The following is a 72,089-nucleotide window of genomic DNA, read 5'->3' as shown; positions in this document are numbered from 1 at the left end:
AATCTATGCTTAGTATTAACATATAGATAGTGCAAATAGTGGAAATTACCTATGGAAAAAGACGAATTGTTAGCCCAATCGTAATGAAAAATCGTCTTTACTGTAGAATAGGTTCAGCTTATGTAAGAAAGCAAATAGCTCAGTTAGATAAAGCAACGAGTCTGTATACCGAAGGTAGACGGTTCGAATCCCGTGGAAGTACTGTTGTCATTTTTATCACTAAGGTTATTTTATTTATTTTTTATTTGGGAAAGAATCAAATTGTAACATATGTGTAAAACTCATGACGATACCCAAAAAAAAAAAGAGAGAGAGAGAAAATATCGTCGCATTTGCATTAGTGTCTCTAATTTTTGTTTCCAAACAGATTCGTAATTATTTCCCCTGTGCTCACTGATGCATAACGAATGTTTTCCAGTAAATGTTAATTCTAATTTGGAGAATTTTATAGTTTCACAATGTTTCTCACTACATAGTCTTCTATCTACGTGTTTGGATATTTTGATAACAGATTTCCCTATTAAATGTTTAATTTTCTCTATAAATATTTGTCTTAAATTGAAATTGTTTTGAATTTACTACATAAGCAAAGTTGCCCGAAGGAGGAGAGCTCAAGTAATAGATATTCTACGTAAAAGCAACCTATTGTAGAATGATGATGCTTCTTACCTTCAGCACATAATCTTAACGTTAGAGAGTCAGAGAGAAAAATCCTATTTTTCCTCCCCTATGACCACTCATCTTAAAGCTCTACCTATAATGATTCGTGTCACATAATTTCGGCTCTCCAAAGATATTCATATTTATTATTATTATTATTATTATTATTATTATTATTATTATTATTATTATTATTATTATTATTCCTGAATATGCCACCCTTACATAATGTAGTAACTTTAGACATCTTAGTTTAAAATGCTTTCTTTAGTAATAATTTGAGCAACCACGTCACAAAATTTATAATGTATGAGGGGGCACGACGTTTTATTTCCCCTCCTCTCTTTTCATCACCCTCCAACAGAAGGTAAATAATTTCTGAGAAGCATGGCAGACAAAATGAATAAGAAATATATTTAGAGCATCGTTTCCTCCTTCGTGAATGGAATATCACGTAGCATTTTTTATTCTACTGAAGACGACCCTAGGCCGTTACGGTTAGGTAACAAAAGAAATACCTAATATATTTATAGCGCCCCTTAACTGTAATATTACCTGTTCTTTATTTGTTCGAGGCTTCCCTACACAACCAAGGGTGACAAAAAGAATAGGAAAAGTGTCTAAAGATTACAAAAGACTTTATATTTTGTCAGAAACAAGGCAGTATATACACAACATTGCTTTCGTTAACAAGTGTTTCACCCTTGAGTCGCTTATAAAATTAGGCAGAATAATTTTTGCCGATCATTGTTCTAGAGGGATTTGTCCAGGATGGTTTGGTGTCGAGCTAATAACGATGAGCATGTTTATTTACATCACTGTTAAAGAAATAGCAAACTTTCTGAAAGGAACTTACTTAGGAAACAGATCTTCCTTCTACTTAGCCAGAGTCCACTCTGAAAAATTGCATCTGGCGTTCTGAGTGAAAGTTCTATGGGACTATTAGAAAAATATATTCCCGTTTCCACGCTGATGGTAAAATTTCTTAAACAGTTATTGAATTACGTTCGAAGGGTAGGCGTAAATAGAGCCCCCGCAACAATGTGGCGTGGGGACCGCACAAGCTGCAAGGCAAAAAATATACAGAAAGTACGCAGGGGCGGAGCAGGTCAAATTTTCACACGGGCAAAGTGACTTTTTGGCGCCCTTCCCCTAGTAGTAGCCTATATTTTACATTTTATCATAGTGTTTTTAATAGTTTAAACCAGGAGCGTCATTTCAGATTTTGCTTTGGGGGGGGCAAGACCTCTCCATATAAGTAAAACTTCGCGTTTTTCACTGATTTACTAATATTCTAATGATAAAACTGGACTAATGATTTTACCATCCTGGACATCTCAAACTCAGGGGGGGCAAATGCCTTTCCCTGCCCTCCCTAAATGACGCCCCTGTTTTAAACCCATTTTCAAAAAGAAATCCATTACCTAGGAAAACTTCACAAAGAATATGGCCCGCTATAAACAATACCAACTCCACCCCCCTGGTCTAGTGGCTAGCACGCCTGCCTTCTGTGGTACCGGGTCCAATTCCCGGTGGATTACTGTTGAACGATAAAAGTGGTTCGAATTCCACTATAATTAGTATCCACATCTCCCTTGCCCATTAAGGCATAACCGTGGAATGCTAAACTCAAGCAAACAAACAAACAATACTTAATTCCCGGCACTCTTTATTCTACATGCCATCTCTCCATTTTTCGATACAGGCCCCTTAGTACTATGAAACTCTCTTCTTCCATAGTGAAATGGAAAAAGATCATATAATTGCCACTACTTTACAAGAATATAAACCAAAAACGTCAGTAGAAAGCACATTATAAAATTTACTTTTTGAGTCTCGTTTTGGTGCCCCTCTTTCTCTGGCGCCCGGGCAGTCGCCCGGCCCTTAGTCCGCCCTTGAAAGTACGGACGCATAACTAAGGACTGCGGAGAAGAGGTTAACCTTCATGTTATGCCACTGGTTTGACGTGTTTGAAATGTTCAGTAAGTGATCGGTTAGTGAAATAATTTCGACGGTTACTGATGTTTAAAGTTTAGCTAAGACAAAGCTACCTAATCAAATACATTTGATATCGCGATGTCACAATTTGATTTTTCCTCACATAAAAAAGATAAAAACAATAGTAATAAAAACCCTTACTCGTACTGGGCTCCTAACTAACTAACAACCTAATTCGTACAGACTAGTTGCTCTGACCAACTGAGTTTCGATTTCTTACGCGAAAGAAGTCTGTTATATTAAGAGGCATGCTTTTCATTATCAAAACTGTTCGAAGTAATACGAACATGGCTTAAGAACAGAGACGGAACTGAATTACCACTCGATTGACCTTGAGGGCAAATCACCAAAGCGTAGCTATAAACGTAAGTACAGCATGCAATTCTCTGGAGTTGTGTTCAGTATTCCTATCTGCCAGTCATGCTTGTTCGTAGGAGTAATATGTTACAAACCTAATCTTTCGATAGCGCACAATGGCAGAGAATCAGAGGAAAGGAATTCTTGCCATTGTGAGCGTGGGATACCACCATGTGCAATAAAACTGACGCGTCTCTTTGAAGTGATATTTCATCGAAAATAACTCTTCCTTTATATAGTCTATCCGAAGTTTTTGAGTGTTTCAAAATGAGGAAACGTTACTGACAAACAAGGACGCATTTAGGACCGAAATAAATTACTGCATACGTGTCTCTGACAATTTTCAATATATTCGTTAAATAATAAAGTAAAATAACTAAATTAGGAGCAAAAAGCTTCAACACGGGCTAACTTTTGTCCACTGCCAATATTGCTAGAAGGGATATTAATAGCAAAAACTGCTAGTCAATGCTAAACCTTGGAACGTCATCCCGAACAACAAGTCTATTATTGAGAACTACATATGAAACATGTTATTAAAACTTATCCACCTTTTTTCTGGCATGAAATTAAAATGCACTCTCCTAAAATGTGTATCTAAACATTGCTCTACGTATCTACGAAGCAATGAAAATTTTTTATCGAAATATGTGAGCAGAAAACTCTAACAGCCAGCCAATTTATTTAAATCGTAATAAACCCTGTAACCGTACGTTAACGTGAGGACAAAGCTTGGTCCATTGGTAAAGTGTTTGAAGAATAAAAACTCAATGTTCGTAGGTTCGAATCTATCCAGTCACCACAACATTTTATTCTTATGTGTAACGATGAAATAAGAAAAAAATGTATAACCGTTAAGACAAAACTTCAACCAAGTCTGAAGAGAACAATACCAAAATAGTAACACAATGACGTCAACCAAAAATTATTTCATGTAGCGTTTGGACGAAATTACAGCTGTTAACAATTGCAGAAGTAAAAACAGGCTGATAGCTGTAATGCAGTCTAGACTTCTGAATGCATTTACTTCCTGAAAACTTCCGTCTCGTCATTGTATGCCGTTAATCATTATAAAACCTTTCAATTGGAAGTAAAATGTCACAAACTAAAACAGTTTTAAATCAATAAATGTCTATGTGTAAAAGTAGGTGTCTCTTATCTGTAGTTCTGAGTTCCTTTTACTTTGAAGTGACAAATGAGAGAAGAAAGTATGGTGTTCGAAAAAAATCAAATCTGAGATTTCAACGAATTTACACGTATTATAGCCCCTAACACCGAAAAAGTTATTTTTCGATACATGTCTATCTGTTCGTCCGTCCGTTCGCTACACTTTTCTGTGCACTCGCGAGTAGAGGCCATACCGTTCAACTTATCTGCACCAAATTTTAGTTTAAGATTTTCATAGTACTTCCTATAGTTTTTTTCATTTCCCTCCTACTCCCAAAACAAGGGTGGTTTCCTGTACGATGAAAATAGAAAAAAGATATTTTCTCATAACTGACTCTAACGATCTTGTTTTCTTTCTTTCTTTTTTTATAAATCAATATGTAATTAGCAACCCTATTTTGTGGTATAAGGCATTTATCTGAGAAAAATCTACAAGGGGTAGTTTATACTAGAGGGGTGAGTTTTTTCTCAGTGATTTTCTCAAAATGGACTCAAGTGTTTTCGTTCATATTTCATAAATAAAGATTTCATTAATAACTTATCAATATGGCATAACTCGTTTGTCCTAAAAAAATGCGAAGGGTAGTTTATTCTTGGTGGAGTGTTGTCTGGGCGATTTTCTCAAAAACGACTCAAAAGAGTTTATTCATATTTCAAAAATAAATATTTCGTTAATAACCGAACAATATGGCAAAACTCGTTTGTCCTGAAAAATATGCGAGGGGTAGATTACTCTTGGGGGTGTTTTTCCTCCACGGTTTTCTCAAAAATGATTGAAGCAATTTTGTTCGTACTCAGAAATAAATATTTCATTAAAAACCTAGTAATATGGAATAACTCGCTTACCCTGAAAGAATCCTCAAGAGATAGTTTATTCGGGGAGTTATTTTTCCCTCACGATTTTCTCAAAAATTACTCGGACAATTTTATTGATAATTCATAAATAAGTATTTCATTAATAACCCTATATTTTAGTATGTCAATTCTATGAAAAACAATTACAATGGATAGTTTATTTTTGGGGTCAAGGTTATTTCCCCGACAATTTTCTCGAACGACAGGTATTTTGTTCAAATTTCGCAAATAAATATTTCATTAATAACCAAAAGTATATCTTAACTCATTGTTCGAAACAATTCACAAGAGGTAGGTTACTCCTGACGTGTTCTTTTTGAACGACTTTCCCAAAGTGACTCATTTGATTTTTTTCATATTTCATAAACAATGATTGCATTAATTGGTCTATTATATGTCTAATGAAAATGTGCTCAAAGTGTGAGTTAGTTTTGTAGTGTGGATTTTCTTCAATCGAAGTTTTTTATTCGATAATCTGACATTCGATGTATTTGAATAGTACGATAATTTTATTCGTATTATCCAAATACACACTTCAGTAACAACTGCGGTCTAAAACAGTTAAGAAATTGAATTGAAAAAGTTTAGTGCGGTGGCCCTGTAATTGAATATTTTTTGAGGAACTCCCTAGCTTTTTGTGGCAAACTCAGGCTTTTCTTTTTCGAGCGACAAAAGAGAGAAGAAAATATAGTGATTGTGAAAATAATATCAAATTCAGATTTCAACGGATTTACATGTTTCATGGCGTCTACATACCGAAAGAAGAGATACAATGACAGTTTTCGCACCCGTCCTTCCGGTCCGTCCGTTCGGCACACTTTTATATGCACTCGCCTAGAGGCCATACCGTTCAACTTATCTACACCAAATTTTAAACTTAGGGTTTACTTAGTATTCTTACAGGAGTTTTTCCATTTTTTTTCCTACCACCTAAAATAAGTGTGGTTTACAAACAGCCGAAAATCGAAAACGCTATTTTCTCAAAAATGGTTTTAACAATTTTGTTTATTTTTCATTAATCAATATTTAATTAACAACCCTATATTGCAGTATCAGATATTTCTCTTAGAAAAATTTACGAGGGGTAGTTTATTCTTGGAGGTGACTTTTTCTCGGCGATTTTCTCAGAAAAGACACTGGCTAATTTTGTACACACTTCATAAATAAATATTTGACCTTACAACATGGTATAAGTCAATTGACCTGAAAAATATATGAGTAGTAGTTTATTCTTGGACTTGAATTTATTCCCAGTGAGTTTCTCAAACACGACCAGTTGGCAACCCTGTATCTCGACAACGAAGCTGAATTCGAAAACTGCAAGAGGACCATTTGTCTCCTTTTGATGTCACGAATCGCTTCCCGAAGTTTGTGGACATCTTTCAGGTTCACCCTTAATGAAGCTTCTTTTCGAAAAGTTAACTATTAACTTTAGGCATTGTTTATCTTTTTTTAAATCACAAATGCCGTTATTAATTTTAAGGCAGAGAACTACTTCTGAGAGAATAGACCTTGAAAAATAATTTTAAAACTTAGACTTTTGTTTTCGAAACATTCCAGACAAGACGAGACATTTTACAAGCTATCTCGTGTCCAAAACATTTGCCTCGTATTATCTTGGATGTCACAAAGCGCGTCTTGTCTCTTTCTCGAGACATGTCTTATCTCGTGCGCATTCGTTAACACTTGGAAAGGGTTATCTTTCTACTCAAAGCATTGGTGTTATAATGGTTGCATATTTATGATAATTGCTGTCCACATAAATTACAGTCCTTTCAGTTGAATTAATTTTTATTATTATTATTATTATTATTATTGAAATTGCAATATCTAGTTTAACGTTGGACGATTATGCACCTACGCTAAGGGAGAATGATGATGAATGAAATGGTGAAATGAAGAAAGTGGGAGGAAAATGGAAAATCTCAGGAAAACACATACCCATGCACACGGTATTTGTCCACCTCAAATTTCACTTGGCACGAAGTGGAATCGAGCCACGGACCCCCTCCACCAAAGGTCCCTGCAATGCTTTATTATTATTATTATTAATAATAATAATAATAATAATAATAATAATAATAATAATAATTGAAGCGAGCTTAACGAGTTTCAACCGTATGACTCAACCAACGTTTGGGTGCCTGTTCGTTCGTCTGCTCCCCTCATAAAAGACATTTCATTTTAATGAAACTAGTAAGCGCCTTCTTTTAGCTCTGCGAAGTAACTATTGCTTGGAATATGAATCTGCAAAACGTAAGAGGTAAAATTAACCAAATGGTGCAAGTTTCCACTCATATATACAAAACAATTTTGCAATATCAACTACGTGAATCTTGTCCCATAAAGAAGCCGAAACCCCTACACCGAAGAGCCCTCCGAGATTTGATCATTGTCCACACGGACTGAAATTGTCATTTGAAGCCAAGACTTTAATATGAAGCCAATAATTTCTTTAAAATAGACGAAAAATTCGAAAGTTAATATTTATGCCTTTTCTCATAAGGGGGCCGTATTAGCCTACACTGAAGAGCCCCACGAGATTTGATCATTGACCACTTGGACTGAAATTCTCATTTGAAACCAAAACTTTAATATGAAGCCAAAAATTAAACTTTTACTCAATTTAAACTGACTGGGTTCCGGTTCACCCCACTATTGTTTAGTTTAGTTAAGTGGTAATTTGTGACAGCTTCACATCATCAAAAGAATGTTTCACTTCCCCGCCCCTCCCCTCCCCCAGGAGTTCGTGCTGGATCCACCACTGGAATCAATAGACACTCTTCCTATTCTTTTTGTCACCCTTGATTGTGTAGGGGCTCCCTCGTACAAATAAAGAAGCGGTAATATTACAATCAAGGGGCGCTATATATTTGGTATTTTTTTTAGTTACCTGCCCCTAACCGCACAGGGCCATCTTTCGTAGAATAAAAAATATTACGTGATATTCCAATTATGAAAGGGGAGAGGATGCTGTAAATATATTTCTTATTCATTTTGTCTGTCCTGCTTATCAAAAAATTACTTTCTGTTGGAAGGGTACTGAAATGAGAGGGGCAAAATAAAAAGTCGTACCCCCTCCTACATGGTTGCTCAAATAAGTACTAAAGAAAGCATTTTAAACTAAGATATTTAAGATTCAAACTAGGAAACTAAGATATCCTACATTATGTAAGGATGGCATATTCAGGATTATTATTATTATTATTATTTGAATGTTTTTGGAGCACCGAAATTTTGTGAGACGAACAATGATATGTAGAGGTTTCAGATGGGTGGTCATAGGGGAGGAAAAACCAGGATTTTTCTCTGTCTGACTCTCTAACGTAAAGATTATGTGCTGAAGGTAAGAAGCATCATCATTCTACAATAGGTTGCTTTTACGTAGAATATCAATTACTTGAGTTCTCCTCCTTCGGTCTACTTACCTTATGTAGTAAATTCAAACCAATTTCAATTCAATACAAATACATTGTAAAACTTTTCCGTAATAAACATCTAGGGAAAATTAAACATTTAATAGGGAAATCTGTTATCAAAATATCCAAACACGTAGATAGAAGACTATCTAGTGAGAAATATTGTGAAACTTTATAAAATTCTCCAAATTAGAATTAACATTTACTGGGAAACATTCGTTATGCGCCAGCGAGCATATGGTGAGCAGTGAGCACAGGGGAAATAATTACGAAACTGTTTGCAAACAAAATTAGGGACGCTAATGCAAGTGCGACAACGGCATTTTTTCTTTTTATGGTATCGTCATGAATTTTACACATACGTTACAATTTGATTCTTTCCCACATAAAAAAATAAATAAAATAACCGTAGTGTAGTGATAAAAATGACAACGGCACTTCCATGGGATCGAACCCGCTACCTTCAGCATACAGACTCGCTGCTTTAACTAACTGAGCTATTTGTTTTTTTACGTGAACTGAGCCTGTTCCGGTAAAGACGATATTTCATTACGATCGTGCTACCAATTCGTCCTTTTCCATAGATAATTTCCACTATTTGCTCTATCTTTATGTTAATACTTAGCATATATTCATATATTTGGAGTTTGCAGATAATGCATATAATAAGACATACTAGAAATATTCGTTAAAAGTTTAGTTTGTAGATTTAATCCACATTTCTCTCAATGACATAGATGTCGTTGCTTCGTGTTGAAATGCAGAATTCCCTCGTGTTCTTGAAAATTTCCCACTTTAGCAGAGTTGGTAATTCTAGAGATTTCTGTCGGTTTAATGTTTTTTGCTTCTAATTTATTTATTTTAAGCTAATATCTAACACAAATATTAAAAACGGGTTTGTTATTAACCTGTCCTGCTGGGGAAACCTTCCGAAATTTCGAACATATAAAGAAAACGGAGATATTTTCAAAAAACTTCAAAATAAAGAGACGCGTCATTTATTTTGCTCATGGTAGTACCTCTTCTAGATGTTTATATAAATCTTTCTTATTATAAGATACTGAATCGACGTGTATCAGGCAAGCAAATTCATCCATCGGTATGAAATAACACATCTTCCCGTTGTCATCCATATAGGCTATATCCCCCTGTTTATCCATTATGCCACTAAATCCTAATCCTACCTTTACCTTTACCAAAACTGCATACACAGAAAATATAACTATAAATAACAAATATGGATCTCTTTGTAAACCCAACATAACATCTCAGCTGTAACAAACCTTGAAACCGGAGCCACTTAATAAAAACATTTGATTTGACCTTAAGTTATTACAAAAGTTATTAATCATAAACACCCTCTTTTTTTAATTTTCTTTCCCCTTTTTTTTCTTTCAATTGAATTAACAATATTATTAATCAATCTCAATTCAATTTTTCTAATAAGCTGTTACAAAAATAATAAAGACTTAAACTTTTTGTCCGTATCACAAAGAACAAAGATCATAATCCTGAGAGAGAGAATTACACAATCAATCAATTTTCTTTCCTAATCCGTTTTTCCAAATACATTGTTCATGATACTTACACCAACGAAACTTAGTTTCAATTATATCGCTCTATTTATATTATGATTGAGAATTCCACACTAATGATTTAAAATTCCACACTAAACTGTCCTCCTCCTCCTTTTTTTTAACCTTTAACCTGATTATCCTTTTTTTAAACTTTTTTTAAGTCTTTAAACTTCTTAATAGAGCCGCTTTTTATTATATTCCATTCCCTGTCCTTGTTGTTGTTGTTTCCTCCCAGATCTCCAGATGGTTGGTACACTCCATAAAGCTGCGGACAGACCTGGACAACTCCTTCCGGTTCACAAAATACTCCTTTCACCACTGTCCTCCATATTATTATTTTATTAATTTTATATTTAATCCCCTTGACACCCAAATATAAAATATTAATTTAGTATTTATTTTAACTGCTTCTGTAGTTGTTTTTCGATATCTTTAATTAGTCTATTATCGTAACAACACTATCCACCATCGTTCGGCCTAACACGTGTGATTCCTACTTAAGAAGCAAAACAAGTGTTAATAAGTTACCTAACACATTTTATCCACTGTTCGTTTTTAACTGTACTAACTTCTAATTTGACACTTTATATTGTCTACCAAGATCCAGCACTAACATTACTGACAAAATACAATAATATGAACTATTCTTCTTACTTAACAATGCCTTTTGGCGCCTTCCGAATCCACTCCGCTAACTAAGTAGCACAGTTTAATTAAAAAGTTCAGTTCTTGGGTCACAATAATTATAATATGAAATATTCTTTTCAAATAACGACACCAATATCTGTAACCTGCCAGATGCTTCCCATAGAAGCAACCATGGCATAACACCGAATAGTTCAGTTTATTTTCAAGGAAAAAAAAATAATTTCAATTAACTCATTAATTATTGTTCAGTCCTCCTTCACATATATTTATATTTATATTAATAATTAATTAGATTGTTAATAATACAGCACTATCCACAATCGTTTCACTAAGCACGTGTGGTCTTAACAATGCCGTTTGGCGCCAACAAGATTCACTTCACTCACTATGTTCCCGCTGTTATTTTAATAGTTTTGCACAAATATTCATTGTATTCCACTATAATAACTAAATTATATCACTGATAATAATATATATTCATAATAGTGTTGTTAGATAACTATATTACTTCCTACAAATTCGACACAAACTTCCAAGGCAAGGCAATCACGGAGCAATCACTAGGCAGGTCCGTCTCCTACCGTAGCCAGCCGTCGAGTTCGATTGTGAACAGATGCAGAAGGATCCTTTGATAGTCTCTTCTAACTGTAAATAGTAAGAGGCATAAGAGTCTGAGCTGAAAACCAAGTCCAAATGGCATTCCCCCAAAGGGTAAATATTTATAGGTCAAGAATACAATAATGCCCCTTCCCTATAAACCAGATAATTAAGTTCAAAAAATATATAATAAAAAATTACAAAAGTTTCAGGTGCCAAAACTCTTAACAACATAATAAAATCCCTCATAACAATAACAAGCTATAACAATCAACTAAAAATATGCATAATAAAAAAATTAAAACAATATTATTACTAAAAATATCTAAAATCATAGCATATTGTCCTTCAATTCATACATGAAACACATCTCCATTATACAATACATCTATTATATTTATATCAATTTTAAAATATTTATATATGTACAATCATCTATCATTTCTCCTTTTCTTTTCTTGTTCATTATCATCATCATATCACATTTATTTTTTATTTTTTTCTCTTTTTTCTTTTCTTTAGACATCCTTTTTTTATTTTATTAGATTTATATTTTATATATTTTTTTAAATATATAAATATGTTTTAATATATTCTTTTTCCACCATAATTTCAAACACAATATTTTTACAGTTCTTTTTTTTCTTATTTTTTCATAGGACAAAATATATACATTGTAATACAATAAATTAGATAAAAATTAAATAAAACCACCATATCCTCCACAATATTTCAACTACTAAAATAATCCATATGGCAATTTAAAATCTCTACAGAAGATTTTATTACATAATTAACCATTCGTTTTTGCAATTATTTTGGCACCTGAAACCTTCTAAAAAAATGCCAATGATCTAGTGATTGCTCCCCTTGAGAACATTACCAATGGAATTATTTCGACTTTTTTACCGTCATTAAAATAATTCTTTAATGCATCATACTTATCAATTTTTTCATTAATAGCATTGCTCTCCATTTGGCCTTCCTCAAATCGAACGGTAACATCCAAAATAAATCTCATGTTCCCTTTCTCAGCAATTAATCTGGTTTAAGTTTTCCTCCAGATGTATTCAATTCCGGCTCCAAAGCAATCATAAAACCATTTATTTCCAAATGTTTCTTTATTATGTCCCGGATTCGGTCATGCCTCGTAATGCGACGACCAGCGTGCATAACACATTTACCAAGGACATGAGCAACTGTTTCTAACGGCTCCTGACAAGCCCGGCATTCCTTTGAAATACTAGGATTCGCCCTTGCCAAGGCCACCCGTACGCCTGTGGTATTAGTGCGCATTCTAAGGACATCAATATACCTGTTATCAGGTAAAGTTTCCTCATAAAGTAAATTGTTAGAAATGGGATTGTTTCTGAAATAACTAACTCCCTTACCTTGGGATTCCTTTGTCTCCCACACTTCATGAAATTTATCCTTTAATCTATTTTTAATGGATTCAAGTACACTAAGGTTGTAAGGTCTTACAATCTCTAATTTATCAATTATTTTGTCCTCGACCATATTTAAGGCACTACTAACAATAACTTCCTTTAAAAATTCATCGTTTTCTTGTGCCCTCAAAGTATAAATAAATTTCAACTGAGCAAGGAGAATGATGTTCATCAGACTGGGAAAGCCTAAGCCACCGTCTCTTTTTATAGAATAAAAAAAGACATCAACTGTAGATGGATGCAGATGAAGCCATTTTTTGAGATAGCCTCTTACCAGATCATCAATTTTTTTAAGAAACGTCGGTGAAGAAAAACTGGCTATCCAAATATAAAAAAAATTTGGTAATAAATAAGTCTGCATCAATTCTACTTTTTGTCGCGGTTTAAGCTCAAGCTCACCCAGTCTGACCAAGATCCTCTCTACATTATCTAGTTCCCATTTATTTTCTATACCATTTGAAATAGTATAGGTACAACCTAGATAGACAAAAGGTTCTTCTATAGTTACAACTTTTATTGGTTGTCCGTTCAACTCAATGGGAGTATCAGAAACAATCCAACTTCTACCCTTGGGTTCCAATCCAAAAGATATACATTTAAGGGAATCACAATTGCGGGCCTTTATGACTTGCTTCAAGAACAGCATAGTTCTGAGAACTCCTATTCTAAACAGATGCAGAAGGATCCTTTGATAGTCTCTTCTAACTGTAAATAGTAAGAGGCATAACAATCTGAGCTGAATCTCAAAGCAAATAGCATTCCCCTTAAGGGTAAGTGTTTATAGATCATTCTTCAAACCCTTAACCCCATTTAACTTTATTAAACAAATTTAAAACATTACATATAAATATACATTCTAGAAGTGTAACAAGTGGCTCCGGTGCTACCCTACGTCCTCGTCGTCGGAGCTGGGACTCGCCTCAAGGGGTGCTATAGGCAAAGTCCGAGTGCTCCCCTTGAGGCGAGATTAGCAAAATGGGTAGCAACCCCCGGTGGTGGTGTGCCTAACGTGCTCGCCACCATCGGGGGCCTTTTATATTCATAGCTAGGTGCACAATTTTATTTAGTTTTTTGTGTTATGGCCTATTTTAGGTTATAGCGCACAGCACCATAGTATTAACATCATTATACACTTGCACCCTTATTTTAATTTCTTTAAGCCACCTTTTAGTTCCTTTTACTAACCCTTTCCTTATACATCACACCTGCACCTCAGATAGGTTGTCTTTCTTTCTTTTCAGGTCCCAGCCCCAATCCGGGGAGATGTCCAGGGAGGCTTGTCATACAGGTGACAAACCAGGCCGAAATGGCGAAGAAGAAGCCACCGCCCGGTGAAGACACTGGGGGAAACCTACATGCACCCGTTTAGGCTACCGTCCCGCCGGATGAGGAGGGTACGGGGGAACTCTCGAGGATTGTCGGCCCCACCCGGGAATCCAAGGAAGCGCACCCGCACACCCCTACCCGACTAAAGGACGAAGAACTCCCCGCATGAGTCCAGGTGGGGCTGGGCTACATGCAGGGAGTTATAGACCCAAGGGGGCGTAACTAGATGTTACAAACCTAAGGGGATTTAGTTCGGGTATACACAATTACCCTCCCAGGCTCATTGCCAAGAATCTAAGGATTCTAATTTCTTTTTTTTTTAATTTTTTCCCCTAAAAAAAGGCACTCATAATTGCCGACTTTTGCTCATAAAAGCCGAACTGCGCTCATAGTTGCCGACCTTCGTCCCCTGGGCATCCTTCCGCATCATTTAAGTCTTTATTTACAGGATAATTATATTTACAATGATTCATACAAGATCAAGTATGGTAGCAATACATATGATAAAGAAACATATATAAAGGAATGCATACAAGTAGTAATAGAATACAATAACAACAATAAAAAGTATTATAACCGAATACCTCAATATTATCATTCTTTTGTATATATGTTTTTCCTTTCTTCATTTCTCACTTTTCCTTTATATTTATTTTTATATATTATTTTTTTCCTCTCTCTTCATTTTATCAATTATTTTATGCACGTATATTTCTAACCTCTATATCATATTATCATAGTTCATTTCAGCAACTAAAAATATGACAGTCAAATGCATAAAATAATTAAAATTAAATACATAGTAAGTTGAATAATTAAAGCTAAATACAATAGTTACAAATGAATAAAAAACATTAAAAAGAATAAAATATATAAAAAAAAGAATTATGTTGTTGAATATAGAGTGGGTAAAATAAATACCATATACATAATGCAACAACAAAGTAAGATACATTACAAATACATAGTAATTAAATAAAAGAAGTATATGTTGTTACTCAAACATATTAAATCACAAGTTACATAGGTGGTAAGTGGCATACAAATATATATATATATAATTAAATAGAGAGAGAGAAAAAAAGAAGGAAAGTAATAGGTTACAGTTTATTTTTAAACTATAAAATTATAAAAAATTATAAAATACAACAAAATCTAAAACTTTCATAGGAACTATATGTAAAATGAAAATATAGATTCATTTATCTTATAGAATTATTTGTTTCTTTTTCATTTATTTACCTCTTTTCTATATTTTTTTTTTCTTGAACCTAATTAACCGTGATAACTTTTTATTATCTGTAAAAAAAATTTTTAAAACCTCATATTTTTCAGTTTTTTCATTTATAGCATTTTTTTCCATTTCTCCTTCCTCAAAACGTATAGTAACGTCTACTATTAATCTTGTTTCACCCTTTTCCAAGATTAAATCAGGTTTATAAGTCATATTATTATATTTAATTATTGGTTCATGTGCTACTTTGACCTTATTTAAAATCATGTGATTTCTTATTATATCAACAATTCGGTTATGTCTACTTATTCTTCTGGGGGCGTGCATTATACATCGACCAATTACGTGTCCTAAAGTTTCCAGAGGTTCGTGACAAGCTCTACATTCTTTAATAATATTAGGGTTAGCTCTAGCCAGAGCTACACGTACCCCATGTGTATTTGTACGTAATTTAACTGCATCTATAAATCTGTTATCGGGCAGAGTTTCCTGGTACAAAAAGTTATTAGTAATTGGATTGTTCTTAAAATAAATAATGCCCTTACTTTGACTTTCTTTCGCAGCCCCTTCAGTAAACCAATCATCTTTAAGTTGTTTCTTTTTTTCAATTAAAACTGCTAAATTGTATGGTCTAGGGATTCCCAGTCTATCCAATAGCTTATCTTCCACTGAATTTAAGTTACTCTGTAATTTACAATTTTAAAAAATTCATAGTTTTCCAATTTCCTAAGAGAGTGAACAAGTTTTAATTGAGCTAAGATTATAATATTATGAATATTGGGGAACCCTAGACCTCCATCTTTTTTTTTTTTTTTTTTTGGAATAAAAAAAGCCATCGGCTGTAGACTGCTGTAGGTGTAACCATTTTTTTAAAAAAAATTCTAATAAGTGCTTCAATTTGTAAAAGAAAAGTATGAGAAGTAAAACTAGCTATCCAGATATAAAAAAAAACTTCGGTAAAATATATGTCTGGAAAAGTAAAATTTTTTGCCGAGGCTTCAAAGGCAGATGGGAAGTTCTATTTAATAGATTTTCTAAACAATTCAAATGATATTTATTCTCGATACCTGATTTAATAGTATATTTACAGCCTAGGTATCTAAACTCTTCATCTACTTCAACTCTTTTAATTATTTGATTGTCCAAAGTAAGGGTGAAAGGGGGGCATAACCAAGTACGTCCCTTAGGTTCAATACCAAAACAGATACATTTATTGATAGAGATTTCCATTCCAGTTTTTTGGAGCAAAACATTAAAGTTCTCTAGTAATGTTTGAAGATTCTTATGATCATTCGTTACTAACACCATATCATCAGCATATGCTAATACTGGAGCTTTACTACCAGATAATTCGTAACCCAAATCCATTGAGTATAATGATCTAATGATTGTATCCATTACTATATTAAATAGTAAAGGACTCAATGGATCTCCCTGTCTAACACCTCTTTGCACTTTTAAGACCACATCAGTGCCACTAAATTGGGTTGCATTGTCCGTATAATATTCTTCAATTAAATGAATATAATTTGATGGAAGGCCTCTATTCTTTAAAGCATTAATTATAGCTACATGTGGTAAAGTGTCAAATGCTTTATGGATGTCAATCAATATCCCATAGCAACTTTTATGTTTTTTTCCCAACTTAAGTAAGGTATCCAGTGAAAAACAGTTTACCAACGTATTATTTTCTTTTATAAACCCTTTCTGACTTTGATGGATTCTAATTGTTTTACTTAACCTTTGCTCAATAATACCTGAGAATACCCTGCATATTATGGATGACACGGTAATTGGACGCCAATTTGACACATCATTCAAGTTTTTCCCAGGTTTTGGTATAAGAGTGGTGCGGTTATTTTTCCAACATTTTGGAATTTTTCCGGTACTAAGTATTAAGTTATACAATTTACAGAGAATATATACCATATGCCTGTTATTAATATCACTTTTTGACACCTTATCAGGGCCAACGCCAGAACTGTTATTAATTTTTTTTTTACTCTACTAGACACTTCTTGTATAGTTATTGGACTTTTCAGTATTTTTAGTTTTTCCTCATCCATTTTTTCTTCATAAAAGTTAATATTACTATAACCTTTTACTCCCCATAATTTACTGTAACATTTACATATGTCTTCTGATTTTAATTCACCCGTATCATTTCCATTTAAATTTAGTCTATCCTCATAGATAAATTTTGCAAGCTTTTCCGGGTTATTATTAAACAGTTCCTGTACGTTCCTATACTTATTTTTGTTAGTTATAGTCTTTGCCCTGTTAATTACACCTCTGTTATTAATTGGTTCATTCCACATCTGCTTCCTACCTAAACAGTCTAATAAATTTTGATAACAGATATCTATTTTCTTACTGTCTACCATATTATTAACAATAAGATTTTGTAAAGAATTGTCCAAAAACCGAAATTTGTCCTGTAAATCAACACAAGCCAGGGAATGACAATATTCTCTAATATCATTCAACATTTGTGGATCTAATAGTGTGAAATTATTATTTATAGATTCACTGTCTGAAATTATGTCAGTGACCAAATTTTCTAAGTTTAACATTGTCATATCTACATCAGGTGGTGGTTCAATATTACCATGACCTACATTTTTGACATCATCATTATCATTAAATACACAAGAATTTACAGCATTATCACTAGGTACATTAAGATTTACTTCACTAGTGCTTATGTTATCTATCTTGTGAATTGGTCTAATAATTTCATTGTTTATTGGGAAAGTAATCTCATTACAAATACCAATATCAATTTTTTTAATAGGTTTACCAACTTTTGTATTTTGCATATCGTTTACATTATTTGTAGTATTAATATCTCTCGTATTTTGTTTTTCCAAAATACAATATTTATTTTCGAGATCATTTATTTTTTTAAGGAGAGTTTTCTCTTCTTCTTTACATATATTCACAATTTCTTTAACCTTTTTATCCCAATTATCGCGAATTTTTGTATATTCATTTTCAGTTTCAAATAGTCGTGCTTTTAATTTCTGTCCTTGGATCTTCAGTACTGAGATTTCCCTATCCCGCATTTCAAGATCTTTTAGAATCTTTTCATTTAGTGATTGAAGTTCAAGCACCCAATCTTTTTCTTTAGATAGTGACTTATTTTTATTGTCTAAATTTTCTTTAATTTGATTAATTTCTATTTCTTTCAGACTCACTAAATTCTGTAGTTCTTCAATTTTACTCTCCATCTCAACCTCTAAATTTAACCTACATCCATCTTTACACTTTAAAATGCATGCTTCAGTATTAGAAAGAATCTTAGCAATAAGTTCATTAAACAATTCGTAAGTTAACTTGCTATCATAATTTAATTCATAATCAATGACACCACTGAGTTCCTGAATGATAGATTGTCTTACTTTATTATAGTCACTAAGAACACTTACGTTATCATTCACCTCACTTGTGTTATCTTCCTGCTTCCACGTTGAATGAAGTCCTTGAGTACTAGATTGACTGAAGATCGACCTTTCTTCCGTTCCATCCTGTAGAATTTCTTCCTGACTACCCTCTTGCGATGTGAAGACCTCCTCTTCCCATTTATAGACAATAGTCTGATCATTGGGGTGGATGCTCTCTTCCTCGAAGGTGGTAGTGTCTTCATCATCTTGAGATGTAATGGAAATACTCCTACTTTGTAAGACACCTAGGGAGCCTTCCCTGCTGCACCAATCGATGTTTTTTATTCCTCACATCTTCAAGCGTCTTGTCAGGAAAGTGAGCTGAGATGAGTTCATTGATGTTGGGTTGTCCTTTGTTTTCGAGTGCTACCTCAATGAATTTTTCTATTTCTTGGTCTTTCCATTTCTTTAAATCTTGCTTCTTCTTCTCCTTATCTAGTTTCATCTTTTGTCATTGCCTGGGGTGCTTTTTGGATTGATGAGTGCCCAGTGCACCTTGATTTTTAAATGAAAAGTCACACCATTGACATTTGAAAGTTCCCTTAGTCCTTTGGCCACTACATTTTGGAATATGACAGTCCGCAGCATGAGATTTTTTAAATATACTGTCACAGATCTTGCATTTGAATGTAAATTTGCCTGTATGGGCAGTTTCTAGATGTGTATAAAAATTTCGTTTATTTAAAAATATTAATTCAGCATGTTTGTTACACTCGAATTTCTCGAGAGGGAAAAGATATACGTCCACTTCTTCTTCGTTGTTATTAATAGTACTGCTAATGTCACTCATAATTAAAGTAAGGAATATGATATTTAGTAATAAAAAAGAGGCATTTTATAAAGTAAGTCTATGTAAAAATCATTATTCAGGTATTTTCCAGCGTTAAGCATGTAGAAATTTTCCCGCCAATATTATAGTCACTAAGAATTTCACGTGATCTAACTATTTTATTTTAAACTAGAGATGAATATTTTGTTTTAATTAAAATTAGTTCTTTCAATTGTACTAAATGGAATAAAATTAATTTAGAATTATTAATGAGGTATAGTTCACTAAATATTGTTAACAACAAGCAGTACTTATATCATTCGAGTGGCTTTCCCGCCAAATTCACTGACAATAGTTTAAACATGTGCAATGGTCCACAAATTAAATTTTTAAACTAATAGAATAATATTAGTTTGATTGTTAATTATTGTACACTATTCACTAGTTCACACAGCACTAATTATCTTATTTTCACTGTATCGCCACAAGTTAAAGGTGTAAGGTGTTAGGTTCCTTGAAGTTTCCCCACACAAAGCAATCACCAGCTCACAAATATCACTTAATTTTCATTAATTCTTCTTAATCCAGTCCATAGCCAGGTCGTCTAATTAATATTTAACACAATTACCACAGTCCAAATCAAAACCACACTCAAAAGCCGAAATAATTAGCCAAAACAAGTCGTCTTATTGCACAACCGTTAGAACTGTCAGAGCGATCCAAAGAGTCGACGTCTCCGACGAGCGCCGTAAAGGATTCCGCCTTAAAGGAACCACAATTGCAGGCCTTTATGACTTGCTTCAAGAACAGCATAGTTCTGAGAACTTCGATTGTGAACCGAGGCAGAAGGATCCTTTGATATTCTCTTCTAACTCTAAATAGTAAGAGGCATTACAATGTGAGCTGAATCTCAAAGCAAATAGCATTCCCCTTAAGGGTAAATGTTTATAGATCATTCTTCGAACCCCTAACCCCATTTAACTTTATTAAACAAATTTAAAACATTATATATATATATATATTTTAGAAGTGTAACAAGTGGCTCCGGTGCTACCCTACGTCCTCGTCGTCGGAGCTGGGACTCGTCTCAAGGGGTGCTATAGGCAAAGTCCAAGTGCTCCCCTTGAGGCGAGATTAACAAAATGGGTAGCAACCCCCGATGGTGGCGTGCCTAACGTGCTCACCACCATCGGGGGCCTTTTATATTCATAGCTAGGTGCACAATTTTATTTAGTTCTTTGTGTTATGGCCTGTTTCAGGTTATAGCGCACAGCACCATAGTATTAACATCATTATTCACTTGCACCCTTATTTTAATTTCTTTATTTTTTTAGGCCACCCTTTAGTTTCTTTAACTAACCCTTTCCTTATACCTCACACCTGCACCTCAGATAGGTTGTCTTTCTTTCTTCTCTTTTCAGGTCCCAGCCCCAATCCGGGGAGATGTCCAGGGGAGGCTTGTCATACAGGTGGCAAACCAGGCCGAAATGGCGAAGAAGAAGCCACCACCGGGTGAAGACACTGGGGGAAACCTACATGCACCCGTTTAGGTTACCGTCCCGCCGGATGAGGAGGGTACGGGGAAACTCTCGATGATTGTCGGCCCAACCCGGGAATCCAAGGGAGCGCACCCGCACCCCCCTACCCGACTAAAGGACGAAGAACTCCCCGCATGAGTCCAGGTGGGGCTGGGCTACATGCAGGGAGTTATAGACCCAAGGGGGCGTAACTAGATGTTACAAACCTATGGGAATTTAGTTCGGGTATACACAATTACCCTCCCAGGCACCATTGCCAAGAATCTAAGGATTCTTATTTCCTTTTTTTAAAATTTTTTTCCCCTTAAAAAAAAAGCGCTCATAATTGCCGACTTTAGCGCTCATAATTGCCGACTTTTTAAAGCCGAACTATGCTCATAATTGCCGACCTGGGTCCCCTGGGCATCTCCCCGCATCATTTAAATCTTTATTTCCAGAATAAATATATTTACAATGTTTCGTACAAAATCATATATGGTAGCAATACATAAAGGAATGTATACAAATATTAATTAAAATACAATATAATATCAACAAAAAAATTTTACGTTTCTTAATTACTGACGATTCCTTCATTTTCTTTCCTCTTTTTCCATTTTATCAGTTATTTTCAACCTCTGTATCATATTAACATTTTTTTTTCAAAAACTAAAAATTTGATTATATCCAATAAAAAAATTAAAATGAGAATTAAATACATAAGAAGTAAAATAATTGAAATTAAATAAAATAGTTACAAATTAATAAAAAGCATTAAAAAATGTAAAAGTATAAAATACATAAATATATATATATATATATATATATATATATATATATATATATATATATATATATATTGTTAAATATAGAGTGAGTAAAATAAAATATATATGAAGCAATAACAAATAAGATACATCACAAATACATAGTAATTAAATAAATGAAGTATTTGTTGTCACTCAGTTACATTAAACCACATGTAACATAGGTGGTAAATGGCATACATACATATAACATGATTTAATAGAGGGAGAGAATAAAAAAAAGGAAAATTATTTTAATATAAACAATGTGAAAATACACAAAACTCTAAAACTTTCATATGAATTATGGATAAAATGAGAGAGAAAAAAAATATATATATATAAATTCATTAATCCTATAAAAATTTCGTTCCTTTTTTTTTAATATCATTCATTTACCTTTTTTAGTTCTTATTCTTTTTTTTCCTTTTTGAGCCTAATTAGCCCTGATAATCCAGGTGTGCGTTCAGAATTTCCAAGCTGGATTTCAATGTTAAATTTATTACTCTTTTTTGGATAAACTTAGGTATACTAAATCTTTTACTGAAACTCATAAAAGAAACCAAAATTGCAGGCCTTTATGACTTGCTTCAAGAACAGCATAGTTCTGAGAACTTCGATTGTGAACAGAGGCAGAAGGACCTGTTGATAGTCTCTTCTAACTGTAAATAGTAAGAGGCATAACAATCTGAGCTGAAACTTAAAGGAACCACAATTGCAGGCCTTTATGACTTGCTTCAAGAACAGCATAGTTCTAGAACTTCGATTGTGAACAGATGCTGAAGGATCCGTTGATAGTCTCTTCTAACTGTAAATAGTAAGAGGCATCACAATCTGAGCTGAATCTTAAAAGCAATTAGCATTTCCCTAGTGGGTAATGATTAATGGTTCAGCATGGAAGTCTTCGAACCCCTAACCCCGTTTGCCTTTATTGATCAATATTTTAATACTATCCACATCTACATTCTGTAAACGTTACAAGTGGCTCCGGTGCTACCCTACGTCCTCGTCGTCGGAGCTGGGACCCATCTCAACGGGTGCTATAGGTTATGTCCGTGTGCTCCCCTTGAGGTGGGATTAACAAAATGGGTTGCGACCCCCGATGGTAGGGTGCCTAACGTGCTCGCTACCAAAGGGGGCCTTTTATCTCCATAGCCAGGTGCACAGTTTTATTCAGTTCTTTAAGTTGCGGCCTATATTAAGTTATAGCGCACCGCACCATATTACTAACATTTTTATGCACTGCACCTCTATATTAATTTTCTTAATTTCTAGGCCACCTATTAGTTCTTTCCTTAACCCTTCCTTCCTTTTTACACCTGCACCCTAGGTAGGATGTCTTTTCTTTTCAGGTCCCAGCCCCAACCCGGGGAGATGTCCAGGGGAAGTTCGTCATACAGGTGACGAGCCAGGCCGCAATGGCGAAGAAGAAGCCACCACCCGGTGAAGACACTGGTGGGAACCTACAGGCACCCGTCTAGGCTACCATCCGACCGGCTGAAGAGGATGCGGGGAAACGTTCGAGGATTGTCGGCCCCACCCGAGAATCCGCGGTCGCGAACCCGCACCCTCCTACCCGGTCCAAGGATGAAGAATCTCGTGCATAGGCTTGGGTGGGGCTAAGCCGCATGTGAGGGGTTAAGCGCCATGGGGAGCGTGACCTAATTGGATCACAAACCTTGTGGTGATAGATCGCGAATCACACAATATTCCCCCCTACGCTAAAAAGCCACGATGGTACCAATACCATCTCAATTTTTTAAATTTTTTCCCCTCAAAAAAAGGCGCTCATAATTGCCGAAAAAAAATGGCTCATAGAAGCCCAAATACAATCCGCTCATAATTGCCGATGAGTCATCTCCCCTGGACATCTGATTATTCTTTATTTCAATTTACAATACATTTACAGTCATATAGTACATAGCACCGATAACATTATCTAGTTCTTTTACATTGCACGTTCTTCCAGTTCAGATGATTGCAAACGGGGTTAACAACCCGTGTTTTAGAATTATCTTAATACATTATAAATTACAATAATTGAAATTTACAAAAGTTTTACAATTACAATTTGAAACACAAAATAAAATACAATTAACCAGAACATGAGTATTTCAATTAACCAAGAAACAATTAATAAAAAGAGTATTCCTCAATTTTACAGTATATATGTATGTATTTGTTAATAATTTAATTTATTATGTGTGTATTTCCACTTAATTTCAATATAGAATTCCATAACAACTACCAGGAATATCTATTACAAAGTTATTGAATACATAAAATGACATAACTTTGGTATAAAAAGAACAAATATATCATTATGTACATTTAATATATAATAAAATTAATAATAAATTAATTTAAAAAGGGTATATAAAAAAGCAAATAAAAAAAGGATAAAAAATTAAAAATAACAAATAATAATATCCAGTGATATTTACAGGAGGTTACCGTACCACTAATAAATACGATAAATTCTCATATAAAGTTTTACTTATCATTCTATTTTCTTTCTTTATTTTTATTTATTCAACATCACTATTACCCATATTTCTGACTTACTTCAGTGTCACCAACTAATAAATCTCCGAATTATTAATACAACATAACTAAAAGTTATGATACATAAAACACAACCAATAATAAAAGATAGTTAATAAATTAATTAAAAATAAAAAAATGTAAAAAAACCTGCATAGCTAAAACGATTACAAGATAAAAGAAATACGGCTATATTGCTACAAAAATAAACAATTAGGCACGACATTAAAATTATTATAATGACTAAATGTGCCTAATATACAATTGACAATATAAAATCAATGATATGGAAGCAACTTATTTATTTATATCACAAAACAGAGAAGAAGAATATATATGAAACGGCAAGTAAGACAATAATTATATCACATAAGTTACTAAGAATAATCCAAATGACAACTCAATATTTCAATTGAAGACTTTATTATGTAATTTATTATTCTACTTTGAATAAATGTTGGTATCTTGAATTTCCTCATAAAATCTTTTGTACTTTTAAACATACCTCCTCTAGATCCTAATATAAGAGGGATTACTTCAAATGTCTTATTGTCTGAGAAATGGTTTTGTAAGATCTTATATTTATTTATTTTCTCAATAAGAGCCTTTTCTTCAACATCCCCATCCTCAAATCTAATAGTAACATCAACAACAGTTCTTTTATTATCTTCCTCGATAATAAGATCAGGTTTCAGTTTAGTGTTATTTAGTTCAAATTCAGGTTCTTTACTTATTTTATATTTTTGTACTCTAAAATGATTCGCCAAAATATCAACCACCGTATTAGGGCGATGAATCCTCCTATTAGCATGGCTAATACATTTACCCAGGACATGCCCCATTGTTTCTAATGGTTCCATACAACTTCTGCACTCCTTAGAAACATCAGGGTGGGCCCTAGCCAAAGCCACCTTAACCCCGTAAGTATTTGTTCTCATTTTAATAATGTCAATAAATCTATTGTCCGGGTTTCTTCCCTAAAAAGGAATTGATTTACTATTGGGTTGTTCTTGAAGGCTACAATACCTTTACCCTGACTCTCTTTCTCGCTCCAACCTTGGAAACACTGATCCTTAAGTTTATTTTTGTGCAGAATTAACCCTTTCAAATTATATGGCCTCTCTATTCCCAACTTATTCAAAATACTGTCTTCTTTACTATAGTAATTACTATTCTCTACCACTACCTGTAAAAATTCTTCATTGGATTGCATACGTAACGTGTACAGAAATTTATTTTGTGCCATTAATATAATATTAACCACATTTGGAAAACCTAATCCCCCATCTCTTTTCTTAGAGTAGAGCAATGCGTCAACTGTAGATGGGTGCAAATGCAACCACTGTTTCAAGAACCTTCTAATAGTATCATCTACCTGTTTTAAAAAGGAGTAAGAAGCAAAGCATGAAATCCAAACATAAAAAAATTTTGGTAGGATATAGGTTTGTAACAAATTAATTTTCTGCCGTGGTTTAAGATTTAAATGTGACATGTTAATTAACATCCTCTCAATATTCCCTACATGGTATTTGTTTTCAATCCCCTTTTGGAGCGTATAGGCACATCCTAGGTAATTAAACGTCTCATCTGCCTCGACTGTTCCGATAGGACATCCATTGATATTGATTGTAAATGGTTTTGCTAACCAAGTGCGTCTATATGGCTCTATGCCGAAAGCTTGACATTTCTCTGCGGCAATAGCTAGCCCTATTTTAGAGAGTAAACTGGTAAAAATAACCATATTTTGCAATTCTACAGGTGAATTGCTTATTAACATTAAGTCATCAGCATAAGCAAACACTGGATTTCTTATACCTTTATATTCATACCCTTTCTGTAAATCAATAATCTTTCTGATTACACTATCGATAACGACATTAAATAATAGCGGGCTTAACGGGTCACCCTGCCTTACACCTTTTTTTTTTACTTCTAAAATAACATTAGAACCACAAAAAACAGCCCCCTCCATGTAGCGGACCGTCATCGTCGGGGAGGGGGTGGAGCTGAGAGGGCGGCTTCATCATTCATTCATCTATCACCCCTCATCTTCATATCACTGCATGCCCTCTCAGCCGCTAATATCGCTACCGGACTCGCGGGTGGTTGGTGGGAGTCGGGAAGAGGCAGGTCTAGTGGACGTCTTCCTCCACTTGGGGAGGACGTGCACCCACCCGGCCTACTGTTGTTTGCGTCCAGTGTTTGTGTTGTCTGGCGTGTTTAGTCTTTGAAAATAAAAAAAAAAAAATAAAAAAATCACAAAAGAAATCAAAAACTTAAAAAAAACGAGTACAATTTTAAAAAATACAAAAAAATCCGCACGTTTTGTTTTGTTCATCCTGGGCTGGTGGGGGTCTATCCTTTTGTTAACCAGGTATCTTTTCTTTTGTTTTCCTCTTCATTTTCCGGGGCCACGCGTTTTTGTCGACGGGAATGGTTTTCTTGCACTTCCATTCCCCTTGACCGCGTCGGCCCCACGCTGATCCTAAGGTGTTGGGCGTGCTGAAGGGATTGCCAGGGGGTAGCGTTAGTTCCCCTATTAACGCCCCGGTGTGACCTCACACCCTTTTTTCCCTTATAAATGTTTAAAACAAATCTTTTCTTATGGGTAAAAAAACTTCCACAACTGAACCGGGCTCTCCCTCACGGAAGAAGCCCAAACAAAATGATAGTGAAATTGAGGAACAGACAAGTATCGCGACGCCCGTTGTCCGATATCTTGTAATTAAAGAAAAAGAAGTTGAAAGTGCCAGTACTGAGGAAAACCGTCCGAGTGCTATTAAGGGCTTATCCCCTTTTGTAATCAATAAAGTCATCAACTATCAAGCCGGGCAGGTTAAAGATATAAAGAAACTGCGGAATGGCACTTTATTGGTGGAAACGACAGACGAGAAGCAAACGGCGAAGTTACTTAAGTTAACTGCCATTGGACCCGTGAACGTGACAGTCGAACCGCACCGTATGCTGAACGTTTCAAGAGGGGTGATATCGTGTTGGGATCTCGTCAATGCCACCGAAGAGGAGATCAAGTCGGAATTAGCGGACCAACACGTTATAGAGGTAGCTCGAATCAAAAGTAAGAAGTCAGGTGAACTTGTCGCTACTCAGTCACTGATTCTTACTTTTAGTCTGCCCACGCTTCCGGAGTCTGTGAAAGCTGGTTACTATCGCTTAAAAGTTCGGCCCTACATACCTAGTCCTCTGCGCTGCTTTAAATGTCAACATTTTCGACACACCAGCACGTCGTGTAATACGAGTGCTGCTCTTTGTGCGAATTGTGGCCAGGGTAGTCATGGTGTAGAACCCTGTAACGCGACCAAGCCCTTCTGTGTGAACTGCAAGGGAGAGCATTCTGCTTGGTCTCGGGATTGTCCAGCTTATCAGCGCGAGAAGCGTATCCGAGAACTCATGGTAGTCGAGAAGATTTCTGCTACAGACGCGAAGCGTCGATTGAAAGAAAGCCTTCCATCTTCGCTTTCTGTTCCCTTCGCTACTGTCGCTGCTATTTCTCGGAAATCTGTAGCTACCCAGACCGTCGACGTTTCCACCCAAACGGAGTTGATCCCAAAGCGTAGTTGTGAATCGAAGACCCCAGTTGCAAAGATGAGCGAACTACTTAAGACCCCCGTTGGAACAACGAGCCAACTACTTAAGACCCCCGTTGCAACAACGAGCGAACATCCCAAGCCTCCAGCTGTAACGCCGAGTGACCGTCCGAAACCACCTCGTATTACTGTTAGTGGTGGTCTTCGGCGCACTCCAGCCCCTCGCCGATCACCTTATATGGCCGGCCTGAAACTTAGTCAGCATATCCGCAGGTTGAACGACACGGTTCTCTCTCCAAAGAGACCGAAATCTACTCCAGTTCGTAAGCCACCTGCAGCTTCTCTGAAGTCTGACATGGTGGAGGACGAACTGATGGATACTGAGTGGGCTGTGATTGGACCGCGTGGTAAAGTTCGCCTTAAACGTTGATATCTTCCAGTATGGCGCTTCTTCAGTGGAACCTGAATGGCTTCTGTAGTCACCGTGAGGAATTGCTACAACTGGTCTCCGACCACTCGCCAGTTGTCGTCTGCTTGCAAGAAACCCATTTTAAGCCAACCCAGTCCTTCCTTCTTTCTGGGTACACTATGTACAGATGTGATAAGTCAGATGCTGGTCACGCTGCTGGCGGCGTGGCCGTATGCGTCTCTGATTCGGTTTATTCTCGGCAGATTCACCTAGTCTCCCGCCTGCAAGCAGTTGCGGTGCGAGTATACTTTTCTCGCCCGCTTACAGTTTGTTCATTGTACATTCCTCATGCAGAAGCCTTTAGCACCGCCGATCTGCTTCAGCTCTTCCATCAGCTCGAGCCGCCAGTCTTGCTTGTAGGAGACCTCAATGCCTACCACCGTCTGTGGGGTTCTGTCCGTACTGACGGTCGTGGCCGACAGGTCACCGAATTTCTTGAGGAGAGTGGCTTGCTTATCCTTAACGATGGCAGTCCTACTCATTTTTCCACTGCCCATGGCACATATTCTTCTATCGACCTCTCCATGTGCAGTGCTGGTCTCTTGACCTCATTGACATGGAGGGTGCATCCCGATCTTTGTGGCAGTGATCACTTCCCGTTGTTTCTTGAAGGTCTCTCTGTTTCTCCTCCCTTTCCTCTGCGCCGCTTCAATTTGAAGCGTGCTGACTGGCGTAAATTCCGTGAGCTCAGTGAGTTTCATTGTCGTGATGATCTCCCTGTAGCTGTTGTGGCTGAGGCTTTTCAGCAGACTGTTGTTGATGCTGCTTATGGTTCCATTCCAGAATGCGGTGGCGACGTTTCCCGCCGGCGTGTTCCATGGTGGTCTGCGGAAATCCGTGAGGCTATCCTGGCTCGTCGGCACGCTCTTGCCACTTTTAATCGTCATCCAACTGACGACAATCTGCAGCGTTTCCGCATTCTACGTGCTCGAGCTAGACGTCTTATCAAGCTCTCGAAGCGCCAAAGCTGGATAAATTACGTTTCGTCGATGAATAATCGAACAACGATGTCCACGGTGTGGCGTCGGGTCCGCTCTCTTACTGGCACTACTGCTCCTGTTGATGTTCCTGCCTTGAATGTGAATGGTGTCTTAGTTACTCACCCTTCGGAGATAGCTAACATTTTGGGCCAGCATTTTGCTTCTATCTCTGAGTCTGGACATTATCCTCCTGCCTTCATTCCCCTTAGGGCCCGTTTAGAGCGGACACCGTTAAACTTCCGTACCGCCAACAGCGAAGATTACAATGCACCTTTCACCCTCGTTGAATTTGATTCTGCTCTTCGTGAATCATCCAATACTGCTCCAGGGCTTGATCGTATACCCTATGAGATGTTGCGCAACCTCCCCCGCGATACACAGCTTGCTCTCTTGCAACTGTATAATCGCCTCTGGGTCGAGGAGTTTTTTCCACCGGCTTGGCGTGAGGCTCTCGTTCTTCCTATCTTGAAGCCAGGCAAAGTCGCAACTAGCCCCACGAGCTAGAGACCCATAGCTCTCACGAGCTGCGTCTGTGAGCTGTTTGAACGCATGGTCAACAAGCGCCTGGTGTGGTATTTGGAATCCAATTCACTTCTGAGCAAGCATCAAAGTGGATTCCGTCGTTTCCGATCCACTACAGACAATCTCGCTTATCTTGAGGGTGAAATTCAAGACGCCTTTCTCAACGGCGAACATCTTGTAGCTATCTTTTTCGACTTAGAGAGGGCGTATGACACCACATGGCGTTACGGAATCTTAAAACAATTATATGACTGGGGTCTTCGTGGGCATATGGCCCACTTTATTTCGAATTTTCTTCACGAGCGACACTTTAGAGTGCGTGTGGGCTCTACTCTCTCAGAGCGCTTTGTACAAGAAAATGGTGTTCCACAAGGCAGTGTTCTTAGTGTCACGTTGTTTGCTGTCGCCGTCAACAGCGTTCTTACGCAGATCCAGGCTCCTGTGTCTGGTCTGCTTTATGTTGACGATCTTGTCATTTTCTGTCACTCCCGCCACCTTCGCGGCATTACTCGACAGCTAAAACTGAATCTCAATCGTCTCGTTCGCTGGTCGAATGAGACTGGATTTCGCTTTTCCACCGAGAAATCCCAATGTGTTCACTTCTGCCGGAAGCGTACGTGCGTTGTTGACCCGGACTTGTACCTCGATGGCACCCGTTTGTCATTCGTTGATACAGTCCGTTTCTTGGGTCTGGTGTTTGACCGTCGCTTGTCGTGGGCAACACATGTACGGAATCTTAAATATTCTTGTCTTCGAGCTCTGAATCTCCTTCGTGTCCTTTCCCACCGCACGTGGGGTGCTGATCGTACTGTTCTACTTCGTTTGTACCGTAGTCTAATTCGGTCCAAGTTAGACTATGGCTGTATTGTCTATGGTTCTGCTCGTGCTTCTCTGTTACGACAACTTGACACAGTGCATCACCTGGGTATTCGTATTGCTACTGGCGCCTACCGAACAAGTCCCGTCACCAGCCTGTATGCTGAAGCCAATGAACCTTCGTTAGTATATCGTCGCAGTAGACTACTCCTTAATTATTCTGCGCATGTGCGTTGTATTCCAGACCACCCGTGTAGACCATGTCTCCGTGGTGGTCGGATATACGAGCGCTATGCTGCACGTCCTCGCTCTACACGTCCATGGTACATCCGTGCGTGCGAGAGCCTTCTTGCCGACGATTTCGTGTGGCCCTCTCTTTCGTTGGTTCGCTTTTGTGCTATTCCACCATGGCTGCTTCGTCTACCTCGGCATGATTTACGTTTGTCTATGCATTCGAAACAGCAAACTAGTTCCCAGGTGTACCAGCAAGAGTTTGCCGCACTGTTAGATCAGTACCCCGATTTTAGTGTGTTCTATACGGACGGTTCTAAGGATGGGGATTCTGTAGGCTGTGCCTTTGTCACCGACGAGGGCAGCTCAGAATTCAATTTGCATCGCCTGTGTTCCGTGTTCACTGCCGAATTGACTGCACTTAAGCTTGCCTTGGACCATGCTCTCACGCTTTCATTACGTCGTGTGCTTGTTTGCACCGATTCTCAGAGCGTGGTTCTGAGTATACAGAATGCCTTTAGTATGCACTCTCTCGTGCAGGACATTCTTGTGAGATGCCATCAATTGCAGCAACAGGGTTGTGTCGTCGTTGTCTGCTGGGTGCCGGGTCATGTCGGCATCCGGGGAAACGAACTTGCTGATACAGCCGCCAAGAACGCCGCCTTGGCCGGGGTTGCACTGGAGCATAGCCTTCCTTGCTCCGATCTTCGTTCCTATTTTCACATCTTGATGCGCTCTCACTGGCAAGCCGATTGGGACCAGGCCATTGAGAATAAATTGCATGCAGTCAAACCACTCCTAGGTGAGTGGCGTACGTCCTCGTCCGCTCGTCGTCGAGATGAAGTGCTCCTGGCGCGTTTGCGTATCGGACACTCTCATCTGACGCATAGTTACTTGCTACGGAGGTTGAACCGTCCGTATTGTGAAGAGTGTATAGTTCCCCTGAGTATTCAGCACATTCTTGTGGAATGTCCTGAATACTCAGATCTCAGAGAACGGTATGGACTGCCTTCTGTTCTCACCCGTGCTTTGGGGGATGATAGTGATGTTGTTTGCCGGGTAGTTGAGTTTGTGCATGTTATTGGCGTTGCTCACGTTCTCTGAGCTGTTTTTAGTCTGTTGTCCTTGTTTTATTGCTGCTAAATTTTTATATTTTGTCACTTGTTTTAAGTTTATTTTTGTATATTGTTATTGTTATCTTTTTATCTTATTTATTCTTTTATCTTACACTTTTGCATTTTTCCATTTTTTATTCATTTAGCAGCACTCTCGTTCCTTTGCACTGTCTTCGTTTTAACGTGTAATTCGTTTTTAATCTTGCAGTCCTGAGCAACGTTGTTCATCGTGACGGGGACATATAGCCTCGTTGCTGACGTCCCCATTAACCCCCATTCATTCATTCATTCACAAAAAACAGTTTTATTATTAGAGTATAGTTCTTTAACAATATTAACATAGCAGGGTGGCACTGACCTGTTAATTGCAGGCCTTTATGACTTGCTTCAAGAACAGCATAGTTCTGAGAACTTCGATTGTGAACAGATGCAGAAGGATCCTTTGAGAGTCTCTTCTAACTGTAAATAGTAAGAGGCATCACAACCTGAGCTGAAACTTAAAGGAACCACAAAATTGCAGGCCTTTATGACTTGCTTCAAGAACAGCATAGTTTTGAGAACTTCGATTGTGAACAGATGTAGAAAGATCCTTTGAGAGTCTCTTCTAACTGTAAATAGTAAGAGGCATAACAATCTGAGCTGAAAACCAAGGCCAAATGGCATTCCCCCAAAGGGTAAATATTTATAAATCAAAAATACAATAATGCCCCTTCCCTATGAACTAGATAATTGGGTTCAGAAAATATATAATAAAAAAATGACAAAAAGTTTTACGTGCCAAAACTCTTAACAACATAATAAAAATCCCTCATAACAATAACAATCAACAACAATGAACTAAAATTATGCATAATAACAATATTATTACTAAAAAAATCTAAAACATAGCATATTGTCCATCAATACGTAAATTAAACACATCTCCATTATATAATACACCTATTCTATTTATATCAATTTTGATATATTCATATATGTACAATCATCTATCTTTTCTTGTTCATCATATTATTATCATCATATTACATTTATTTTTTACTTTTTCCGCTTTTTTTCTTTTCCTTGGATATCTTTTTTTTAAATTTTATTAGGTTTATATTTTATATTTTTTTAAATATATAAATCTGTATTAATATATTCTTTTTCCATCATAATTTCAAACACAATATTTTTACATTTCATTTTTTCCTTTTTTTTCATAGGACAAAATACCCACATTGTAATACAATAAACTAGATAAAAATTAAATAAAACCACCATATCCTCCACAATATTTCAACCACTAAAATAATCCATATGACAATTTAAAATCTCTACAGAACATTTTATTACATAATTAACCATTTGTTTTTGTAAGAATCTTGGCACCTGAAACCTTCTTAAAAAACTTGCCAATGATCTAGTAATTGCTCCCCTTGAACCCATTACCAATGGAATTATTTCGAGTTTTTTTTTACCGTCATTAAAATAATTCTTTAATGCATCATACTTATCCATTTTTTAAATAGCATTGCCCTCCATTTGCCCTTCCTCATATCGAACAGTTACATCCAAAATCAATCTCATGTTCCCTTTCTCAGCAATTAAGTCTGGCTTAAGTTTTCCTCCAGAAGTGTTCAATTCCGGCTCCAAGGCAATCATAAAACTATTTATCTCCAAATGTTTTTTTTTATCATGTCCCGGATTCGGTCATGCCTCGTAATACGACGACCAGCATGCATAACACACTTACCGAGAACATGAGCAACAGTTTCTAGCGGCTCCTGACAAGCCCGGCATTCCTTTGAAATACTAGGATTCGCCCTTGCCAAGGCCACCCTTACGCCTGTGGTATTAGTGCGCATTCTAAGGACGTCAATATACCTATTATCTGGTAAAGTCTCCTCATAGAGAAAATTGTTAGAAATGGGATTGTTTCTGAAATAACTAACTCCCTTACCTTGAGATTCCTTTGTCTCCCATACTTCATGAAATTTATCCTTTAATCTATTTTTCATGGATTGAAGTACACTAAGGTTGTAAGGTCTTACAATCTCAAGTTTATCGATTGTTTTGTCCTCAACCATATTTAAGGCACTACTAACAATAACTTCCTTTAAAAATTCATCATTTTCCTGTGCCCTCAAAGTATAAATAAATTTCAACTGAGCAAGGAGAATGATGTTCATCAGACTGGGAAAACCTAAGCCACCGTCTGTTTTTTTAGAATAAAAAAAGCATCAACTGTTGATGGATGCAGATGAAGCCATTTTTTGAGATAGCCTCTTACCAGATCATCAATTTTTTTAAAGAAACGTCGGTGAAGAAAAACTGGCTATCCAAATATAAAAAAATGTTGGTAATAAATAAGTCTGCATCAACTCTACTTTTTCTCGCGGTTTAAGCTCAAGCTCACCCAGTCTGACCAACATCCTCTCTACATTGTCTAGTTCCCATTTATTTTCTATACCATGAGAAATAGTATAGGTACAACCTAAATAGACAAAGGGTTCTTCTAGAGTTACAACCTTTATTGGTTGTCCATTCAACTCAATGGGAGTATCAGAAACAATCCAACTTCTACCCTTGGGTTCCAATGCAAAAGAAATGCATTTAGTGATTGATATGGTTAAACCCATCTTATTCAAAAGCTGATTAAAAGTCGTTAGCATTGCCTGGAGCTCGTGATGAGAATTGCTAATCAGCATTACATCATCTGCATAGGCGCAAATAGGAGTGCAATGACCATTTAAATTGTAACCTAAACCTAATGAAACCAATTCCCTTATAACAGAGTCCAACACTATATTAAATAGCAATGGGCTCAGGGGGTCACCTTGCCTAACACCTATTTTAACTTTACCTCTACATTGGTACCAGTAAATTCAGTAATATTATCCCTATACAGATTCTCAATAATTTCTATTATTCTTAGGGGCGAATTCCTTTTCTTGAGAGCCTTTATAATTGCTGCATGGGGTACAGAATCGAAAGCTTTTTGTACATCAATCAAAATACCATAAAACGTTTTTTTTTCCAATTTTAATAATGAGTCCAAAAGGAAACAATTCATCAACGTATTGTTTCCCCTTGTAAACCCCTTCTGCGACTCATGTAACCTGATTACCTTACTTAACCTTTCATCCAAAAGTCCTGAAAAAATCCTACATAATAACGATGATATAGTTATCGGTCTCCAATTTGAAACCTGTGAAGGATCCTTTCCCAACTTGGGAATAAGGGTTGTTTTATTCATTTTCCATGCAGATGGCACAATCCCTTTAATCAAAATCAAGTTATACAACTTAGTTAAAAAAATATACACTAATAGGATTTTCAATATTCTTTTTAGAAATCATATCCCTACCCGATGAAGCACCTCTAACTAATTTCTTAATACGATTAGTAACCATCTGAGTTGTTATAGGTTTCATTAATATTCCTCTTTCATTTTCATCAGTAAACTGCTCGAGAAAAGACCCCTCACAGGTTCCAATTTCTCCCCACAAACGGGAATAAAAATCCCTAATAACATCGGAGTTCAAATGACCCTCGTTACCTTGATTCAATAAACGATCCTCAAATAACAGAGTCGCTAATTTATCTGGACTATTATGAAAAAGATCTTGGCCCTTAGCGTATCTCTCTTTTTTTGATGTTATTCTATGTTTTTCTCTTATCTGCATTCCGATCTCTGTCCCCAATCACTTTTCCACCTAATAGTAGAACCAATTTTTCATAACATTCATCGAATTCACCAGCTCCCATAAGACCTTTTAACATCATTTCATCCATTAAAATATGAATTTCATTCATTCTTTCATCATTATTACTAATATAGAGGGATTTGCAGTATTGTTTAATTTCATTACACCAACTAATATCACTGTCATCCAACTATTCATTTGTCTTCTTCATTAAATTAACCGTTACATCAACAATTTCCCTTTCCTCCTGCATAACCTCATTCGCCATTAAACAATTATCCGTTATCACCCCCATTTCTTTCGTTTCTCTACTCAGTTCTTTTTTACATGTACTCCCATGCGCAAAAAATATTGCGCGTATACTGTAACTCACGATTTTTCGCAATTATTCCATTTTCCTTATGTTTATGGGTAAAATTCAGTTATTAGTATGTGGAGATAATAGAAAGCAATCCATCTAAGGAGATATTTCCAAAAAATATAATAAAATAATAAAAATATAAGCAAAAAACAAAATTATGTTCGGTTTTGTGTATACTGGCAATAATGTTTTCGAGGGATTTTTTTGCAGTAGCACAGCACGATTGCAGAGGGAATAACTTTAGTTGAATCAAGGAACTGGAAAGTGGACTAATATATTGCATTTATTGGCTTAAATCTAGGGTGTAAATTGTCTACCAAATATAAATTAGCTTCTGTAACCAAGATGTTATACGGAAGTATAGAAACAAAGAGAAAAACTGTTGTCTTAAGTTTGGAAGTGACATGCTCTATAGCCATGAGCATTTATTTGTTAAGAAAAAGACAGGTAACGATAGGTAGTCTGTGTGGTCAAGTGGGTAGAGTGGCGGACTAGTAATTCTTATATTGTTTTGACACCAGATCGAATCCCATGCGATCCCATCCAATTTTTTCTTTAAAAAACATTGTAGAAAGTGTATAATTTTTATGTTAATAAGAACCGAAACAATATAATAATGAAATAACTTTTTGTTTTTTCTGATGACGTATTTATTTAGAATTAGTGTATGCTGTTGTATAGCTTCTTTTATCATCCTCTTTTCTTGAAAAAAAAATTGTCTCCAATAAAGTATGAAAAATATATATAGACAGAAACAGACATCTTAGTATCAAACGTGATTAATCGTGATGAATTAAACAAGTTTCCCGTTGTTAAAAAAGAAAACTATAGAAAATTATTGAATTTGGTCTTTAGGTTTTTAGCATGCTATATATATTCTTTATAAGACTATACTTTATAAGGGAAGATGTGCGATCATACCCACAAATTTAGCTAGTGAGTGAAAGATGTTTTCGGCACAAATATTTTACAGCTTTAGGTGCATGAAACACCAATACGCCATGGTCTCGACCTTCGTTTATTCCACATTATTATCCGACATATCATAGCAGGTAAAAAGCAGCATCAATTGGCAAGAAGAACTGCAAGTTGTGATCTGTTTTCGATGCTCCGGACTCGATCACCTAGCACGCCCGTCTATACCATGACTCATACGTCTATCATTCAGTGCAGGCACGTATCCAGCTTTTCTTTTCGGAGGGGGCCCAACACGAATTCTCGTAAGCATATAATTCTAATGTTTCAAAAATATCAATAATAATAATAATAATAATAATAATAATAATAATAATAATAATAATAATGCAACAGTTCTGTATTTCTCTTAAACGTTTCTTACTTTTCATTTATGAACCGGTCAAACTGCATTGTAACACAAACGAAATCAAAAAATATTTTCTAGAGACATGTAAGGAAAACTGTCTGCTACGTATATCACATAAAAAAATAGCAAATGGCAATGAGTGTATCGTTCTAATACAGTAATGTTATAAACAAAACGGAAACGAAATTATAATCCCATTTAAAAGTGTGCTTTAATTCCACCTGGTTTCAATGGCATTACGGTATATTCTTACAAGTAACACTCCGATTTTGATAAAATTTGGCAGGTATATACTACACATAAAATAAACGAATACATGTTTCTTTTTTTCTGCGGAAAAACGATTTTAGCGGGCAAAAGCCCCCACCCAAAATTTTGAAAATTGACGCCCGAAAGGTAAAAACAAGTGGACCAAAGTGAACGAAATTGTGCACAGATATGGCAGACGTAAAATGAAGGAATACGTGTTTTGTATTTTCCTGGAAAAAACGGTTAGGTGGGGCACAGACTCCTCCAAACCTTTGATCACGAAATATCAAAAGTGCTAGTAACAATATGTCAGATGTGTGTAAAGGACGAAGAATTCCAACGACACTTTGTGTATATACGATACGCAAAAACTAAACGAATACCTGTTTTTTTTTTTATTTTCTGGCGAAAAAATGGCTTTTGGGGGCAAAAGCCCCCATCCAAAATTTTGAATGTTGATTCCCGAAAGGCAAGAAAAAGTGAATCTAAGTGAAAGAAATTGTGCCCAAATATTGTAGACGTAAAATGAGGGAATACGGGTTTTGTATTTTCCTGGAAAAAAGAAAAGAAAAACGTTTGGGTGGGACACAGACCCCTCCAAAACTTTGATCGTGAAATATCAAAAGTGCTAATAACAGTATGTCAGAAGTGCCCAAATTTACATGAAGAATTGGAACGACACATTGTGTAGGGACAATACACAAAAAACAAACGAATACGGTTTTTTTTTCTGCGAAAAAATGGTTTTAGAGGGAAGAATTCCCCACCCAAAATTTTGAAATTTAAGGCCAAAAAAGCAACAAGAAGTGCACCGAATTGGATGAAATCGTGCACACATATTCTAGACGTAAATTGAGGTAATTGTGTTTCGTATTTTCCTGAAAAAAAAAAAAAAAACGGTTGAGTGGGGCACGGATCTTCTTAGTTGGTTATTACGAAATATCAAAAGTGCAAATAAGTATACGTCAGAAGTTCCTAAAAGTATGGAGAATTGCAACGAAACTTCGTATAGGGACAATTTGCAAAACAATAAATGAAATGTGTTTTAATTTGTACGGAAAAACAGTGTTGGAGCCTAGAGCCACTCCGAAAAAAAAAAAATATTACCGTAAAAGTGCAGGAAGGAGTGGACCGAAGCAAATGAAATTGTGTGTAGATATTGTATAGACTGTATGTAAAATAAGGACTTTCGTGTTTTTAAGATGTCCCTATCAATTTTGGCACATCAACAGCAAACAGGAAATTAATCGGCACGTGTTTTTGTTTATGCGGAAAATCATTGTAAGGGTTAAAGTTGCCTCGTGAAATACTATAAAATACGCTATACTGTTTGTGATTGTTGTTGATCTGCCAAATTTGAATAAATCTGATGGAGACACTTGTGAAACAGGAGAGGCTTTATTTATCATATCCAATATCTATAGACAATTTCATTGGCTTCGGTCCACTCCTTCCGACACTCAACACCACGGTCCACTCAACAGTATTTTTCTTTTCAGGAAAATACGAAACACGTATTCCCTCATCTTACCTCTACAACATTTGTGAACACTTTCATTCAGTTCGGTCGATTTCTTGTTCCCTTTCGGGAGTCAAATTTCAAAATTCTGGGTAGGACCTTTTGCCCCCTAAGACCTTTTTTTTCACAGGAAATAAAAAAAGCCGTATTTGTTTATTTTTTGCTTATTGTCCTAACACAAAGTTTTGTTCCAATTCTTCATGTAAATTTGGGCACTTCTGACATACTGTTATTAGCACTTTTGTTATTTCATGATCAAAGGTTTGGAGGAGTCTGTGCCCCACCTAACCGTTTTTTCCAGGAAAATACGAAACCCGTATTCCCTCATTTTTCGTCTAAAATATCTATGCACAATTTCATTCACTTCGGTTCACTTTTTCTTACCTTTCAGGTGTCAACTTTCAAAATTTTGGGTGGGGGCTTTTTCCCCTAGAACCGTTTTTCCGCAGAAAATAAACAAAAACCGTATTCGTTTATTTTTTGCGTATTGTTCATACACAAAGTGTCGTTGCAATTCTTCATGTCCTTTACACACATCTTACATGTTACTAGCACTTTTGATATTTCATGATCAAAGGTTTGGAGGTGTCTGTGCCCCACCTAACCGTTTTTTCCAGGAAAATACAAAATACGTATTCCCTACGTTTACGTCTGCAATATCTGTGCACAATTTCGTTCGCTTTGGTCCACTTGTTTTTGCCTTTCGGGCGTCAACTTTCAAAATTTTGGGTGAGGGTTTTTGCCCCCTAAAACCGTTTTTCCGCAAAAAATAAAAAAGCACTTATTTGTTTACTTTATGTGTAGTATCTATCTGCCAAATTTTATCAAAATCGGAGTGTTACACTGGGGAAGTGTTACTTGTTAGAATTATAACAACAACGCATTGCCCACAGTTTGAACACTGACTCAAAGTAATCTGATATAAAAGAACCTCAAAAGGAAAAAAGTAGGTTTATTAAAAAGTGTTTGAGGTTTGGAAAGGGACAGCTTCCAGGACCTCATGCTGGATACGTCCCTGAGTCAATGCATTATATTTGTTTCTTGCAAAACATGATTATTAGATGAGTAATATGTAAAATTATATCATAGTTTGACTTTTAATAGGTCTTTCCTTAACACACCCATATTATCCGGCATTCTGCCTGTCTGTTTTATGTCGGATAAACGAAACTCTACTGTATTTCCAAAGATAGCATATACACAGGGGCTAGCGGTCTGCACGGGCCGGAATTTTTAGAACGGACCCTGCCCGTCCCCTTTAATTTATAATCTATAGGCATTAGCGGATTAAGGGCGGAGCCAATGGAGCCCAGGCTTCGGGACCCCAAGCTCAGAGGGCTCTTTAAAATCCCTCTGTTTAACAGTAAAATATAGTAATCAACTTATATTATAGGCTCCAGACCGATGCTAATTTTTTCCCGCTCGTTACGCTCGCGGTATCGCTAGATTTAAGTCTTTCCATCAGCAGCATTTAACTGTTAATAATGAATGCAATTATTTCATTGTTAATAATTAATTTAACTAAACTAATTATTGTAAACTTGGAACACATTCAAATATTACAGCATAGTTCTCGGTAGTTCCATAAACCTATGAGGCTGTGGAAGGCAGCAAAGAAAATTTATGCATTGGAACTATTCTTAACATAGGGCCCCCTTAAAATAGTCGGCTCTAGGTCCCCAAAAGCCTTAATCCGCCCATGTCTATAAGCAATATTTCACGAAAAGCATGTATTTTTTAACAAATGTGTTTGTCATCAAGTTTTCATAAAGTAGTCCCTTTCTCCTTTAAGCAATTTCAGAGGCCACGGTGTTTCAGTGGTAGAGCGTTCTCCTCTTGTGCATGGAGTCCTTGGATCGATCTATGCTCGCGCCAAGTGAACCTTGTGCTGGACACTGTGTGCGTGAGTTTTCTCGGGGTTCTCCCGTTTTATCCCACTTTCTTCATTCGACCATTTCATTCATTTCTTATCATCACTGTCTCCTTTAGCCTAGCCGGCATAACGTGGGACGTAAAACTTAAAGGTTTCATTTCAAATCATTTCAATCAAAAAACAGTTGTAGGAAGTATGTAATTTCGAATAAAACAAACTACTATATACAATTCTGAGTATATTATTCTTTTATGAAATTCTCGCGAACCTTATTTCTAAATCGAAGGGTAAGAAGACTAAATTCACTCTCTTATTGTTATAGATCCATTTCAATTGAAGCAGTTTGAATAGTTGGAAAAAATTAAAAAGCCATACCCTATATTCCAGTGTGGCACAATTGGTATAACGCGGCACACTGATGTGTCTAGCAAAGTGAACAGTGTGACGCAAACTGTTTCCTATTATTTGCAAGAATATTTGTCGAGTTTCTGTTATTTATTATTATTATTATTATTATTATTATTATTATCAACGATTCTTCCATGGACAGCTGTCTGTATACGGTTAAGCAACCACAAGTATCACATTGAGGGATAATGCAAAAGTCTATTTGCTTGTATATTCTATCGGGAATAACTGCATCCGTCTAGAAAGCTAGGACTAACAACAAAGGGATCCGATGTTCTGACCGCACACCGCCCCAAATCGTGAGTGCTACAAGTTCTCTTCTACGCCTTAGCACAATAAGGGATGTTGCGTTAAGGGAGAGAGAGAAACAACTTAATTCCATTGCAGTTATATGCTTATTAAATGTTAACTTATGTTTATAAATTATGTAAATGATCGTATCGTTTTCTGTTTATTATTATTATTATTATTATTATTATTATTATTATTATTATTATTATTATTATTATTATTATACATTTCTTAATAGGTTGATTGCCACGTGTATGGAATTCCATACATATGGCTCTCCTGTGCAGCAGAACGTGATGATTTTCCATACGCAAACAATGTAGATATTCCAAGTTTGTTGTGTTCGTTTTATAGGTGTGTATGTAATTAGATACATATGGCGTAGAAATCAAAATTTAATATCCATGCCACGTATATGCAAAACCATACACAAAGAAATTTATGAACAAAGACATTTAGTTTCAGTTTATCGTCTCGTTCAGCAACGAAGCTATATGAGACTTCGGCCTACTGATTAACGTGGACTCTAAACCACGTGAGCTCTCGCCGGGAATCGAAGCCGTGTCTTCCACGCCAAAGGCGCATGCGCTAACCGCATATCCACTAAGGAGCTCATGAACAGAGACATTTATGGGCTAAAACAAAGGCGAAAACAAAGATGTGTGATGTGATTTTGAGTTTATCGTCTCTTTCAGCAGCGAGGCTATATGAGACGTGGACCTACTGATTAAAGTGGAATCTGAACCACCTGAGCTCCCGCCGGCCGAAAACAAAGAATGTTCATTTCAATGCAAACCTATGTAGGCCTACGGACTTCAATATTCGCCCTCAAACGAAAGTGAAGACTATCCATGATTCGCAGTATTAAACTCTCTCTCACCTCTGTATTCTCCTAACATGTCTCCCAGCGATTACAACATTTTTTGGCGTCTCAATCACTTCTTATGTTAGTAGGATAGCTTTACCTAGAGGCCACTGATTAACCTGGCATTGAATTTTTCACTTTTTTACCTTTGGAATTGACAATCATCGTTTGGACATTTCAGTCGCACCTACCTAATATTAACAATGTTTCTACGATAATTTCGTAACATTGTATTATTTCTTTGTTGATTAGCTTGGTTAGGCTTATTTAAACACTTTTTTTCTTTGCACCGACGTGTAACATCTCTTGGACGAAAATACACTAGCTCTCACTGGAAATCAAATCCAGAACCAATGCACTTGAACCATTTGACCACAACAAGGCACATTTAAAAAGAGGTTTCGATTTTGTTCGGAAAATTGTGATTAGGTGTAACATTAAAAATACATTTAAGAAAGGGTACGGAGGAAACGCACTATACTTTCTCGCTTGAATTTCTTACACTGACTCGTGTTAGGCTGCAACTATTATTGAAACATTTATTTGGGAAATTGCGAATAAAATAATATTTTGGAAAACTTTGCTAGAAGAAACTTCAGGCCCAAAAGTAAAGTACCCATTGGTCATATTTTGGTTAGAAATAACTTGATCCATATATTGGAATTATTAAGGATATAATTGTATGCGAACTATAAGCAAAAGCGTCGAGTAATTTCTGAGAAAATCATGAAAAAAGTCACCCCAAGAATAAATTATTCTTTGTGGATCTTTTCAGGACAAACAAGCTATGCTATATTGTTAGTGTTTTCATAAAACATTTATTTATGAAATACGAACACAATCGCCTGAGTCGTTCTTGAGAAAGTCGCAGGGTAAAACTTACTGTCAAAAGTATTATACCACTTCTAGATTTTCCGGATGAGGGAATTATACCATATAGCTAGGTTATTTATGTAACATGTATTTATAAAATATGAACAACAAACATCTCCTGAGTTGTTTTTAGGAAGGTCATCGTTAAAAGCTTACCCCCAAAGGTAAACTCTTCTATCTGTAATTTTGACAGTATATCGAATAATTTTTAAGCAAATCGTCGGGAAAAATTTCACTGTCAAAGTAAACTCTCTCTTTTGGATTTTTCTTTTCGGAACAAGCGAGTTATGCATATTGTAAGAGTGTTACAGACAATATTTTTACTGAAATTAGAAGAAATTTGTCTCAGTTATTACTGAGAAAATTGTCAAAAAAAAATTCAACCCTTGAGAAAACCACTTCTTCTGTATGTTAACGGAATAAACGATTTGTGCTGTATCTTAGTTTATTAATGAAACATTTCTTTACGAAATATGAACAAAATTGCCTGAGGCATTAATGGGAAAACCATCGGGGGAAAGCTCACCCTAAGAGTAAACTACTCCTTCGAACGAGTTGTCATATTGTTAGGTTATTAATAATACATTTATTTATGAAATGTGGTTGAGAAAATTGTGGAAAAAGAACGCATACCATACAGTAAATTACACCATATATATTTTCTCAGAAAAAATATTCATATACGGTGGATATTTGTTAATAAAATATATATTTATAAAAAGTAAATAAAATCGTCACAGCTTTTTTTTCTTGAGAAAATTGAATTATTTTAAATTTTAATCCTTCAGTAAATTACCCTTACTTTTAGGTGTCGAAGGATATAAAATTCGAAAGATAGTATGTTATTAAAACGTTATGTCTAGAATTCGGTCCAGATACGTTGAACAGTATGGCCTCTATTTGAGTGCATTTAAAAGCGTGACGAACCAAGAGACGAATAGATGGACAGACATCGAAAAATATTTTTTTCGATATGTAGGAGCATTGTAGCTTGAATTCATTGAAATCTGGTATTCGGTTTTTATAACTATCACCACACTTTCTTCTTTCGTCGCTCGACTGTGAAAACGAATAGGCCTATACCGACACGTAAGGTGATAATTTGTAATCCCAAAAATTTAACACACACACTGAAACACTAGAACAGTAATTTAACATCAGCTTTTTTTTTCTTCATGACAACGAGCTATCGCTGTGACTGTGTTCGCCACGCTGTGTGTAAGGCAGCAGGTCGCGCTTTTTTTTTTTCTGTTCCTGACTCACAGACACTCGCAGTGAGTTGAAGTTACTTCTGCTGACGGAGAGGGAATGATTAACCATATCATACCATAAACTGAAAACAATCGCTATTAGTAATAATACACTAATTCGAAATAAATACGTCATCAGAAAAAACAAAAAGTTTTTTCATTATTATATTGTTTCGGTTCTTATTAACATAAAAATTATACACTTTCTACAATGTTTTTTAAAGAAAAAATTGGATGGGATCGCATGGGATTCGATCTGGTGTCAAAACAATATAAGAATTACTAGTCCGCCACTCTACCCACTTGACCACACAGACTACCTATCGTTACCTGTCTTTTTCTTAACAAATAAATGCTCATGGCTATAGAGCATGTCACTTCCAAACTTAAGACAACAGTTTTTCTCTTTGTTTCTATACTTCCGTATAACATCTTGGTTACAGAAGGTAATTTATATTTGGTAGACAATTTACACCCTAGATTTAAGCCAATAAATGCAATATATTAGTCCACTTTCCAGTTCCTTGATTCAACTAAAGTTATTCCCTCTGCAATCGTGCTGTGCTACTGCAAAAAATCCCTCGAAAACATTATTGCCAGTATACACAAAACCGAACATAATTTTGTTTTTTGCTTATATTTTTATTATTTTATTATATTTTTTGGAAATATCTCCTTAGATGGATTGCTTTCTATTATCTCCACATACTAATAACTGAATTTTACCCATAAACATAAGGAAAATGGAATAATTGCGAAAAATCGTGAGTTACAGTATACGCGCAATATTTTTTGCGCATGGGAGTACATACTTTACATTCCAGTTGGCGAACAAAATCTTGTAATTCGGTTATTTTAAGTACCAATTTTTGTTCCTCTCTTTCATTAACAGTAACAATCTTGTTAATTTTTTCTTGCATTTCATCTCTAATTTTAACTAGTTCAGTTTCAGATTGAAAAAGCTGAGTTCTCAACTTTTGCATCTGGATTTTAACAACTGATAGTTCCCTTTCTTTTAACGTAATTTCTTTTTGCATCTCCTCACTCGTTTTAATTAATTCTTCGGACCATTGTTTTTCTTTATATATTAAACCCTCTTTCTTTTCTATTTCCTTTCTCAATTTCTGCTCATGTTCCTTGACTTGCAAATCCCTCTTATATTTCTCTAGCTGCTCATCAACTTCTTCACAAAACAAGTCCCTTTCTTTTATTCTACTTTTTTGAATATTTTCCTCTACTATATTTTCTGTTCTTTTCATTATTTCGCGTAAAAGTTCATTATAGATTTCCACCAGAGAAACTCCAACATCAATATCTAATCCCATCCCTTTCATTTCATCTATCATCAATTCTCTTACTAAATCATAATCTTGTTTTATTACCTCATTAAATTCTCTTATCTCCCCCACACCTCCTACCTTCTCATTATCCTGTTCAAACACTCCTTCTTCACTTTCATGATTACTCCCACTCACATATATTTCCATTCCATCATCTATTTGATCTTCAAGAGCACTCACAAACCCACCCCCGAACACCTCCCTGGTTAACCTACCTTGTTTAACAAGTCGACACTTTTTATTTCTAACATCTTCCAGAGATTTGCCCGGGAAGTGGGAGTGCAAGAGCTCATTGATGTTTGATTTCCCCCGATATTCATTTGCTAATTCAATAAACCTTTCAATTTCAATTTCAGACCATTTCATTTTACTTTCTTTCCTTTCTTTCTTTTCTTGAGCCTCTTTTTGTTTTGCCCTCTGCCATTCCTCTCGGTGACCCTTTGCTTTATGAGTAGCAAGACCACCAAGTTTTACGAAGGACAAAGGGCACCAAGGACATTTAAATTCACCTTCATTTTTCCTTCCCCTACATTTAGGGACATGACAATCAGCAGCGTGGGTTTTATGAAAACTATTTCCACACTGCTGACATTCAAAAACAAAATTCAACAAATGAGCAGCCTCCAAATGCTTATAAAAGTCTCTCTTTTCATAAAACTTCAAATTAACATGTTCTGGGCATTCAAATTTTTCCAAAGGAATATAATACTTAAAGGAACCACAATTGCAGGCCTTTATGACTTGCTTCAAGAACAGCATAGTTCTGACATCTTCGGTTCTAAACTGATGCAGAAGGATCCTTTGATAGTCTCTTCTCACTGTTAATAGTAAGAGGCATAAGAATCTGAGCTGAAGGCCAAAACAATACGGTATTCCCCAATGGGTAAAAATATAAGGATCAATAAAAATTAATGCCCCTACCCATATCATCACCAGAGTGTTCCGATTTCCAAGAAAAAAAATAGGTTCCTTGGTCTGATCTTTCAATCATCTGTGGCTCTCTACGTTACCCCACCTCCTCGTGGTGAGAGCTGGACTCGTATGGAAGGGTCCCTAACGTGCTCGCTTCCATTCGTGACTGAGGGGGCAACATTAGTACTAACATCACTGTCTTAACCAAACCCAATAGGGTTGCACTCTAACACTTAGCATAGACCATAGGCTACGTATGAGTCGCGTTTTCTCTTACAGCAAGAAGAGGAATTCCAAAACGCGCATCCGCGAACCATCAGATAATGCGAATAGCAGGAGTGGGAACGCTCGGAGATAGCCGGAAGGTACTTTGCAATTTGATTGCTGTGGAGGGCAGCAATTTGGTTATCCGATGAAGAGCAACTGCTGAATTATATTGATTGGACGGTCGAAAGATTGAGCAGAAGCTAGCCTATTGAAGGAACAAAACTTCAATGGGCCGAACGTTCCCACTTTAATCCCCTTTTTTTATTTTTTTTAATTCCCCCTTAAAAAAAGTGTTCATAGAAGCCGAAGAAAACTTAGAAAATTTACAACCTCTCAGTATCACCTCATAATTGCCGAACCGAAGCGAGCAGGTCAGTCACCTCTCCATAGTATCATAAGTAAGGAAAGATCAAACCAAGAATTGGGATTTATGTGTCAAAGTTCAAACAGTAAATAAAAAATATAAATCCTAAAATAATAAATAAATTTAAAAATATAAGCAACTAAAACAAGATAAAACTATAACTTAAGATAATTACTATAAAATAAATAAAAACAAAATATACATAAAACATTCTTTCATATATATAAAATTACTTAGTACATACATTCTAAAATATTTATTATTCAAATTTTATTAAACATATTTTCCTTTTCCTTCTAATTTTGTCTATTTTTATATTTTTCTTTTTTTCTTTTTTTTAAATATTTTTTCCCGTGTAAAAAAGGAAATAAATAAATTCTGACATTTTTACTCAAAAATATATTTTAATATATTTTTTACTCTTTTCTTCTTTTTTCATTCTTTTCTTTAAAATGTTTTCCCTCTTTTTTTCTTTCTCTTTTTTCCATTTTCTTTCTTCATTTCTTTCTCTTTTCATATATATTTGGTTTCATATTTACCATGCAAATTAAAATTACAGATACATAAATTCAAACAACAAAATAGTAACTAAATAAATAAATAAAACCTCCAATAACCTCCATTAACTAAAATAATCTAAATGACAATTTAAAATTTCCACTGAAGATTTAATTACATAATTCGCAATTCTTTTTTGAATGAACTTTGGCACACAAAATTTTCTAAATTGAGTTGCCAGGGATTTAGTGACCGCGCCCCTTGAGCCAATAACAATTGGTATAACCTCGACTAATTTATCGTCTTTAAAATATTTTTTAAAACCTCATACTTCTGTTGTTTTTCTTTAATTGCATTAATTTCCATGTCCCCATCCTCAAACCGAATTGTTACATCAATAATATACCTTCTGTTGCCCTTTTCTGTAACTAAATCTGGCTTGAGTAAGCCATTGGGAGTGGTTAGCTCTGGCTCCTTACTGATCGAGAATCCATTAATATCGAAGTGTTTCATCAGTATATCCCTAATCCGATCATGTCTCATAATTCTACGACCAGCATGATGAATACATTTTCCAAGTACATGGGCCATTGTTTCCAACGGCTCATGACAAGCCCTACATTCTTTACTAATATTCGGATTACTGCGAGCCAGAGCTACCCTCACTCCAACGATATTAGTTCTCATTTTTAATACGTCAATATATCTATTTTCGGGCAGTGTTTCCTCAAACAAAAAATTATTTGCTACAGGATTATTTTTAAAATAAGTTACTCCCTTCCCTTGAGATTCCTTGAAAGCCCACTCTTCGTGGAACTTATCTTTTAACTTCTTTTTCAATTCTTTTAAAACTATCAGGGTTTAAGGCCTTATAATACCCAGTCTATTTATTAATTTGCTTTCCACATCATTTAGACTGCTATGTACAATCATTTCTTTTAAAAAACAATCCTTTTCTTGAGCATATAGGGAGTACACAAATTTTAATTGAGCCAACATAATGATGTTGGTCACACAGGGAAGACCCAAACCCCCATGTCTTTTCTTTGTATAAAAAAAAGCATCCACCGTTGATGGGTGCAAATGCAACAATTTTTTAACAAAAGATCTGATCGTATAATCGAAATCCAGATATAAAAGAACTTAGGTAATAGATATGTTTGTAATAGTATAATCTTTTGTCTTGGTTTGAGTTCAAGTCCTCCCAGTCTGTCCAACATTTTGTCTAAATTTCCCAGATGCCATTTATTTTCAATACCTTTTGCAATAGTATATTGGCAACCCAAATACAAAAAAGGCTCTTCAACCTTTACTGTTTTAACATTTTTTCCTTCCAAAACTAACTCCAGGTCAGTTCCTATCCATGCTCTCCCAGTTGGCTCTAGACCAAATGCTAAGCACTTTTCAACGGAGATATTAAGGCCTAACCTCTTAAAAATGTCATGGAATACATTTAATATGGCCTGCAATTCGGCTTGAGAATTAGATATCACCATAATATCGTCTGCATATGCAACAATAGGGTTACTATATTCACCCATCCTATATCCCATACCTAGGTTAAACAGTTTTCTAATAGCAGTGTCTAAAACGATATTAAACAGTAACGGGCTCAAAGGGTCACCCTGACGCACTCCGCGATTTACCTTAACTGTAATATTAATGCCAGTAAACGTAGTAATGTTGTCACCATATAGATCTAAAATTATTTTTGATAAGCTCTCAGGTAATCCTCTTGCTTGAAGGGCACCTATTATTGCAGAATGAAACACAGAATCAAAGGCTTTTTTAATATCAATCAACATTCCACATAGTTTTCTTTTTTTCTTTCCTAATTTTAATAACGAATCCAAAACAAAACAAACAGTGCTATTACCTTCCGTAAACCCTTTTTGTGATTCATGCAACTGGATTTTTTTATTTAACCTCTCTTCCATCAAACCAGAAAACAGTCTACAAATAATTGATGAAATAGTAATCGGTCTCCAATTGGCAATTTCAGACGAATCTTTACCAACCTTTGGTATAAGCGTCGTTTTGTTATGTTTCCACATTCTAGGTGTTTTCCCTATTAATAACACTAAATTGTAGAATTTAATTAATAAATAATAAACTACATTTTTATCTATTTGATTTTTTTTTAAATCCATCATTACCAGGAGACGTACTGTTGGTTAGAGGAACCACAATTACAGGCCTTTATGATTTGCTTCAAAAACAGCATACTTCTGAGAACTTCGATTCAAGACAGATATAGAAAGATCCTTTGAGAGTCTCTTCTAACTGTAAATAGTAAGAGGCATAAAAATCTGAGCTGAAAACCAAGGCCAAATGGCATTCCCCCAAAGGGTAAATATTTATAAATCAGAAATACAATAATGCCCCTTCCCTATAAGCATCATAATTAGGTTCAGAAAATATATTATAAAAAAATGACAAAAGTTTCAGGTGCCAAAACTCTTAACATCATAAAGATCCCTTATAACAATAACAATCTATAACAATAAACTAAAAATATTCATAATAACAATAATTAAAACAATATTATTACTAAAAATATCTAAAACATAGCATATTGTCCATCAATACGTACATTAAACACATCTCAATTATATAATATACATATTCTATTTATATCAATTTCAATATATTTATATATATACATATGTATAATTATCTATCATTTCGCCTTTTTTTCTTATTCACCCCCTCCATGTAGCGGACCGTCATCGTCGGGGAGGGGGTGGAACTGAGAGGGCGGCTTCATAAGTCATTCATTTATCACCCCTCATCTTCTTATCATTGCACGCCCTCTCAGCCGCGAATACCGCTACCGGACTCGCGGGTGGTTGGTGGGAGTCGGGAAGAGGAAGGTCTAGTGGACGTCATCCTCTCCTTGGGGAGGACGTGCACCCACCCGGCCTAATGTTGTGTACGTCCAGCGTTTGTGTTGTCCGGGGTGTTGAGTCTTTGAACATAAACAAAAAACCCAAAAAAATCGCAAAATATAAAATAATTAAAAAAACAACAAAAATTAAAAAATACAAAAAAATCCGCACCTTTTTGTTTTGTTTTGTTCTTCCTGCGCTGGTGAGGGACTATCGTTTTGTTGGACAGGTCTCTTTTGTTTTTGTTCTACTTCTTCCTTTTCCGGGGCCACGCGTTTTTGTCGACGGGAATAGTTTTGTTGCACTCCCATTCCCCTTGACCGCGTCGGCCCCACGCTGATCCTAAGGTGTCGGGCGTGCTGAAGGGATTGCCAGGGGGTAGCGTTAGTTCCCCTGTTAACGCCCTGGTGTGACCTCACACCCCTTTTTTTCTTTATAAATGTTTACAAAAAATCATATTTTTATGGGTAGAAAAACATTTCAAACTGAACCGGGCTCTCCCTCACGGAAGAAGCCCAAACAAACTGATAGTGAAATTGAGGCACAGACAAGTATCGCGACCCCTGTTGTCCGATATCTTGTAATTAAAGAGAAAGATGGTGATAGTGCCAGTTCTGAGGAAAACCGTCCGACTGCTATTAAGGGTTTATCCCCTTTTGTAATCAATAAAGTCATTACTTATCAAGCCGGACAGGTTAAGGACATAAAGAAACTACGGAATGGCACTTTATTGGTGGAAACGACAGACGAGAAGCAAACGGCGAAGTTACTTAAGTTAACTGCTATTGGACCGGTGAAGGTTACAGTCGAACCGCATCGTATGCTGAACGTTTCAAGAGGGGTGATGTCGTGTTGGGATCTTCTCAATGCCACCGAAGAGGAGATCAAGTCGGAATTAGCGGACCAACACGTTATAGAGGTAGCTCGAATCAAAAGTAAGAAGTCAGGTGAACTTGTCGCTACTCAGTCACTGATTCTTACTTTTAGTCTGCCCACGCTTCCGGAGTCTGTGAAAGCTGGTTACTATCGTTTAAAAGTTCGGCCCTACATACCTAGTCCTCTGCGCTGCTTTAAATGTCAACATTTTGGGCATACCAGCACGTCCTGTAATGTGAGTGCTGCTCTTTGTGCGAATTGTGGCCAGGGTAGTCATGGTGCGGAATCCTGTAAAGCGACCAAGCCCTTCTGTGTTAACTGCAAGGGAGAGCATTCTGCTTGGTCTCGTGATTGTCCAGCTTATCAGCGCGAGAAGCGTATCCGAGAACTCATGGTAGTCGAGAAGATTTCTGCTACAGATGCGAAGCGTCGATTGAAAGAAAGCCTTCCTTCCTCGCTTTCTGTTCTCTACGCTACTGTCGCTGCTATTTCTCGGAAATCTATAGCTACACAGACCGTCGACGTTTCCACCCAAACGGACTTGCTCCCAAAGCGTAGTTCTGACTCGAATACCCCAGTTGCACAGATGAGCGAACTTTTAAGACCCCCGTTGCAACAACGAGGGAACATCCCAAGCCTCCAGCTGTACCGCCGAGTGAACGTGCGAAAACTCCTCGTGTTACTGTAAGTAGTGGTCTTCGGCGCACTCCAGCCCATCGCCGATCACCTTACATGGCTGGACTGAAACTTAGCATATCCGCAGGTTAAACGATACGGTTCTCTCTCCGAAGAGACCGAAATCTACACCAGTTCGTAAGCACCTGCACCTTCTCTGAAGTCTGACATGGTGGAGGACGAACTGATGGATACTGAGTGGCCTGTGATTGGACCGCGTGGTAAAGTTCGCCTTAAACGTTGAATTCTTCCAGTATGGCGCTTCTTCAGTGGAACCTGAATGGCTTCTGTAGTCACCGTGAGGAATTGCTACAACTGGTCTCCGACCACTCGCCAGTTGTCGTCTGCTTGCAAGAAACCCATTTTAAGCCTACCCAGTCCTTCCTTCTTTCTGGGTATACTATGTACAGATGTGATAAGCCAGATGCTGACCACGCTGCTGGCGGCGTGGCAGTCTGTGCTTCCGATTCTTTTCATCCTCAGCAAATTCACATTGTATCCCGAATGCAAGCCGTTGCGGTGCGAGTATACATTTCTCGCCCGCTTACAGTTTGTTCATTGTACGTTCCTCAATCTGAAGCCTTTAGCACCGCCGATCTGCTTCAGCTCTTCCATCAGCTTGAGCCGCCACTCTTGCTTGTAGGAGACCTTAATGCCTATCACCGTCTGTGGGGTTCTGTCCGTACTGACGGTCGTGGCCAACAGGTCACCGAATTTCTTGCGGAGAGTGGCTTGCTTATCCTTAATGTTGGCAGTCCTACTCATTTTTCCACTGCCCATGGCACATATTCTTGTATTGACCTCTCCATGTGCAGTGCTGTTCTCTTGACCTCATTGACATGGAGGGTGCATCCCGATCTTTGTGGCAGTGATCACTTCCCGTTGTTTGTTGAAGGTCTCCCTTTTACTTCTCGTTTTCCTCTGCGCCGCTTCAATTTGAAGCGTGCTGACTGGCGTAAATTCCGTGAGCTCAGTGAGTTTCATTGTCGTGATGATCTCCCTGTAGCTGCTGTAGCAGAGGCTTTTGAGCAGACTGTTCTTGACGCTGCTCATGGTTCCATTCCAGAATGCGGTGGCGACGTTTCCCGCCGGCGTGTTCCATGGTGGTCTGCGGAAATCCGTGAGGCTATCCTGGCTCGTCGGCACGCTCTTGCCACTTTTAATCGTCATCCAACTGACGACAATCTGCAGCGTTTCCGCATTCTACGTGCTCGAGCTAGACGTCTTATCAAGCTTTCGAAGCGCCAAAGCTGGATGAATTATGTTTCGTCCATCAATAATCGAACAGCGATATCCACTGTGTGGCGTCGGGTCCGCTCTCTTACTGGCAATACTCTTCCTGTTGATGTTCCTGCCTTGACTGTGAATGGTGTTTTAGTTACTCACCCTTTGGAGATAGCTAACATTTTGGGCCAGTACTTTGCTTCTATCTTTGAGTCTGCACATTATCCTCCTGCGTTTATTCCTCTTAGGGCCCGTTTAGAGCGGACACCGTTAAACTTCCGTACTGCCAACAGCGAAGATTACAATGTTCCTTTCACCCTCGTTGAATTTGATTTTGCTCTTCGTGAATCATCCAATACTGCTCCAGGGCTTGATCGTATACCCTACGAAATGTTGCGCAACCTCCCCCGCGATACCCAGCTTGCTCTCTTGCAATTGTATAATCGCCTCTGGGTTGAGGAGTTTCTTCCACCGGCTTGGCGTGAGGCTCTCGTTCTTCCTATCTTGAAGCCAGGCAAAGTCGCAACTAGCCCCACGAGCTACAGACCCATTGCTCTCACGAGCTGCGTCTGTAAGCTGTTTGAACGCATGGTCAACAAGCGCTTGGTGTGGTATTTGGAATCCAATTCACTTCTGAGCAAGCTTCAAAGTGGATTTCGTCGTTTCCGATCCACTACAGACAACCTCGCTTATCTTGAGGGTCATATTCAAGATGCCTTTCTCAACGGCGAACATCTTGTCGCTATATTTTTTTGATTTAGAGAAGGCGTATGACACCACGTGGCGTTACGGAATCCTAAAACAATTATATGACTGGGGTCTCCGTGGGCATATGGCCCAATTTATCTCGAATTTTCTTCACGAGGGACACTTTCGTGTTCGTGTGGGATCTAATCTCTCAGAGCGCTTTGTACAAGAAAATGGTGTTCCACAAGGCAGTGTTCTTAGTGTCACGTTGTTTGCTGTTGCCGTCGACAGCGTTCTTTCGGAGATCCAGGCTCCTGTGTCTGGTTTGCTTTATGTTGACGACCTTGTAATTTTCTGTCGCTCCCGCCACCTTCGCGGCATTACTCGACAGCTCCAACTGACTCTCAATCGTCTTGTTCGCTGGTCGAATGAGACTGGATTTCGCTTTTCCACCGAGAAATCCCAATGTGTTCACTTCTGCCGGCAGCGTACCTGCATTGTTGACCCGAACTTGTACCTCGATGGCACCCGTGTCATTCGTTGATACAGTTCGTTTCTTGGGTCTGGTCTTTGACCGTCGATTGTCGTGGGCACCACATATTCGGAATCTTAAATACTCTTGTCTTCGTGCTCTGAATCTTCTTCGTGTTCTTTCCCACCACACATGGGGTGCTGATCGTACTGTTCTGCTTCGTTTGTACCGTAGTCTAATTCGGTCCAAGTTAGACTATGGCTGTATTGTCTATGGTTCTGCTCGTGCTTCTCTGTTACGACAACTTGACACAGTGCATCACCTGGGTACTCGTATTGCTACTGGCGCCTACCGTACTAGTCCCGTTGCCAGGCTGTATGTTGAAGCCGATGAACCTTCGTTAGCGTACCGTCGCAGCAGACTACTTCTTAATTATTCTGCGCATGTGCGTTGTATTCCAGACCACCCGTGTAGACCATGTCTCCGTGGTGATCGGATATAGGAGCGCTATGCTGCACGTCCTCGCTCTACACGTCCCTGGTACATCCGTGCGTGTGAGTTTCTTTGGCGACGATTTTGTGTGGCCCTCTCTTTCGTTGGTTCACTTTTGTGCTATTCCACCATGGCTGCTTCGTCTACCTCGCCATGATTTACGTTTGTCTGTACATTCCAAACAGAAGACTAGTTCCCAGTTGTATCAGCAAGAGTTTGCCGCACTGTTAGAAGAGTACCCCAATTTTAGTGTGTACGGACGGTTCTAAGGATGGGGATTCTGTGGGCTGTGCCTTTGTCACCGACGAGGGCAGCTCAGAATTCCATTTGCATCACCTGTGTTCCGTGTTCACTGCTGAATTGACTGCAATTCAACTTGCCTTGGACCATGCCTTAACGCTTTCATTACGTCGTGTGCTTATTTGCACCGACTGACAGTCCGTCGTTCTGAGTTTACAGAATGTCTTCTCTACGCATTCTCTCGTTTAGGACATTCTCGTGAGGTGCCATCAATTACAGCTACAGGGTTGTGTCGTCGTTGTCTGCTGGGTGCCGGGTCATGTCGGCATTCGGGGAAACGAACGTGCTGACACAGCTGCCAAGCACGCTGCCTTGGCTGGGGTTGCTTTGGAGCATAGTCTTCCGTGCTCTGATATTTGTCGTCATTTTTCCAGCTTGATTCGCACTCACTGGCAAGTGGTTTGGGACCAGGCAAATGAGAATAAACTTCACGCCGTTAAGCCGCTTCTCGGTACTTGGCGAACGTCTTCACGCTTGTATCGTAGAGATGAAGTGCTCCTGGCGCGTTTGCTTATCGGACACTCTCATCTAACGCATGGTTATCTGCTGCGTGGCACGGAACGTCCGTACTGTGAAGAGTGCATTGTCCCCCTGAGTATTCAGCATATTCTCGTTGAATGTCCTGAATACTCAGATCTCAGGGAACGTAATCGACTGCCTTGTATTCTTACCCGTGCGTTGGGGGATCACAGTGATATAGTTAGCCGGGTACTTGCGTTTATTCGTGCTTCTGGCGTTGCTCACGTTCTCTGAGCTGTTTTAGTGTATTGCTACTATTTTATTGCTGCTAAATTTTTATATTTCTGTCACGTTTTATTGTGTTCTATATATTGTTATTGTTATCTATTTTATCTTATTTATTCTTTTATTCTCGTTATTTGTTTTTGTTTTTCGTTTTCTTATCTAGCAGCGCTTTGGTTCTTTGAACACTATTATTTTTAGCCTGTTCTTCTTCTTTATAATTCTGAGCAACCCTGTTTATCGTGACGGGGACATATAGCCTCGTTGCTGACGTCCCCATTAACCCCCCTTATCTATCTATTTTTTCTTATTCATTATCATCATATTACATTTATTTTTTATTTTTTCCTCTTTTTTTCTTTTCTTTTCAACATCCTTTTTAAATTTTTTCCATTATGTTTGTATTTTATATTTTTTAATATATAAATATCTATTAATATATTCTTTTTCAATCATAATTTCAAACACAATATTTTTACATTTCATTTTTTTTTCTTATTTTCTCATAGGACAAAATACTCACATTGTAATACAATAAATTACATAAAAATAAAACCACCATATCCTCCAAAATATTTCAACCACTAAAATTATCCATATGACAATTTAAAATCTCTACAGAACATTTTATTACATAATTAAGCATTCGTTTTTGTAAGAATCTTGGCACCTGAAACCTTCTAAAAAAAACTTGCCAATAATCTAATAATTGCTCCCCTTGAACCGTTACCAAGGGAATTATTTCAAGTTTTTTTTACCGTCATTAAAAAAGTTCTTTAATACATCATAATTATCAATTTTTTCATTAACAGCATTGCTCTCCATTTGCCCTTCCTCATATCGAACACTTACATCCAAAATCAACATCATGTTCCCTTTCTCCGCAATTAAATCTGGCTTAAGTTTTCCTCCAGAAGTGTTCAATTCAGGCTCCAAGGCAATCATAAAACCATTTATCTCCAAATGTTTTTTTTATCATGTCCCGGATTCGCTCATGCCTCGTAATACGGCGACCAGCGTGCATAACACACTTACCGAGAACAGGAGCAACAGTTTCTAGCGGCAACTGAGAAGCGCGACATTCCTTTGAAATACTAGGATTCGCCCTTCCCAAGGCCACCCATACACCTGTGGTATTAGTGCGCATTCTAAGGACGTCAATATACCTATTCTCTGCTAAAGTCTCCTCATAAAGAAAATTGTTAGAAATGGGATTGTTTCTGAAATAACTAACTCCCTTACCTTGAGATTCCTTTGTCTCCCATACTTCATGAAATTTATCCTTTAATCTATTTTTCATGGATTGAAGTACACTAAGGTTATAAGGTCTTACAATCTCAAGTTTATCGATTGTTTTATCCTCAGCCATATTTAAAGCACTATTAACAATAACTTCCTTTAAAAATTCATCATTTTCTTGTGCCCTCAAAGTATAAATAAATTTCAACTGAGCAAGGAGAATGATGTTCATCAGACTGGGAAAGCCTAAGCCACCGTCTCTTTTTTTAGAATATAATAAAGCGTCGACTGTTAAAGAAACCACAATTGCAGACCTTTATGACTTGCTTCAAGAACAGCATAGTTCTGAGAACTTCGATTGTGAACAGATGAAGAAGGATCCTTTGATAGTCTCTTCTAACTGTAAATAGTAAGAGGCATAACAATCTGAGCTAAAACTTAAAGGAACCACAATTGGAGGCCTTTATGACTTGCTTCAAGAACAGCATAGTTCTGAGAACTTCGAATGTGAACAGATGCTGAAAGATCCTTTGATAGTCTCTTCTAACTGTAAATAGTAAGAGGGATAACAATCTGAGCTGAAACTGAAAGGAACCACAATGGCAATCCTTTATAACTTGCTTCAAGAACAGCATAGTTCTGAGAACTTCGATTGTGAACAGATGAAGAAGGATCCTTTGATAGTCTCTTCTAACTGTAAATAGTAAGAGGCATCACAACCTGAGCTGAAACTTAAAGGAACCACAATGGCAATCCTTTATAACTTGCTTCAAGAACAGCATCGTTCTGAGAACTTCGAATGTGAACAGATGCTGAAAGATCCTTTGATAGTCTCTTCTAACTGAAAATAGTAAGAGGCATCACAACCTGAGCTGAAACTTAAAGGAACCACAATTGCAGGCCTTTATGACTTGCTTCAAGAACAGCATAGTTCTGAGAACTTCGAATGTGAACAGATGCTGAAAGATCTTTTGATAGTCTCTTCTAACTGTAAATAGTAAGAGACATAACAATCTGAGCTGAAACTTAAAGGAACCACAATGGCAATCCTTTATAACTTGCTTCAAGAACAGCATAGTTCTGAGAACTTGGATTCTAGACAATGCAGAAAGATCCTTTGAGAGTCTCTTCTAACTGTAAATAGTAAGATGCATAACAATCTGAGCTGAAGTGTACCTCCATATGGACTTCCCCAATAACGGGTAAGAAATTTAAAACCGGAAAACAAAGACATATTAAAATGTTAAATACATTAAAAGAAACCTTGAATTTAGACTCAAAATAGCTAGGTTATCATGATAATTTAAAGAACCCTATACAAAAAACTATATATAAAAATGTAATTTATCGAACTGGGTCCTAAAAATTATAACACGAATATATCGACAGTATAAATCATACACCTAATAAATATCAAAAAGAGTATTAACTTAATATAAACCATAAACACAATAATGTAACTGCTTAAATATACAAATAATACCAAATTTTTTCCCTTAACATTACATACAAACTAAGTATCACAACCCCACAAAAAAATATAACAAATCCCAGTTATAGTAAAATAATAATAAATTAAAACAATAAAGTATCAAGCAAAATCCGATATCAGCCATATCATATATCAATTATCATACATTTTAATATTATTTATTTTATTTTTTTCCATTTTTCTTTAATTTTTTTCTTTCCTTTTATTTTTATTTTTCCTCTTTTACTAATATATTTTAATTATAATTATTTCTTTTTGTTTTTCCTCTTTTTTTCCTTTCTTTTTCTTAAACTTTAATTTTATGTATATATATGATTAATCTTATTTCCTTTTTTCTCTTTTTCTTTTTTATTGTTATTATTTAAACAATTTTTCCATTCTTTTTAAGTGACTAGTCTATAAATTCACACATATATATACATATATTTTCTTTATTCATTATTTCCCTTAAACTTTTATTTATAACAAAATGATCTAATTTATTAATCTTATTGAATGCTGATATTTAGAATAAGCTGTATACTAGAATAAAATTCACACATTCATTCAATTATGAAACAATAAATATATAAATTCAATAAAATAAATAATTTACATTTATACAATCAACCAACAATGCACAATTTACACAGCATAAAAAAATAAAACCACAATATCTAATTAACCAAAATAATCTAAGTGCATATTTAAAATTTCAATGGAAGATCTCAAAACCAGATTCACAATCCTTTTTTGGATAAACTTAGGCACCCCAAATTTCTTACAAAATTTTTTAAAAGAATTTGTTAATACTCCTCTGGATCCAATAATCAGAGGTATTACCTCCACTATCATGTCATCTTCAAACACGTTCTTTAAAATTTCGTATTTATCACTCTTTTCTTTGAATGCTTCATTCTCCATCTCACCCTCCTCAAACCTTACAGTAGTATCCAAAATATACCTCTTACCACCTTTTTCAACGATAGAGTCTGGCTTTAATTTAGTACCATCAATATTAAATTCTGCCTCTCTGGCAGTCTTGTAGCCATTAATCTCAAAATGTTTCAAGATAATATCAACAATTTTATTATGTCTCCATATACGTCTTGGAGCATGGAGGAAGCACCTCCCGATAACATGTGCAGCAGTCTCTAACGGTTCCTTACATGCTCGACATTCTTTAACAATACTAGGATTGGCTCTCGCAAGAACTACCCTAACCCCATACGTATTGGTTCGCAACTTAATAGCATCAATAAATCTGTTATCGGGGAGAGTTTCCTCAAAAACAAAAACATTTGAAACAGTGCTATTTTTAAAATAGTTAACACCCTTACCCTGACTGTCCTTGGATTGCCAAATATTAAACCATTCATCTTTTAATTTTATTTTTTTCTGTAATAAGACATCTAAATTGTAAAGTCTGAGGATATGTAAAATATCCAACAACTTATCCTCCATACTATCCAACCTACTATATGAAATCAGGTTTTTTAAAAACTTATCTTCTTCCTGCTTTCTGAGAGAGAATATAAATGTAATTTGCGCCATTAAAATGATATTAAACACGTTGGGGAATCCTAATCCCCCATCCCTCTTTCGAGAATAAAAAAGGCATCCACTGTAGAGGATGGTAAATGTAACCATTTTTTCAAATATATACGTATTCTCGCATCAACATCTTTCAGAAATGAAGGAGAGGTAAAACTATTAATCCAAACATAAAAAATTTTTGGGATTACATACGTTTGCAGCAATAGTATTTTTTGTCTTGGTTTCAATAACAGCTTAGAAACACTCTCCAACACTTTGTCCAACTCTGTCAAATGAAATTTATTCTCAATCCCTCCCTCAATAGTATAATAACATCCCAAATAAGCTAATGCCTCTCCAATTTCTACTCGTTTAATTACTTTATCATTCTACCTTAATTCAAAGGGACGACTTTCCCAATTTCTATCTTTAGGAGCAAGACCAAAACAGGAACATTTTGAAACCGATATATCTAAACCTATTTGTAATAAATTATCATAAAACAAGTTCAATAAATTCTGTAAATCATCAACATTATTTGCGACTAACAGAATATCATCGGCATAAGCCAAAGCAGGTATACAAAGAGAATCCAATTTATAACCAATATTGGACTCAAGCAGAATTCTCATTACCGTATCAATAACCAGGTTGAATAATAGAGGACTGAGAGGATCTCCTTGACGGACTCCCCTCCGAACCTTCATAATTACATCTAATCCAGTAAATTCTGTTATATTATTATCATATAGACATCTGATAGCAGAGATATAACAATTGGGGATACCTCTTTTCTCCAACGCTTGAATTATAGCACAGTGAGGAACACTATTAAATGCTTTCCGCACATCAACCAATACTCCAAAACATGGAGTTTGCTTTTTTCCCAATTTTAACAAAGTATCCAGTGTAAAACAATTAAACAGAGTACTGCTATCCTTCATAAATCCTTTTTGATATTCATGGATTTTCAAGACTTGACTCATTCTTTGTTCCAAAATACCGGAAAACACCCTACATAATACCGAAGATATTGTAATCGGGCGCCAATTTGCCACATCATTAGTGTCTTTACCTGCCTTAGGGATTAAGACAGTGCGATTAATTTGCCATTTTTTGGGCACATAACCATGACATAATAACAGATTATATAATTTACATAACAGTCCTAGGATACATTTTTTATTAATATCCCCTTTTTTTCACCTATCAGGACCAGCCCCTGAGCCATTACCAATTCTCTTAACTCTGGTCTGAACTTCCTGTAAAGTAATGGGTCTCATTAACCATTGATATTGTTCCAGTTCCATAAAATTTTCATAAAAACAGCAGAACAACCACCTTCCTTCCCCCATAAACTATTATAAAATGACTGTACTTTTTCAGCATCTAATAACCCATTACTATTTTCATTTAACAATCTGTCTTCAAAAATAAATTTGGCTAATTTCTCAGGGTCCTTCCTAAACATTTCCTGAACATTAGCATATTTTTGAATTTTAGACAAATATTTTTTCTTGTGATTATCTTTAACTTTACTCAAATCAATAGGTTTGTTCTTAACCCCCAGGGCATTTAAGAACTCATCATACCATATATCAATGTCCCTCCTATCAACATCGTATTCGGCCAACAACTTATTCAAAGATTCATCCAAACATTTGGTACAATCATCCGAATCTTCTATAACTAACTGATAACAGTACTCTTTAATAGAGTTCCAGAAATCAATATCACCTTTATCCGATCTAACATTATCTTCCAACTCAGACATAGATCCCTTTCCATCATCCAGCGCCTCCTGAACAACCCGCTCTAATTGCTGCGTTAATATATTACTCAAATCCAATTCATTAACGGTTGATATATAAGCATCTTGATCCATTAAATCATCGATTTGATTTACCCTAATCTCATCTGACCGCAAATTCAACTCTACTTCCCTATTATTCAGATTTGTAATCACTTCTTCTAACTCCTTAATTTTAGATATTAACTTATTTTCCTCCTCAAGATGGTTATTTTTCATTTTTTGTATCACATCCTTATTTTGTTCAGTAATTTTCCCAATTTCTTCCTCAAACCTGTATATCATAGCATTATTCTTCTGAATCTTTATTTTCAACAAAGAAATCTCTCTCTTTACCTTCGAGATCTTTCCGAAGTCTTTCATTTATCTCATCTAATTCTTTCACCCATTCTTTTTCTTTACTCAAATTTAATTTTTTATTCGAAATTTCCATCTTTAATTCCTCAATCTTATTTTCTTTCAATATATTCTCTTCTCTAATCGTTTCAAATTGTTGCTCAAACTCTAGAACAGCTTCTTTTTCTTTTCGTTTAATATCATTTATTTTATCAGTAAGAATATTCTCTGTATTAATCATAATTTGTTTTATAAACTCTTTAAACAGTGCTGACAAATGGACATTTTCTAAGCCGTCAATAGCTATATTCATACCCCGTAATTCCTCCAGGATTTGTATCTTTACCAAATCATGTTCATTCCTTATTAATTCTATGTCAATCATCACCTCATCCTCACCAGCCTGCTCAAATACAGATTCAACCTCATCATCATACGTGTCCTGTGTTGAGGATATTTCTTCATCATAGGCTTCTACAGCTTCACCAACAAACACGTCGCGAGGGAGATCCCCTTTTTTTTAACTAATCTGCATTTATTTCGCACGTCATCCAGACTTTTATTTGAAAAAAAAACCTAGTATTATTTCATTTATGTTTTCTTTTCCAGCATTCTCCCTTGCTACTTTAATAAATAATTTAATTTCATTATCCGTCCATTTCCTTCTACTCATCATCTTTTCTTTTTCCAACTTCATTAATTGCCATTCCCTACGATGTTTTTTAGCACGATGCGTAGCCAAACCTCCACATTTTTCGAATGACAGCTCGCACAATTGACATTTATATTGGTCCTCCTTTCGAGGGCCACTACATTTAGGTATATGGCAATCAGCTGCAAGCGTACGATTAAACCTACTCTTACAGATTTTGCATTCCAACGCAAAATTAAGTTGGTGCGACAGATCAAGATGCTTATAAAACTCTTTTTTTAAAAAAAGCAATTGCGGGTGATCAAGACAATGCAATTCTTCCAATGCAAAACAATATATTGTTAAACCATTGGGATCTTTATAGTGTTCCCCACTACCAATACTACTTTGACTTTGCGACCTCGTCGCTCTCCCTCTAGTTCTGGATTCCATACTATAACAGTAGTAAATTATCAATAAAAAATATAAATACAGATAGACACCCATATATAGTAAAAAAACAAAAAATATATAATATACTAATAATAAAAAGTTATTAATATTTCACACTTCAGCAATATATTTATATAAACATTAATTCTTTTTTTCTCCTCTCCTCCTATTCTTCTTATTAATTTAATTTAATTTTATTTTTCTCTATTTTATTTTGTTTTATTTCAGTCTTCAAAATAAGCAACCATACTCCCAAGTAGGCGGATTTTAAATCCCTTCTACTAATTTCTTCTATTCAGTTTAAGTTATTTTAAAATATTTAATTATTCTCTTACACACACACACACATATATATATATATATATATATATATATATATATATTAGCTTTAATATATCAATAAAAGAACAATAATCAACCGTACCTTGCACTACAAATATTTTATACCTATACCTCATAAACAAATTACAAAACTAAAAACAATATAATATCCCATATAGTATAACCAGTTTACTCAAACTGAAATATTCACTATTCCAAAAGGCACAATAATTACCTAAATCTAGAAAGAATTCCAATTCAAAAAATATATTGTATATAAATTGCAATAGTTAAATTAAGATTAACTCTCAAATCCCAATTAAATCAGAATCTTTGGATAACTATAATTAGCACAATAATAAATATTGCCTAAGATTTATGTCAGTTAGTAATTATCTGCAATAGATAAATTACAGACACAACAAATCTATTAAATCTCGCATTTTAACATTAAGCTTCTTACACCGTATTCTCCATATGATTATAATCAGCACAATAAAAAACAACCTAAAAGTATGGTTGATTATTTAAAGTAAGCTATAAATAAATTTAAATATTATTAAAACTGTCGAACACAAAAAAATATGAATAAACTTCAAATCTAATTTATATTTCACAATCTAAAGAAAAACATACCTAAAATGGGAGCATGTTATTACTTTTAAATTATTAAATTACATATTTATCAGTATTATTCATTTATTATTGTTATTTGTTAATATTGTCTACTCGTTTGTCTCGCCAAAAAAATATATTAAAATCGAGGCCTTAAACAAATCAGGATTTAACAACCTTCAAGTTCCCCACATTCCAACATCATCAAGCCTCATTCCACAATAATACCTAAGTTATCTCTTGCCCACTTCCATATACCGTCGATTTTAAACTATAACCAATTTACAGCCAAAATCGACATGCCATTAACTTAAAGAAGTTATAAATCAATTTTGCACCGGATAATCCCTTATTCCATACCGTTTAACATATAACACTAAAATCCACCGTTCAGTACCGTCGAATATGAACCGTATCAATCAGAAACTATAATCCTTATACAATATACCACTTCATTCCGTTCATTTCACCGTTAATAGATTTCTATTACTTTTCATTCCGTACCGTTCCTTTAACCGTTGCAGCACAATTTAAACATCCCCTAATAGCCATACAAGAGAATGGCAACAGCTCCCATAATTCTATTTTCCCATCATTCCCGGCACGAAGAAGAACACTGACTTAGACCGCCATACTCAGATTGATTTTCTCCGAAAATTAAACTAAACCCGTAAATTTCTTCTCAATCCTATTCTAGATAAGATCAAAATGGACACTTTTTTTTTTTTTTTTTTTTTTAGAAAATCAATACCGGGTAATCCAACTATACAAATCAGATCCATACACGGAAACACCACTCAACATTCATATTTATAAAATAACATAAACCATGTGCTTTCCAACGTCTGAAGGCTACCATTAAAGTTATACAGCATCTTAAAGAAATCCATTTTTATCATAACTATCCTTCTCCTTCAAATTCAGAATTATTAAAATTCAGTCTCCATACGAATCAAATATATTTATAACATTAATTCAAATTTCCGTGAAATTGATTAATAGATTAATATATAATTTAATCTGTATATGCCTCCATACTAAAACATGGAGCCTTCACGACTTAATATATTTTCCATTAAATCCACTTATATCTGTGCAATCACTCTTCGTAACCAGGTTTAAACATAATGAAAATAATGTTAATATTGATATTTTATTAAATTTGTGTTGCAAATCACTCACCATACAAGGAGCGGCCGTAAAACCAAATATTAATAAACTCACGTCGACAGTGGCTTATTTGATATTCATTATTTTTCTACACGAATCCGCAATTATCCGTGCAATCCTTAAACATAGCACAATATAAGTTTAAAAATATTAATTATAGTAGGCCACAGTATCTAATTACCATCACTCATAAGTCCACAAACACGCCGAGTCGTCAAATTCCACAAAACATCACTTCCAACCAAAATCCAAACAAAAACCATATAACATTGCATAAGTCAACAACAACGGAGAGCAGGTCAGACACGTCTATCCTCTACGAGGAAGGTTAAAGGAACCACAATTGCAGGCCTTTGTGACTTGCTTCAAGAACAGCATATTTCTGAGAACTGCGATTCTAAACAGATGCAGAAGGATCCTTTGAGAGTCTCTTCTAACTGTAAATAGTAAGAGGCATAAAATCTGAGCTGAAACTTAAAAGAACCACAATTGCCGGCCTTTATGACTTGCTTCAAGAACAGCATAGTTCTGAGAACTTCGATTCTAGACAATGCAGAAAGATCCTTTGAGAGTCTCTTCTAACTGTAAATAGTAAGAGGCATAACAATCTGAGCTGAATACTCTAGGCCAAATAGCATTCCCCATATAGGGTAATGATTTAAAATTCAGCTACTGAGGACGCTTTCGAAACCCCCAACCCCGTCTGTTCTTTATTGATCTTATCTTGTACTCCCATGCGCAAAAAAAATTGCGCGTATACTGTAACTCACGATTTTCCGCAATTATTTCATTTCCCTTATGTTTATGGGTAAAATTCAGTTATTAGTATGTGGAGATAATAGAAAGCAATCCATCTAAGGAGATATTTCCAAAAAATATAATAAAATAATAAAAATATAAGCAAAAAACAAAATTATGTTCGGTTTTGTGTATACTGGCAATAATGTTTTCGAGGGAATTTTTGGAGTAGCACAGCACGATTGTAGAGGGAATTACAGAATTGGTAACAGAACAGTTGAATCAAGGAACAGGAAAGTAGAGTAAAATATTGCATTTATTGGCTTAAATCTAGGGTGTAAATTGTCTGCCAAATATAAATTAGCTTCTGTAACCAAGATGTTGTACGGAAATATATAAACAAAGAGAAAAACTGTTGTCTTAAGTTTGGAAGTGACATGCTCTATAGCCATGAACATTTATTTCTTAAGAAAAAGATAAGCAACAAAAGAAAGTCTGTGTGGTGAAGTGGGTAGAGTGACGGACTAGTAATTCTTATACTGTTTTGACCCCAGATCGAATCTCATCCGATCCTGTTCAATTTTTTTTACGAAATATTATAGAAGTGTATAATTTGTATATTAATAAAAACTGAAACAATACAATAAAGAAATAACTTTTTGTTTCCTCTGATGACGTATTTATTTAGAATTAGTGTACTATTAGTAATAGCCATTGCTCTCAGTTTATGCTGTTATATAGCTTCTTTTATCATCCTCTTTTCTTGAAAAAAAAAAAAAAAAACAAATTTGTCTCCAATAAAGTATGAAAAATATATATAGACAGAAACAGACATCTTAGTATCAAACGTGATTTATCGTGATGAAATAAACAAGTTTCCCGTTATTAAAAAAGAAAACTATAGAAAATCATTGAATTTGGTCTTTAGCATGCTATATATATTCTTTATAAGACTATACTTTATAAGGCAAGATGTGCGATCATACCCACAAATTTAGCTAGTGGGTGAAAGATGTTTTCGGCACAAATATTTTACAGGTCTAGGTGCATGAAACACCAATACGCCATGGTCTTAACCTTCGTTTATTTCACATTATTATCCGACATATCATAGCAGGTAAAAAGCAGCATCAATTGGCAAGAAAAACTGCAAGTTGTGGTCTTAGTCTGTTTTTGATGCTTCGGACTCGATCGCCTAGCACGCCCGTCTATACCTTGACTCATACGTCTATCATTCAGTGCAGGCACATATCCAGCTTTACTTTTCGGAGGAGGCCCGACACGAAAGCTCGTAAGCACGTAATTCTAATGTTTCAAAAATATCAATAATAATAATAATAATAATAATAATAATAATAATAATAATAATGCAACAGTTCTATATTTCTCTTAAACATTTCTTACTTTTCATTTATGAACCGGTCAAACTGCATTCTAATACAAACGAAATCAAAAAAATATTTTCTAGAGACATGTAAGGAAAACTGTCTGCTACGTATATCACATAACAAAAATAGCAAATGGCAATGAGTGTATCGTTCTAATACAGTAATGTTATAAACAGAACGGAAACGAAATTGTAATCCCATTTAAAAGTGTTCTTTAATTCCACCTGGTATCAATGGCATTACGGTATATTCTTACAAGTAACACTTCCCAAGTGTAACACTCCGATTTTGATAAAATTTGACAGGCAGATACTACACATAAAATAAACGAATACATGTTTTTTTTATTTTCTGCGGAAAAACGGTTTTAGGGGGCAAAAGCCCTCACCCAAAATTTTGAAAGTTAACGCCCGAAAGACAAAAAAAAAGTGGATCAAAGTGAACGAAATTGTGCACAGATATGTCAGGCGTAAAATGAAGGAATACGTGTTTTGTATTTTCCTGGGAAAACGGTTAGGTGGGGCACAGACCCCTCCAAACCTTTGATCATGAAATATCAAAAGTGCTGGTAACAATATGTCTGATGTGTGTAAAGGACGAAGAATTCCAACGACACTTTGTGTATGGACAATACGCAAAAACTAAACGAATACCTGTTTCTTTTTTTATTTTCTGCGGAAAAATGGTTTTAGGGGACAAAGCCCCCATCCAAAATTTTGAAAGTTGACGCCCGAAAGGCAAGAAGAAGTGAACCGAAATGAATGAAATTGTGCAAAGATATTGCAGACGAAAAATGAGGGAATACGGGTTTCGTATTTTCCTGAAAAAAGAAGAAAAACGTTTGGGTGGGACACAGACCCCTCCAAAACTTTGATCGTGAAATATCAAAAGTGCTAATAATAGTATGTCAGAAGTGCTTAAAGGACATGAAGAATTTGAACGACACATTGTATAGGGACAATACGCAAAAAACAAACGAATACGGGTTTATTTTCTGCGAAAAAATGGTTTTAGGGGAAAGAATTCCCCACCCAAAATTTTGAAATCGTGCATAGATATTCTAGACGTAAATTGAGGTAATTGTGTTTCGTATTTTCCTAAAAAAAAAAAAAAAAAAAAAAAAAACGGTTGAGTGGGGAACGGGCCTTCTAAGCTGTTGATTACGAAATATTAAAAGTGCAAATAAGTATACGTCAGAAGTGTTTAAAGAGTATGGAGAATTGCAACGAAACTTCATATAGGGACAATTTGCAAAACAATAAATGAAATGCGTTTTAATTTGTACGACAAAACAGTGTTGGGGCCTAGAGCCCCTCCAAAAAAAAAAAGTGCAGGAAGGAATGGACCGAAGCAAATGAAATTGTGTGTAGATATTGTATAGACTGTATGTAAAATAAGGACTTTCGTGTTCTTAAGATGTCCCTATCAATTTTGGCACATCAACAACAAACAGGAAATTAATCGGCACGTGTTTTTGTTTATGCGGAAAAACATTATAAGGGTTAAAGTTGCCTCGTGATATACTACAAAATACGCTAACTGTTTGTCCTTGTTGTTGATCTGCCAAATTTGAAGAAATCTGATGGAGACGCTTGTGAAACACGAGAGGTTTTATTTTTCATATCCAATATCTACAGACAATTTCATTCGCTTCGGTCCTCTCCTTCCGACACTCAACGCCTCGGTCCACTCAACAGTTTTTTTTTTCTTTTCAGGAAAATACAAAGCACGTATTCCCTCATCTTACCTCTACAACATTTGTGAACAATTTCATTCAGTTCGTTCCATTTCTTCTTGCCTTTCTTGGATCCAATTTCAAAATTCTGGGTGGGACTATTTTGCCCCCTAAAACCGTTTTTTCGCAGGAAATAAAAAAGCCGTATTTGTTTATTTTTTGCTTATTGTACTAACACAAAGTTTTGTTCCAAATCTTCGTGTAAATTTAGGCACTTCTGGCATACTGTTATTAGCACTTTTGATATTTCATGATCAAAGGTTTGGAGGGGTGTGCCCCACCTAGCCGGTTTTTCCAGGAAAATACAAAACACGTATTTCCTAATTTTATGTCCGCAATATCTGTTCACAATTTCGTTCACTTTGGTCCACTTGTTTTTGCCTTTCGGGCGTCAACTTTCAAAATTTTGGGTGAGGGCTTTTGCCCCCCCTAAAACCGTTTTTCAGCAAAAAATAAAGAAGCACTTATTTGTTTATTTTATATGTAGTATCTACCTGCCAAATTTTATCAAAATCGGAGTGTTACACTTGGGAAGTGTTACTTGTTAGAATTATAACAACAACGCATTGTCCACAGTTTGGACACTGACTCAAAGTAATCTGACATAAAAGAACCTCAAAAGGGAAAAAGTAGGTTTATTAAAAAGTGCTTGAGGTTTGGTAAGGGACAGGACCTCACGCTGGATACGTCACTGAGTCAATGCATTGTATTTGTTTCTTGCAAAACATGATAATTAGATGCGTAATATGTAGAATTATATCATAGTTTGACTTTTAATAGGTCTTTCCTTAATACATCCATATTATCCGGCGTTCTGCCTGCCTGTTTCGTGTCGGATAAGCGAAACTCTACTGTATTTTCAAAGATAGCATATACACAGGGGCTAGAGGTCTGCACGGGCCGGGATTTTTAGAACGGACCCGGCCCGTCCCCTTTAATTTATAATCTATAGGCATTAGCGGATTAAGGGCGGAGCCAATGGAGCTCAGGCTTCGGGGCCCCAAGCTCAGGGGGCTCTTTAAAATCCCTCTGTTTAATACTAAAATATAGTAATCAACTTATTATATTATAGGCTTCAGACCGATGCTATTTTTTTCCGCTCGTTACGCTCGCGGTATCGCTAGATTTAAGTCTTTCTATCAGCAGCATTTACCTGTTAATAATGAATGCAATTATTTAATTGTTAATAATGAATTTAACTAAACTAATTATTCTAAACTTGGAGCACATTCAAATATTACGGCATAGTTCTCAGTAGTTCCATAAGGCTATGAGGCTGTGGAAGGCAGAAAAGAAAATTTATGCACTGGAACTATTCTTAACATAGGACCCCCTTAAAACAGTCGGTTCTAGGTCCCCAAAAGCCTTAATCCGTCCCTGTCTATAAGCAATATTTCACGAAAAGCTGGTATTTTTTTAACAAATGTATTCATAAAGTAGTCCCTTTCTCCTTTAAGTAATTTCAGAGCCCACGGTGTTTAAGTGGTAGAGCGTTCACCTCTGGTGCATGGAGTCCTTGGTTCGATCTATGCTCGCGCCAAGTGAACCTTGTGCTGGACAAACACTGTGCGTGGGTTTTCTCGAGGTTCTCCCGTTTTATCCCACTTTCTTCACTCGATCATTTCATTCATTTATCGCTGTCTCCTTTAGCCTATCCGGCATAATCGTGGGACGTAAAACTTAAAGATTTCATTTCAAATCATTTCAATCAAAAAACAGTTGCAGGAAGTATGTAATTTCGAATAAAACAAACTACTATATACAATTCTGAGTATATTATTCTTTTATGAAATTCTCGCGAACCTTATTTCTAAATCGAAGGGTAAGAAGACTAAATTCACTCTCTTATTATTATAGATCCATTTCAATTGAAGCAGTTGGAATAGTTGAAAAAAAAAAACATACCCTATATTCCAGTGTGCCACAATCGGTATAACGCGGCACACTGGTGTGTCCAGCAAAGTGAACTGTGTGACGAAAACTTTTTCCTATTATTTGCAAGAATATTTGTCGAGCTTCTGTTGTTATTATTATTATTATCAACGATTCTTCCATGGATCAGCTATCTGTATACGGTTAAGCAACCACAAGTATCACATTGAGAGAATGAGTATAATTATTTACTTTAATAGTAATACAAAATCTATTTGCTTGTATATTCTACCGGG

This window comes from Thermobia domestica, chromosome 7, assembly GCF_964235325.1.
Source record: "Thermobia domestica chromosome 7, izTheDome1.hap1.1, whole genome shotgun sequence".
Lineage (NCBI taxonomy): Eukaryota > Metazoa > Arthropoda > Insecta > Zygentoma > Lepismatidae > Thermobia > Thermobia domestica.
The sequence above is the reverse complement of the archived record's forward strand: the minus strand, read 5'-3'. Positions refer to the sequence as shown.